The sequence below is a fragment of the Staurois parvus genome, unplaced genomic scaffold (genome assembly GCF_062004578.1).
Source record: "Staurois parvus isolate SC_StPar_1 unplaced genomic scaffold, SC_StPar_1.0 ptg000854l, whole genome shotgun sequence".
In the NCBI taxonomy this organism is placed as follows: domain Eukaryota; kingdom Metazoa; phylum Chordata; class Amphibia; order Anura; family Ranidae; genus Staurois; species Staurois parvus.
The window spans coordinates 507,594-579,682 of record NW_028318650.1 but is presented as its reverse complement, the minus strand read 5'-3'; the positions used below and the strand labels follow the sequence as shown (position 1 = coordinate 579,682).

At 45.5% G+C, this 72,089-nt stretch overlaps 1 protein-coding gene and 1 long non-coding RNA gene across 3 annotated transcripts; both read right to left on the bottom strand.

Annotated features, from left to right (window-relative positions):
* Positions 1–1,222: 1,222 nt before the first annotated feature.
* On the bottom strand, positions 1,223–7,882 carry LOC149443515 (uncharacterized). 2 transcript variants are annotated; one of them, XM_089655599.1, is made up of 6 exons: positions 7,822–7,882; positions 5,760–6,067; positions 4,620–4,670; positions 3,995–4,303; positions 1,917–1,963; positions 1,223–1,596 (listed from the first exon to the last, which is right to left on the bottom strand). In XM_089655599.1, the coding sequence occupies exons 2-6, from the start codon at positions 6,037–6,039 to the stop codon at positions 1,438–1,440; spliced, it is 846 nt and encodes a 281-aa protein (XP_089511725.1). In that variant the 5' UTR covers positions 6,040–6,067; positions 7,822–7,882; the 3' UTR covers positions 1,223–1,437. The 2 variants fall into 2 exon arrangements, with proteins under 2 accessions (XP_089511725.1, XP_089511724.1); XM_089655598.1 differs by having other exon boundaries at positions 1,453–1,963.
* Positions 7,883–28,954: 21,072 nt separating this feature from the next.
* On the bottom strand, positions 28,955–61,125 carry LOC149443514 (uncharacterized). Its single transcript, XR_016306668.1, has 5 exons — positions 61,085–61,125; positions 38,144–38,232; positions 36,514–36,589; positions 32,566–32,641; positions 28,955–29,245 (listed from the first exon to the last, which is right to left on the bottom strand). It is a non-coding gene; the product is annotated as an uncharacterized LOC149443514 (long non-coding RNA).
* Positions 61,126–72,089: the final 10,964 nt, after the last annotated feature.

The window sequence follows — 72,089 nt, the reverse complement described above, 5'->3', positions numbered from 1 at the left end:
ACCCTGGGACAGGTGAGTGGGTGTTTATTAAAAGTCAGCAACTACAAAAACTGTAACTGCTGACTTTTAATAAACACAAAAATGACACAGCCATCCAGAGCAGTGTGATTACAGTGAAACACCAACACCCCACCCCCTAGTAAAACATTCCCTACACACAGTTAACCCTTTGATCGCCCCTCATGTTAACCCCTTCCTGCCCAGTGCCATTAGTACAATGTCAGTGCTTTTGATTAGCTCTGATCACTGTATTGGTGATACAGGGGATGTCAGTGACACCAAGTCAGTTCCGCCCAGTGTCAGAATGTCCGCCGCAGTCCGGCTTTAAATTGCTGATCGCCGCCATTACTAGTAAAAATGAAAAAAAAAAAATCCCAGTATCTATACCGCCATTTGTAAACGCTATAACTTTCACATAAACCAACTAATTTACACATATTGGGATTTTTTTTTCTAGCAAAGACATGTCGCAAAATACATTTTGGCCAAAATTAGATTTTTTTTAATTTTTTTACTGGACATGTTTAATAGGAAAAAAGTCAAAAATATTGTTTTTTTTCGCACAATGTCAGTTTTTTTCAGCGCAAAAAAATAAAAAACGCACAGGCAATCAAATACCACTGAAAAAAAGCTCAAGTTGTGGGAAAAAAAGGACGTAAATTTAATTTGGGTGCAGCGTTGCATGACCGCGCAATTGTCAGTTAAAGTAACGCAGAGCCATAACACAAAAAATGGTCTGTTCAGGAAGGGGGGGGGGGGGGGTAAATCTTCTGAAGGGCGAGGGGTTAATATAATGAAATAATTTGAAATTATAGCAACACAGTGGATTAATCAAACTAACTACAAAGTAACTAATAGTGACAAATAATAATATGTGAAATCATATAAACAGTGTAAAGTCCCAATCTGTGCATAAATAAAATCTTCAATACACTGTGAGTCCACCAGTTACCACCGCTTGTGCTCCTTCACCAGCTAGAATGCGCTCTCACCTCCAACTCAGACCCATAAAGGGTCATATATGCTTCAAATGAATATGTTCAGCGATGATATCCTCAGATGTCCCCTCCGTGATGTATCGAGGAAATCCTCTTATATGGATCAAACACCAGCTATGACTAGGGTCATGCTCCAAATAAACGCAACCAGCAGTTATAACTTGGATGTCCCCTCCATGATGCACCAAAGGAATCCTCTCACATGGACCACACATGACTTCCCATAGTGTAATATGTTCTCAAATTTATTATAAACACAGAGTATTTACTCACATAAAAATCGGGGTCCACAGACAGATACAAGCATGTAGTACATAAAATGGCAGAGATGGGTGTACCAAGATGGCAGCTGCCGTCCAAAATGACGTCACCATGCTTCCCTCCTACACGTTGCGTCACGAATCACGTGACTTCCTCAGGGATAGTAGCAGTGACATCATCACTGTGCTGTACATAGCTCTGTGTAAAAAGCAGAGCTGTAGGAGGGGCCCACCAGGCCCCACCCACTACAGAAAACTACAGAAGAGGTGGAGACCGGACCAGTCACCCAGCACAAGGGGAGAGAGCAGCAGTGAGCAATCTTTATTACAAGAAACTCCTGCAGAGAAAGATTAGATTAGATTCAGATTATAGGAAGAATTCAGGAACAATACACTCAATGAATGGATTTACATAAAAAGATTAAAACTATTTTTTTTTCTTATTTTGTCTGTTGAGTTCCTTGATAATAATTGGGTTATATTTATTAAGGAGACGGAGAAATGTTTTCTTTTCTGGGACACCCCAGCCTCTTATATATTGATAAAGGTTCCTCATCTTGTCTTGGTCGGTCTTCTCCCTCACCACAATATCAAGTTGTTCTTGTGTCAGAATCTTTTTATCCAAGAGATCATCAAGAACTGGCTTTATGCTGCTCACCTTTTCTATTAATTTTCCCCGGTGTGTATCTACAAAATGCTTTCCACCTGCAAAAAGAAGAAGACACATTTATACCTTTACTATAAACACATGTATTCCAATCTTTTCCCAAGTCAGCTAGATCTGTTCTGGGAGATTTTATAGCAGTACTTGCTAATAATTCACATGGGGGACTCAATGGGGCCCCATCAGGGGTGGACTGACAACTCATGGGGCCCCCGGGCAATAGGGGATCATGGGGCCCCTGTGTCCTTGCCCAAACTCAAAAAAGCCTATGAATAAGGTACCAGGGGCATCTCATGGGGACCCCTACTGACCCCGGGCCCTCGGGCAGTGCCCAAGTTTCCAAATGGTCAGTCCGCCCCTGGGCCCCATACATCACCAAAGGGCTGTATATAATGTTTAGTGGATGTAATGCTGCTCAGACCCAGAAGATGGTCAATGACTACAGACATGCTATAGAAGTGGTTGGAGGAGACTAGGAACATCCTAGAGACTGCTAGAGCCCACTCCCATTACAGTTCCAATACAACTCAGTGTTCTCTATACTCCTATCAAATATTACTGGAACCACGTTTTATAATGGATCTTGTTCAGAGGAATATCAAAGAATGGACAGCACAGAAAAATTAAGAAAGTGAATTTTAAAAAAACAACTATTTACCAAGTAGACACTAGTTTAATGACTATTTTCCTTCTTTGTCTCTGAGTAAGCACCTTGGCCTAGGTGGAAGTGTCCTGCCTTCTCTGCAGTTATGAAAGGGTTACAGAGGGTAACAGGCAGTATAACCTTTGATGTCCACACAGTAACGAGTCGTGTTTGATAACCGACGATCTTTTACTGATAACATGTGAACATAGTACATGAAGTGTGAATGAATGTGAGAATGAATGAATGGTAAAACTGAAATACAAACAGAATAAACAGACATGAGTACATATCTAACTTCCTAGCTATGTGCATAACATTCCACAGTACATAGGAAGGGTACTTACAGACATTGGGGGTCTAATCAAGCCCATATATGAAGAGGGAACAGCATCCCACATCTACTCGCATAGTAGAATTTCTTCAGTCTGAAGAGATGAGGTCACTTCCTCTCAAGTTAGCAAACAGGAAGTCCCTGGCCTTAAAGGGGACAGACACTGCTGAATGCTAAAGAAAGCCTTGTGTAATACAAGGCAGCACAGGAAGTATGAAGCCGCTCTAGGTTCCAACTCAAGATGATACCTGCTGTAAGCATGTAATGAAGGCGCTAGAACAGCTTGTCTGTAACTACAAGGCAAGGAAATGAATCCAGGACTGTTTGATCAATAAATCAAAAGGCTTGCCCTACAATTTAACTCAAACTTCCCTCAACCTCATCTAAAGTTATGGACTATTGTGAACAAATTAGTCTTCCTTTAAGGTTGCCAGGCTTACTGTCCATCAGATCAAGTGGTAGAACCATTTTATAAAAATGCCCTTTAATAAATGTGCACATGGCCGTTTGGTACTTACTGTATGACCATTGGGCCCCAGCAGCCTGAATTAAGTTTTTCCTTGGCAAGGAAATGAATCCAGATTTTGCTGCACTTCCTGAAATCCTTTCTTGAATCTTCTTATAAAAACATCACAGCCAGTGCGGAAACAATACGAGTTAACGCGTTTCACGCTGTGATCAGCGCTTACTCATAGGAGGTTAACTTGTATTGTTTCCGCAGGAGCTGGCAGGGGAGAGATCTGTATTGGCTGGGACCCGGTGATTCACAGCCGAGGCTGCGAATAGCAGCACTGGCGCCCCTACCCGAAACTGCGAAATCACGTAGATGTATGTGATTTTGTGCACCTGTGCTGCCCTGTAGCAGTATTTGTGAACTCTGTCTCTTCTGTAAACCTATATGAGAATCTTTTCTCTTTCTCCCATTTAATGGTAAATCTCTGCTATGACTTACTGCTCACCATTGCTCTTTGCACCATCTTATTATGTTAACCGACTGGGTACCTTGTGTGAGTGATAAATGCGTATGTGTATTCCTTTTTCACATGCATGTAAATTTATTTAAAAAAAAAAAAAAAATTCATCCAAAGAGCGTACCCTTTTTAGCTTGCTGCCTTTGTTTTGGCTTTCCTGTTGGACTTTTTACCTTCCCATGGTCTTGTTTCTGCCCTGCTTTTGATCTACTTTGTGCTTTTGTTTTGCGTGGTTTAGCTTTTGCTGCTTTAATTTTTGACTTGTTTTCTATGCCTACACCAATAGGAACATCATCCTTTGAGTCTCCTTGGTTCTGGTTTTGTTCTTGCCGATCATTATTTTTTAAATTTGCGATTGCTTTTGTGTTTCCAACGTTTTGGGTTTCTTTATATTTTGTTTCTTCTTGTCCTTCTTCCAGTCTTGCCATGTCATCTGTTAAATGAAAGAAAAAAAAAAATCACAAAACAAACTTATTATCACCATAAACAACACATTAATAATAATCACGTTGTTTCAAAGTCAGGTCTGATTTAGGATTAGAATATTTACTCGTGATTATGTAGCAGCCTACATTTGCTTCATTTTTGTTTGCCTGCAATTTCTGTTTTCTTTCAATTCAACACTTTACTTGAGCTTTTTTGTTTTTACTGGGTTCTCTCATCACAGTAAAATGTTGAAAACAGGACATCTTATTTTGACAACAGACCCACTTTAACTTTACCACTGTCTAGCTATACCCATTACATACCTGCTGCCTGGACTTTAGCGTTGCTCCTCTTCTTTTTGTAATTCTTTCTAGCTGTTAATAGAAATAAATCACTTGTTTTAACAGTAATTACAGCACTACTGTAGTTGTTCAAAGATAAAAAATTTTGAGGACTCGTTCGCACAAATGGACCCAGAGCCTGCGTGTTCGGGCCTTTGCATTTTCCCCTTTGTACCTTCAGTGGTGTATTTAGGTTTCATGCTGCCCTAGGCAACACAAAAATTGTCTCCCCTCCACAGAGAGACCCTGACACCCCCCTTCCCCCACGATAAGAGCCTTACATTGACCAACAACACCCCCACCCAGCCCCCCCAACCAAGAGAGCCTTCCATTACCACCACCCCAAACATACTGGCAACCCCCTCCCCACACACTCCCCACACCCCATCGAGAGAGAAGACACGCACCTTCACAGCTCCAGACATCCCTGGGAACAAGAGTCAGGCTCTGCATACACCATCAAGCAGCCCACAGCCTCTCTCAGATCCCATCTGGTCCCTATATTGCATGTGTCCTTTTGCACGATGTTCTAATTTTGTGAGTTTCACCTGTACTGCTGGGGCCTTCCCCAACCCCACAGCCTACAACCCCATTTAGTGGTTGAATATCCTTAGCTCTGTATGCCAGACAGATGAGCTTCACCACACATGGAACAACCATTCTGGTAGGAACATTTCCCTATGTTCTTTCCTGCAGGGACTACAAAGAAATGATCCATAGATCTCACATGTTCTCCTCAGATACACCTGAATAACTCTACATACATTGAAAGGAAGGATCTGCAGTGGTTGGTCAGATGAAAAAACAGGAGTTAACAAGAGGAGTCCTTCAATGACCTTTATTGCTATTTAGGAAATAGGTATGTCCTCTTGGGAACTCTACTGGATGATTTAGCCCTCGGTATGCGTAGAAACGTCAGTCAGGATACGAATGGAACCTTAGGAGACCAATACAGATTTACTGCAGTCAGGTAAGAGGCTACTGGATGGAATAATAATGAAATAATGATGAAATAAGGACAATTCGAAACAGGCAGGACTGCTGGAAGTTTTTTCAATCTATGCATTGGTCCTGTGTATGCAACATTTCTAAGTTCTGGAATATGAATTCATTTGTGCTCACCTTGTGCCAGGTTTTTCTGGAGCTCAATCCTTAGTTCATTCTGACCCATTTTCCTAAGAACTTTTATGACATGTGATGGCCCATTTCGTACTGTATAGGACTGAACGATCTTCTCAGCTATTTCTGCAGCTGATTTATTTTTTAGATGACGCTCTTGGATCTTCGTTTTTCCCCGAGGTACCTTCATCTTGCAAAACATCTTTATAAATGTTGCCAAATCATTTTTTTTTTGCAGGCGGCTCAGACTTTTACCTAATATTTTGATAATCTGCTTTATCATCCTTGTTGGTGATCCTGTCCACCGAACCCTAATACATAGAAATGTGGATAAATAATAGCAACAACGTATTAACGTAGATGAACAAAGGAAGAGGTATTATGGGCTGCCACACAGGATGGCTGGATAAGGCTCCATGTACACGAGCCTACCCTGACCGCCGGCCGAAGGAAAATGAAAATCGCTGCAAACCGCGGTACCGCTGTTTTGTTGCAGTTTTGCCGTAATTTGCGTTTTCCTGTGGTCGGTGATCAAAACGTTCCTATCCTGAACGCGCTTCTTCTGCGTTCAGGAGCGGGACATTTAGCCTCACCTAAACGCAGAAGCTCCTAACCTGTGCTAAAAGCCTGTGTGTACATGGACACATAGGCTTTTATGGAGTTGAGTCTAGGAGCTTTGACAAAAAAATGCCAAAAGCTCCTAAACTTGAGTTTAGGAGCAACAGTGTACATGGAGCCTAAATCTGCACAAACTTGGCAAAAAAATGCCAAAAGCTCCTAAACTTGAGTTTAGGAGCAACAGTGTACATGGAGCCTAAATCTGCACAAACTCTATACAAGCTGCACGCATCAAAAAGTGTTCCCGCTCGCAAACATACACTGATTTAGTTGAAAAAGTGCTGCACTATATGCTAACAAAACAACCCTAAAAAACTAACCAACCCCCCGCCCACAAATTAAGTGAAATTTCAATGAAAATACAAAAATGTTCTTAATAAAATTAATAAACACCCGGCTGAGCCATAACAAAATACTCAACAGAAGAATGGTAAGTGAACAAAGCAATAGATATACAAGAACTAAAAAAACTCTGCGATAGTTAAAAATGAAAGCGCACTGATAAGGAGGATAAATCAGTAAACACCCGGCTGCCCTCATGAGACCGTGTAACACAATATAATAATTGCCCAAAACATAAATAATAATGTAACTCACAGAAATTGTCAAATAATAACAATTAAAAGTGCAAAGAGTATATAACAGACAAATATTATAGAAAATTAGGTGCCAATCTACAGTGCCAAAAAATGATCGATCCGCAGTACGTGATACCCTTCAAACATCCCTTTGATACACCGCTTTGTCCACCACCACCAGGAATGGTCGCTCACCTCTCAATGTTGACCTATATTATACAGGACAAAATGCGCTCAATTTGTGGTCCTTGGTCCCTTTCACCATATCACAGCCAATGGGGATCCACTCCAGCAGGTCACGGGTATAAAGGTGTACTCAAGTAGAAACCTAGGGGCCCCTCATAGTGTAATCAGTAAAATAACATTTATTGAGAAATAATAAAATTGCACTCACATAAGTAAAGGGCTACAAAGCTCATTCAGATATATCCGGCTGAGGTAGACAACAATGTCAGGATTTGTGAGTGTCGGTTGGTCAGAATTGCCTAAAAAAAGGGGTAAATTTATCAAACCTGAAACACACAAGCTGTGCAAGGCAACCAAGCTTTAGCTTTGAAAATAAAAGGTAGAAGCTGATTGGTTGCCATGTTTTTCTTCTCCAGTTTTGATAAATTCCCCTCATTGTATTTGGCCAGCATTAACCTCTTCCCGCCGGCCGCACGTATATATGCAGCCTCTCGGCGGGTGGGCCTTAATGCAGAGAGGTCCCATATATGCGTACCCAAACACAAACAGAACTATGCCGAGGGGCACACACCGCTCACGCTCCCGGAACACTTACCAAAAACCAAAACCCTTCAACTGCTTTCATTTAAGAGACATAAAGTACAAAGTATAAATCCAAGTATACATTTCATGAGGTTGCATACCTTGCCTTGTGTGAGATGCGATGAGGCTTGGCTGCACTTGGCGTCTGTGTTGTTTGTTTCACTTTCTGAGAAATAAAAAAAGGTTTCCTTCTGTAATTTGAGCTTTGCATTTTTAAATTTCCCGCTTTCACTGCAAGGTCGGTGAATTCCCTCCTTTTCTCATTCTTCTGCCAATAACCCCTGATAAGAATGGCTATAAAAAGGTGAGTTGGCTGCCAATGATGATAATGACTTCTAGTTATTGCTTGAAGTTAATGTGTAACTTTTTAGTAAATATTTCCTCACCTTCCTATTTTTACACAAAGTTGTCAATTAAATGGCATATTGCTCATGCATACCATGGGTATATGTGGAATTATGCCCCAAAATTCTGCTACTATTCCCAAGTATGGGGGTACCACATGTGTGAGACTTTTTGAGAGCCTAACCACATACAGGAGCCTGAAATTCACTGACTACTTTGAAAGCCTGAAGGTGCGTAACTTCCTCATTTCACTTCCACACTACCTATCACAGTGTTGGAGGCCCTGAAAAGCCAGGATAGTACCAACCCCCCCCAAATGACCCCTTTTTGGAACGTAGACACCCCAAGCAATTTAATAAGAGGCATGGTGAATATATCGCAGATCCCATTTTTTGTCACAAGGTTTTGAAAAAGTAAAATAAGTTATCCTTCCTTCACTTTGGAGGGATTTCCTCTCACTTCCTGTTTTGGCTATGGGACAGGAAGTGAAGAAATGTGTGTTAGTGGGTGGCAGTTTTTTCTTTCAGGCATCATGAGTGACGTGGATCTACATCACTGGTTGATGTGGGATGTAAATCCTGGGACATTTTTGTTTTTTTCTGTCAAAAATTGTTTTTTGGGGTTTTTTTTGCGAATGAGAAGGGTTACTTTGTACTCCACTCATTCACATATGTGGGGCCAGTATCTGGGGTCCCTTATTTTTTGAGGGGGCTTCCAGATTCTAATAAGCCACTTACCCACAGACCCCCATATTCACCAGGCTAAGGTTGTGGTGAAGAGACCCGTGTCTTCATTGCATCCTTGACAAGGTACCCCCACCCCCCCAGGTTGAGGGCATGTGGTCTAGTGCAGTTCATGGGGGAGGGGGTCCTTCTTGCCTCTCCCCTTTCTGGCCAGCCAGGCTGCATGCTTGGACAATGGTTTGGATTTTTTGGAGGGTTCCCACGCTTTCTTTGCATGGCCTCTCCCATACAATTCATACCAGACATGAATGACCTGCTATGAATTATGTGGGAACCCCATGCTGTTTTTTTTAACTATCCCCCCCCTTTGCTTATTTGCTAGCCATGTAAATGAATAGGTGACACCACTGCATCCTACACCTGCTGGCGTCCTTAACAACCATTAACAGTGGGAAGCTGTCATGTCATACCGCTATTATACCTGATGCTAGACTCTCTTCCAAAGGTTAAATGTTATGGGTGTTCATTGTCATCCCTAAATGAAAACATCAGCGCACCGCACAGTGAACAGAAGGCGTTGTGGTGACACTCCCCTTGGGGGCTTGTCCGGGATGCACTGCAATGATCTTCTTAGTCTTCTTGGGGCCAGAGGAAAGTGGACATCTTGTGGCAGAAAAGAGGTATTGCAGGACTCCAGATTAAAGGCGAGTATTGCAGCCTGGGTTGCACACAACTCTGGGCTACTTTTTAATTTCAAATGGCCCTCTGCAGGTGTAAAAACAATGTTTTCTTGATGCCAACATGGCATCCCAGTTTAACTAGATAGGTATCATATTTATGACATGCTGGTGTCGGGAAAACAGAAAATTTTGTCAATTGTACGTCTTTGGGGAAGTGATCAGTATTTTTTTTTTTACACAATTTGATTGCTTATAGCAAAGAATTTCTTTGCTATAAGCAAGCATTTAACTAAATGAAATCGATTCATTCAGCTTTTTTGGTTGTGATTAGCTGTGAATGGCCACAGCTAATCACATGACATAGATGGGCTGTGATTGGCCCAGCCTGTGCATGTGATCACTGTGACCATTCACAGCTAGACACACTTGTATACAATGGATGGCATGAAAGGAAGCCATCCATTGTTGACAACTGTCATGTGACCAGCTGTGATTGGTCACAGCAGGTCACATGGTGCTGGCAACAGGGCTGATACACAGATCTGTCATCGGTCTTGTCCGAGGTACACAGCCGGTGACAGATCTGTGCCCTGCGGGCACATACAAAGCGCAGTCCAGGAAGGACGTCATATGACGCCCTCCCAAAACAAAGAGAGGCTCACCTGGAACGACGAGAGGCTCACCCGGCCATCATTTTACTATAGGCTGGACGGGAAGTGGTTAAACAGGTTCTGTGGGTGGAGATAGGGGCGGGGCTATATCATATGTATGCTGCCATGAATTGGCATCAGGAAAGGAAAATTACGGTAAGTATTTGATACAATTTTCTGAAAACCAGGACACCCTTTAAATATTCGATATGGTTCATGGTTTTAAGCGGTTTACATAGGAAAATTAAAATAAATATACAGCAAGCAACATCTGTGGCCATAAATACGTATAGCTCATGGAAACTCCCCTTTCATGGGAAAACAAAAATGAATATAGGGCATTCAATTGTGACACGAGTCATAGTGAAATTGAATGTTATTAAAAATGACCTTTTCTTTTTGCTGTAATTTTCTGTAAAATGCAATATGGCCACCTGGGGGTGTTCTGTACACAGATGATACACAGAACACCACTTCCTGCTTGCGTGATTGGCTCACTGATTTTCCCAGAAGTCTGCAATCAGTCAGATTTTGGGCATCCCCTGCAACAAAAATGTCATTCTTGGTGAGATACTCCCAAAGAGAAATCACGTCTAAAGGGATGCAGACCCTGCCAATTTTCCTATTAGAGCCCTGCAGGTGCAGCAGCCCATTGATAATTATAAAGTCACTCCCATTCACTCTGCACATGGACACAGATGTACAAACGGCTTTTTCTTCAGAATAACAAAAGGTAGGAATCTGAAACAAAGTTTGCTACAATCCCTGCAATGTAGAGATCACCCAGAGGGGAGGGTTTTCTTCTCAGCAAAAGTGGAGTTACCCCCGGGTGGTGCCGCTGCGGATCCGCACGAAAATCCGTGCTGCCGCACCATTCGCACAGAGAAATGCGGACCCGCCCGCACTGGAAATCGCAACCGTACTGGGAACCTTGGCTGCCTTTTCCAAAGTAGTGCGGGAACTTCTTTCCTGCGTGTCACAGGCACGGGAGTCCATTCAAATGAATGGGCTCTCATGCTGGTACATAACATGGCCCGCACGGCCGCATAGGTGTGAACCGGGGGTTACTCTTTGTGACGGGAGTGACTTTTGGGTTTCAGGGGACCTCTGTATCATCTCCCCAAATCATTATGTTTAACCCACCCTGTGCCTGTTAAGGGTTACAGGGTGTGTATGTGAATGCCTGAGTCCTGTGTATAGTGTGTTGTCCTTTGTCTAGGCCACATGGCTGTCCATTGTCTGTTTACCATGTGCTACTCCCCATTGTGCTGTGTCTTCCTGCCCAGCCAACTATTATGGGATGTACTGTTTGTGTATTGGTGTGGGGGTTGGTCAGTGTCCTTTGCCACATGGTTGCATCCCATTGTTCTGTGTCTGGTTGGATGGGGAGGGGTGATGAGGTGTTTCCTGCCTATACTGTAGCCCTTCCCACTGATAGGGTGGGCTGATGATGTGTTTCCTGTCCCTGGTCGTCTTTCCCCGCCCTCTGTATAAAACATGTTGTTTTGTGTACAATAAAGTTAGTTGGCTTCCTGTTTTAGTAAGAGCTGGGTGTTGTCTATTTTCCTGAGGGATTTCGAGGGTGTGGTCCGTGGATGGTGTTCGGACAGGGGAAGTTGTGCTATAATGGAAAAACTCAGTGCGGTCTGGGTTCCGGTTCCGTTACATTGGTGGCAAGCGGTGGGATTGTGCTTCCAGCTGTAAACACATCCAAACCACCACCGGGATTCAAGAGCAGGAAAAGACGTCAGGCACCTCAGTGGAGATATGGACCTGGCATCCGAGTTCCCAGGGCTACTACAGACTGTTCTTGCAACATACCCCAGGACTGTGTCTACGGATCAGTACCTGGAGCTCAAGCAGCGGATTTGGGAGGTGCTTTGGAGAGGAGCGGTCCAGGCTGCTGGTATGGACAAAGGCAAGTGCTACCCAACCCCAGGGGAACGGGCCAGGGACCATCGGAAGTCACGGATGCCATTCCTGGGAGAGCAACCCCAGGAGCAATGGTTGGCTGAGTTGGACAGGCTGGTCCAGCAGGAGATACAACAGGACAATAGATATCGGGCTCTGCAGTGGTACGCAGAGCAGGAATATTTAGGGGTGTCCACAGAGTGCTCTCCTGAGGGACTTGACTTTGGTGGGCCTGGATTGCTGTGGGAGAGCCTTACAGACCTTTTTGTGTTTGGCGATACAGGAGAACCTACTCTGGAGGAGTTGCGGGAAGGCAGAGAGGCTATGTTCGGTCTCAGAGGGGTCTCAGAGCTTGAGCCAGATCTGCAATACCTGCTGATGAAAGAACTGCACCTGGAAAGGGCATACAGGCAACTGCTAGGATATGTTCGGCAGCATGCCCAAGAGTCATCAGTGGAAATTCCAGAGACTGGGGATCTGATAGACCTCTCAGCTGAGGAGGAACCAGCAGTAGACCTGGCAACAGGGCCAAACAGTACTGAACTCTGCCCAGCACTGGTAATGTCTCCTGAGTTCCACGGACAGGAGATGGAGAGCCCTGATCCCCAAACCCCAGTTCCAGAGGCTGGGGATTTGATTGATTTTTTTTCTGAGGAGGAATCAGCCGGGTAGCTGCCAGCTGAAGCGCTGACAACCGGACAGAGGGTCCAGGACCTCTGCCCCACACCTGTGGTAGTTTCAGAGGCCCAGGGTGAGAAGGGAGAGGAGGTTGTTGTCCTCCCTCCCCCACATTCAGCCAAAGTGGAGGAAACTCTTTTCCCTCCCAAGCCAGGATCTGTGCACCAGGGGGACAGTGACAGAGGAATGCCATCCCAGCAGCAGATCCACAGTCTGGGAGTGGGGGAAGACAGCCTCCCCCACGGTTAGCCGGAGCAGATGTGGGGTCCCCAGCAGAAGCGCTGGCACCAGGGCAGAGTGCCGCTGGCCTCTGCCTAGCAACTACAGTCACCACTTGGATACCCCAGGGATGCTGGGTAGTCAGCCCAGATCCCCTACAGAAGGATGGAGCTGGCCCAGCCACCCTGTCTTCTCCCCAGCGGCTGAGAGGACTTCAGGGAGAAGGACCAGTCCGTACTTCTCCCCAGCGGCGGGTATGTTCTACGGGAGAGGCAGAGGTTGGCTGGGTGAGTAACGCTTGGTGTGGGACAATTTGCATGCGGTACTGTGTGGGTGCTGGCATTAAGGGACTGGAAGTACAGACTAACTTCAGAGTACATCCGTCTGGGATATACTCCTGTGTTAGTCTCCTGCCGAAAGGGGAGATATGTGACGGGAGTGACTTTTGGGTTTCGGGGGACCTCTGTATCATCTCCCCAAATCATTATGTTTAACCCACCCTGTGCCTGTTAAGGGTTACAGGGTGTGTATGTGAATGTCTGAGTCCTGTGTATAGTGTGTTGTCCTTTGTCTTGGCCACACGGCTGTCCATTGTCTGTTTACCATGTGCTACCCCCCATTGTGCTGTGTCTTCCTGCCCAGCCAACTATTATGGGATGTACTGTTTGTGTATTGGTGTGGGGGTTGGTCAATGTCCTTTGCCACATAGTTGCATCCCATTGTTCTGTGTCTGGTTGGATGGGGAGGGGTGATGAGGTGTTTCCTGCCTATACTGTAGCCCTTCCCACTGATAGGGTGGGCTGATGATGTGTTTCCTGTCCCTGGTTGTCTTTCCCCGCCCTCTGTATAAAACATGTTGTTTTGTGTACAATAAAGTTAGTTGGCTTCCTGTTTTAGTAAGAGCTGGGTGTTGTCTATTTTCCTGAGGGATTTCGAGGGTGTGGTCCGTGGATGGTGTTCAGACAGGGGAAGTTGTGCTATAACGGAAAAACTCAGTGCGGTCTGGGTTCCGGTTCCGTTACACTCTTTAACAATGGCTATATTGATTCAGTACCAGAGTACAAAGATTTTGGTGTAAATTCCTTTTATTTAGTCTTTATAGTGTCTGCGGCTACAAGCTGTTGAATTGATACTGCGCTGGTGATGAGTGCTGCAATAGCAGTCTTACTGCCTGCCAGTGTGATATAGGTATAGTATGATTGCAATGATGGGGGGGGGGGGCTGTGCCTGGTAAAAATGACACGCTCCATATATACTGCATGCAAGGCTTCCATGTAAGGGATTTGTGCCCGTGTGTGAGGTCAGGTACTGATGTTGGATGTCTGATATAAAAGAAAAAGCAAACGAATGCTGACACTCCTGCGCTGGACGATGGGCTCCACAATGTCAGTGTCCCCACATACAGTGCTTTATAGGAATGCAAGCCTTGCTGCCCTCCACGGACCAGGGAAATCCGAAGGAAGGGTGTGTAAAGAAACAAAGAGAGGGCGCACGGACCTAGTGCATCACCTTCTAAAAATGAGATTTATTGAATAAAAAGTAGTATACTCCCAAAGAAATAAAATCAAAGGCACATCACAAGAAAGGCAGCATGGTCTAATCTCCCTAGATCAGTGGTGGGCAACCTTTTTTTTCAACTGAGCCAAATCTCGCCAAAACCACGATTGAAATTTATTTTGAGAGCCACATTTTTAAAACTGAAAATACATCCCCCATATAGTAATTCATCCCCCATAGTAATTCATCCCCCATAGTAATTCATCCCCCATATAGTAATTCATCCCCCATATAGTAATTCATCCCCCATATAGTAATTCATCCCCCATAGTAATTCACCCCCCATATAGTAATTCATCCCCCATAGTAATTCATCCCCCATAGTAATTCATCCCCCATATAGTAATTCATCCCCCCTATAGTAATTCATCCCCCCTATAGTAATTCAACCCCCATAGTAATTCATCCCCCATAGTAATTCATCCCCCATATAGTAATTCATCCCCCATAGTAATTCATCCCCCATATAGTAATTCATCCCCCATAGTAATTCATCCCCCCTATAGTAATTCATCCCCCCTATAGTAATTCATCCCCCATAGTAATTCATCCCCCCTATAGTAATTCAACCCCCATAGTAATTCATCCCCCATATAGTAATTCATCCCCCATAGTAATTCATCCCCCCTATAGTAATTCATCCCCCATAGTAATTCATCCCTCCTATAGTAATTCATCCCCCATATAGTAATTCATCCCCCATAGTAATTCATCCCCCCTATAGTAATTCATCCCCCATAGTAATTCATCCCCCCTATAGTAATTCAACCCCCATAGTAATTCATCCCCCATAGTAATTCATCCCCCATATAGTAATTCATCCCCCATAGGAATTCATCCCCCATAGTAATTCATCCCCCATATAGTAATTCATCCCCCATAGTAATTCATCCCCCATATAGTAATTCATCCCCCATAGTAATTCATCCCCCCATATAGTAATTCATCCCCCATAGTAATTCATCCCCCATATAGTAATTCATCCCCCCTATAGTAATTCATCCCCCATATAGTAATTCATCTCCCATATAGTAATTCATCCCCCATAGTAATTCATCCCCGATATAGTAATTCATCCCCCCTATAGTAATTCATTCCCCATATTGTGTCAATTCACTTACCTTTGCTCCGCGCGTTCCTCTCGCCGTGTTCCCGCGCCGTTCCGGTCTTCAGGGTGGACTGTGAGAGGAGAGGAGTTCGTCACGCTGCCCCGCCTACATCCTGACAGCCAATGTTTGCCACGCTCCGCGGGATTAAAAGGTCCGCCGGGCCGTAGTTTGCCCATTGCTGGGCCAGCTGCAGAGTCCTGACTTTTGGGGCGGCTGCCCGAGAGGAGGGAGGGGAGCAGGCGCCCGGCACACAGAAGAGCCGCATTAATGTGTGTAAAGAGCCGCATGTGGCTCGCGAGCCGCGGCTTGCCGACCACTGCCCTAGATGTTAACCATTTGGGGCCTGTAGACCTCCAAATGTCTGACGCGTTTCGAGGCAGAGCCTCTTCCTCAGAGCCAAACTGCTACATGGCGGCACCGGTGCGCAAAATCACACACTATATATATATATAAATTTGACAGGAGTGACTTTGGGTGGGGGGCCCATGGAACACAGCTCACTTTGGAGAGGTGGGGAGACCCCTGTCTCAGCTCCCCATATCCCTATTATGTGTAAGTCACCCTGTGCCTATTAGGGGTACAGGGTGATCTGTCCTAATATTGGGGTGGGGGGTTGTTGTTTTATGCCATGTGGTTGCATCCCATTGTTCTGTTGTGTGTCTTGCTTGGGAGCAAACTATTATGGGATGTATGTGTTTGTGTGTATTAGCTTAGTGGGGGGTGTCTCCAGCAGCCCTCCCCCCAGATAGGACTGTCTGCTGGTGTGTCTCTTGTTACTGGGTGTGGATTGCCCCGCCCTGTGTCATTATGCAGGGAGGGGGGGGATTGTTCCCTTGAATGTATATGTCTTGTATCTGTGTTGAAATAAAGTAGTCTATTTCCTGGTTTTACTTCAAGAGTAGTGTCTGTGGGTAGTTGGGGTTCCGCAAAATCACACATTATATAAATAAACACATATATATGTGATTTTGCAGTTCCAGGTAGGGGGCCCTACTTGCGCCTCGGCTGTCAATCATCGAGTCCCGGCACACAGTTAACCCTTTGATCGCCCCTCATATTAACCCCTTCCTGCCCAGTGCCATTAGCACAGTGTCAGTGCTTTTTATTAGCACTCATCATTGTATTGGTGTCACTGTGGATGTCAGTGACACCAAGTCAGTTTCCCCCCCCCAGTGTCAGAATGCCTGCCGCAGTCCCGCTGTAAGTCGCTGATCGTCGCCATTAATAGTAAAAAGGAAAAAAGAAAGTCCCAGTATATATACCGCCATTTTAGACGCTATAACTTTAACGTAAACCAATTCATTTACACGTATTGGGAGGTTTTTTTTTTTTTCTAGCAAAGACACGGAGCAGAATATATTTTGGCCTAAATTTATGACATTTTATTTTTAAAAAAATTTTTACTGGACATGTTTAATAGCAAAAGTCAAAAATAGTGTTTTGTCTTTTGTTTATAGCGCAAAAAATAAAAAAACGCACAGTTTATCAAATACCACCAAAAGAAAGCTCAATTTGTGGGAAAACAGGACATAAATCTCATCAGGGTGCAGTGTTGCACGACCGCACAATTGTCATAACGCAGCGCAGGGGCGGACTGACCATTTGGAAACTCGGGCACTGCCTGAGGGCCCGGGTCAGTAGGGGGCACTATGAGATGCCCCTGGTACCTTTTTCATAGGCTTTTTTGAGTTTGGGAAGTACACAGGGGACCCATGATCCCCTATTGCCCGGGGGCCCCATGAGTTGTCAGTCTGCCCCTGACGCAGCGCCATATCGCAAAAGATTGCCTGGAATCCTCTGGAGGGCAAGTTAACAGCAATGTGGCCACTTCTTGAACAGGTGCAAATATCTGAAAATGTCGTCCTAAATGTTTTTTTTCGACTGTCTTTTAATTTTTTCTTTTTAGGCAAATCGTGAACAAGTTCGTATTCATCTAACAAATCCGCCACTTTCTCAGTGCGAAAAAGCAAGTGCAAAGCTATTTTTTGGGGAAAAAGAAGAGTAAAAGCAGGAAAAAAGGGTTTTATTTGTTATCCAACCTTAAATCTAAAGCAGATGTCTCCAAACTTTCTAAGCAATGGGCCAGTTTACTGTCCTTTAGGCTCACCCTCAGTTCACACTATGCAGGTTGGTTGTGGGTACGGGAATCGCATTTGTGCCCCGCCAGGGCCGGTGCTTCCACTAGGCAACTAGGCAGCTGCCTAGGCGCACTGCCACCTAGGGGCACTTGGGCACAGTACTGGCTGGAACTCTGTGTGGGATGCTGCCAGTGTAGCAGCTGAGCAGCTGCTGCTTCCAGTGTTCCTCTCAGACTCAGTCCCTTACTGAAAGCCAGCTGGTGTCTGCTGTTCACTGTGGAGTCACCAAAGATCCATTATCTCCTGCGCTCAAAGACTCAGATCAAACGGGCGTTAGTAACAAGCAGCATGTTCATCCGCTGGTGATCAGAGGTTGTGCGGCTCTATCAAGAAGCTGGGGAAGCTTGATAAAACTGTAGAAGAAGATGAAAGAAAGAGCGCACAAACCTTGCGCATTACCTCAATAAATAGTGACAAATTTTATTAATAAGGAAATATACTCACAAAGTGATGGTATAACAGGCATAAGTAACCATAATCCACACAGGGTTACAGGTAAATCGAAAAGGGGGGGGGGTGAAGGCTGACGCGTTTCGAAGGGTGCTCCCTTCTTCATCAGAGCTGGGTTCAGCAGATAGAGACACTAAACAGGCTGAACTGCTGTAATCCTGACACTCAGTGGCTGAATATCTCCTTGCCATGGGAACTCTGCCATACTAAAGTCTCTATCTGCTCAACCCAGCTCTGATGAAGAAGGGAGCACCCTTCGAAACGCGTCAGACTTCATCCCCCCCCATCCTTTTCGATTTACCTGTAACCTTGTGTGGATTATGGTTACTTATGCCTGTTATACCGTCACTTTGTGAGTATATTTTCTTAATAATAAAATTAGTCACTATTTATTGAGGTAATGCGCAAGGTTTGTGCGCTCTTTCTTTCATCTTCTTCTACAGTTCACTGTGGAGTGCCAGCCCTTCTCTTCCCATTCCCCCAGCCTGCTCTTCTAGTGCCTGCTGATCTGTGTCAGTGTTGGTGGTGGTGTGTTGTGTCAGATCTGTCACTGCGTGGGATCACTCAGTTCAGCTGCCTGCTGTCACAGTGTTTTACCTCCCCCCATTGCCTGGGGAGCTCCAGCCTGGGATCTGTCAGAGTGTGGATCCATCATCCTGGTGGTGTGTTGTGTCAGATCTGTCACTGCGTGGGATCACTCAGTTCAGCTGCCTGCTGTCACAGTGTTTTACCTCCCCCCATTGCCTGGGGAATTCCAGCCTGAGATCTGTCAGAGTGTGGATCCATCATCCTGGTGGTGTGTTGTGTCAGATCTGTCACTGCGTGGGATCACTCAGTTCAGCTGCCTGCTGTCACAGTGTTTTACCTCCCCCCATTGCCTGGGGAATTCCAGCCTGGGGATCTGTCAGAGTGTGGATCCATCATCCTCCATTCACCGCAACTGTCACCCTGCCACTGCCAGCCACAGCCCGTCCGTGACACCAATTTTGTCTTTAATATTGGTGCTGGTGGCATCTTTTGGCACGTATTCTTGCAAATTAAAAGAAATGTAATACTTTCATGTTTGGTTGATTTAATATTTTCTACAGTTTTTTTAACTTTTTATTTACTGGGGGGGGCACAAGTAGCTGCCCTTGCCTAGGGCACAAAATAGTCTAGCACTGGTCCTGGCTCCAGCTGCCACAACTACCCGCAGGCGAATCCAGCTCCCGTGAGACATGCAGGGCTGCCATTCCTTCTGAATGGCGCTCCTCACATCTTAGCTCGTACCATGAGTGCAGGAAATGCAGAGAACCGGCATGGTTAAAAAGACCATGCCGTTTCCTTGTGGCCACGTTTTTAAAAAAGTGCATGCATTTTTGTGTGGAAACGTGGGCACAGCAGCCTGTTTAAATGAATGGGCTGCTGCGCCCGAGCAAACACGGGCTGCACAGCCTTCAATAGTGTAAACCGAGGGTTGGGGGGCAGACTGTGGCCAGTGAGAGTAGAGAATGCCCTAGTGTCAGTGCTCCATCATTAGTTTTAATGGGAGAAATAGTGCCCCATAGATGGTCTCAGTAGGGTAATGGTGTCCCATCATTGGTGTCAGTTGGTGAAATGGTGCCCCATCATTGGTGTCAGTTGGTGGAATAGTGCCCCAAGGGCCAGATAAAGGCAAGCAAAGGGCCACATTTGACCCCCGGGCCGCAGTTTGGAGACCACTGATCTAAAGTATAGATCTGTGGTTATCCCAAGCATGTTTAACCCCTTCCATACCGGGCAATTTTACACCTTCCTGCCCAGGCCATTTTTCACGTTTCAGCGCTCTCACACTTTGAATGACAATTGCGCGGTCATACAACACTGTACCCAAACTAAAATTTTATCATTTTCTTCACACAACTAGAGCTTTCTTTTGGTGGTATTTAATCACAGCTGGGGTTTTTATTTTTTGCTAAATTAACAAAAAAAGTCCAAAAATTTTGAAAAAAAAATTTTTTCTTTGTTTCTGTTATAAAAGTTTACAAATAAATAATTGTTCTTCATAAATTTAGGCCGAGATGTATTCTGCTACATGTCTTTGGTGAAAATAACCCAAATTAGGATGTATTTTTTAGTTTGTAGGAAAGTTATAGAGTTCACAAACTATGGTATAGATCTGAATATTGATCAATCCTGAAGTACTGACAGCCAATCTAATTTCTTGAGGTCCAAGAATGTCAGAATAGTACAGATATCCCCAAATGACCCCTTTTTGCAGAGTAGACAGTCCGATGTACTTCATAAGAGGAATGGCGAGTTTTTTGAAGTTGTATTTTTTTGTCATAATTTTTCGGAAAATGAAAAAATTAAAAAAATTATTTTCACTATTTATTTTTTTTTACATACTGTCACCAGTGCAGTACAGCGTCATCATATAACTGGCATGGCGGTGAACAGGGACACTGACTGGTGACAGTATGAAGAAAAAAAAAAATATATATATATATTTTTTTAATTTTTTTTAATTTTTTTATTATATTTAATTTTTTATTACATTTTTTTTTATTTTTTTTAAGATTTTTTTTTCATATTTTACTATGATCAAAGTAGTACAATGTTACCATAGTAACATTGTACTACTTTGGGGAAGTGATCAGTATTTCTTTTTTTTTTTTACACAATTTGCTTATAGCAAAGAATTACTTTGCTATAAGCAAGCATTTACCTGAATGAAATCGATTCATTCAGCTTTTTTTTTTTGTGCTTAGCTGTGATTTGGTCACAGCTAATCAGATGACATGTGCATGTGACCTGCTGTGACCATTCACAGCTAGGCACTAGTATACAATGGATGGCATCATGAATGAAGCCATCCATTGTATACAACTGTCATGTGACCTGCTGTGATTTGTCACAGCAGGTCACATGGTACCAGCAACAGGAGCCGGTACTCGGATCTGTCATCGGCCGTGTCCGAGGTACACGGCCGGTGACAGATCGCACTGCTGCGCCGCTCTGCATTAGCGCAAACTGCGCATGTGCGGGAGCACGCCAAATGGCGTGCACCCGGAATACAGGAACACTTTTGAAGCCGCCAAACGGCCATTGGCCGGGCGGCTAATGGTTAAAGTCACTTAAGGCTTATTTAGACTTGCATTTGGAAGTGTTAAAAATGAGCCATTGAAAAATACTGTGTGAGCTGTGATTGGTCACAGCTTGTCACATGGTACAAGGCTGTTGTGAATGGCCCTGTACTGAGACCTCTGTGATCATTCACAGATTTCACAAGTAGTAAGAAATGATGTCAGGAGGTGATATCTTGTTTACTACTGTTCATGTGATCCCTGATTGACCAATCAGGGATCACATGAGATCCCGTACAGCGATCGGTGTGACATTTAGAAATGTCAACCCGCTTTGGCAGCTCTCCCGTCTGGCCATTTATCTACATGGGCTGGACGGGAAGTGGTTAAATAGGCATTACTGTTGCCGAACATGACCCATTCTAGAGAATAGGGATGTGGCACAAACACCCCATAACTGCATTCAATGCACACAGTTGCAGCGCTTTGCTGCGGCATCTACTGGAATAAGCCAGGTGGTGAGGGTGCATCATATCCCTTCCTCACCGCCTGTCAAACGCCTCTGAAATGCTGCAGTATAGACACAAGTCTAAACCTAGCCTGACTGTGAAAGGATCCACAAACTCTGCTGGAATTCTGGAGGATCCACCACTCTTTCGGTAATGTCCGTCTATGGTTAGTTTTGACCTTTCCTCCTACTAATTTGGGGATCACCTCCTGTTCCTGATCTCAGCTTTCAATGAACATTTCCCCCTACATTCCTATCAGGATAGAATGGGAATACAGACAAAAGACATTTGTAGCGGCGTGTGGAAGGGTTACAATGTCTGACGATGTTTTATTTCTCTTGGTGACTTCCATCCACTTGACAACTGCTCCCCAATCCCTTGTGCAGGTGTCATGGAGACAGGAAATAAGGTGATTCTCCTGAATTGTGCCAAAGAAATAACATTTGAAACCAAAATGTTAACTGCGAAGTAAAACAACAAGAAGCGCACCAACCTTGTGCATTACCTCAGTAACCAAAATTTATTAAATGAAGGAAAGGTACTCACAAACAGCGAATAAAAACAGGCATGTAAGTCCACCAAGGGACTTCAAAGGTAAGAGGCCAGTGCGAATCCCATCATGGGTGTAGGTACTCAGTCCACTGACGCGTTTCGAAGGTCATGCCTTCTTCCTCAGAGCATGACCTTCGAAACGCGTCAGCTGGACTGAGTACCTACACCCATGATGGGATTCGCACTGGCCTCTTACCTTTGAAGTCCCTTGGTGGACTTACATGCCTGTTTTTATTCGCTGTTTGTGAGTACCTTTCCTTCATTTAATAAATTTTGGTTACTGAGGTAATGCACAAGGTTGGTGCGCTTCTTGTTGTTTTACTTCGCAGTTTGTTCGGGCTTCCCCAGCCTTGGTTTGGAGCTGCACGACCTTGGATACTCCGGTGGTTGCTTCTTTGGAGGTTTAATTCCATCTACTCACCACCGGCCTGGGTCCCGGAGCGCAGGAGAAATCGCTTTTGACCAAAATGTTAACCCCAGGCTTTAAAATAAAGCCATAAAATAAAATGTGGAATGGCAGTTGAATGGCAGAAGGACTACTCACTTTTAGGATTTCTGGTCATAATAGCTGCATGCTGTAGCAGGGTTTCTCAACCAAGGTTCCACCAGAAGTTGCTAGGGGTTCCTTGAGCAACAAGAAATTTCTGTCTCTCAGACAAGTTCCCACTGACATCATTGATCTTTTTCGCTATCTGTACGGGGGGGGAAATCTTCCCAGTGACCACTAGTGTAAGGAGCATTCTTCCCATTGACCATCACACTAATGTATCATGAGTTGTAAATATAGACATATTTTAGCAGGGGTTCCCTGAGATTGGAGATATTTCAAGGGTTCCTCTGTGCTGAAAAGTTTGAGAAAGGCAGCAGTACACTGTAATATTATGTATCATTTCTAGAATAGTCTTTGTGATATAGACGGGAGGAACTAAAACTCAATTGTTTGTGTCCAGCTGGTAGTTCACTTGCTGACCTAATAACCGTGAGCAGCAAATCTTTGTTTGCTATAAAGGTCTTCCAAATTTCTGGATAATAAACAAATTCTTTTGGGCTTGGGAGTGAACTCGATGTAGCTGTGGATCCGTTATGGAGATCCTGGATGGTGCAAGCCTTGTTGCCCTCTGAGGCTCTGGGGAAAGGGCAAGTCCCCGAAACACACTAGCCTATTGGAGGTCCAGTGTTCCGGTGGGGGTTACCGTATCAGGCAGACAGGACATTACTGTTCTTTATGCTGAGCCTTTTTTTTTTTACCATGGTCTCTTGTGAGTATATCACCATCTGTTACTCTTATCAATAAATGTCATTTAGGCAATGCACTAGGCCAGTGCGTCCTCTTTTTTCTTTGCTTCCAAATTCCTGGTTCTGACAGTATCAAGCTTTCTGCTGTCATACTCTGCCTACAAAATTGTGGCTCGGTAAGACGTTCCCATGGTCATATACTGTAATGTCCTCTTTGCCTTTTGGAGCCATAAGTTGCCATTCCTGTGTGTAAGCTCTGTGTGGGTTCATGTTCAAGCTTACACAGGGATAATGGCCTTGCATAACTGGTACATACTCACAAGGGACAGTAGGTGTGTGGGTGGACAGAATGTTCGGGCACCACACCCCTTTTTTTCGTAACTAAACCTTTTACGTTCTCCTCCAATCAAGAAAATGACCCAGGACTTCTCATGCCTCTCAACTCAGGATCAGCCTATCCTGCCAGCCACACCATTTCTGGTAGCTTCAGGAGGTAGTCATGGGCAATACTTGCAGCTAGGGACCCACAATGGAGACAAACGTGTAGACACCAGAATCACTTGTGCTGGGATGTCAAGCCAGACCCCAGCCCAATCACTCATACACTCATCAAGAGGGAAGCAGCAGAGCCCAAAGCCTCCTTACCATCTCTTTCCTGTACAAGGATCTTGGCACAATTCTACCCTTAAGAATTGACCAAGAGCCACCACAATATATACACCCACAAGTAAGATCTTGCATTTTTAGTAGATCTCAGGCCTCTGGTTCCTAAACTAGCTCCGTGGCATGGCTGAGGACTACCCACAGTAGCCTGGTTGTCCAAGTAGGTGCTCAAGGACTGTGACATGGGCTGATCTGGCTCAAAGTGGTAGATGCGTTTTGGTGAGGCATGTCAGTTTGAACTTCAACTTAAGGGCAAGCTAACCCACATTTATTGGGCAAACACAGTTTATCGCACACTGGTTGCCCACGCAGGGATTCTTCAACAAATATCAGCAACAGAAAATACTAGCTCATGTGACACTTCAGCAGCACCGCTGCTAATAGAACTGGCTCCTCACACCACCGACTCTTCAATGCACTCAGATACTGGCCCATTTCTGTCTCCTAAGGTGAAGCCCTCTGGTCTCCTGGACAGATCCCTCAGTACTCTTGAGTGGAGCAGTCTCCAAAATGGGAGCAACTGCAGTAGCTCTAACCAGGCTCATAATGACCCTGCACACCTGTACGCACACAGGCTGCAAGCATCCAGCAAAAGCCAGGCCCAGGATTGAAGATTCTGTTCAACTCAAGAAACTTTGGAGTTTTCTTTGGAAATTGTAGTCACAGATCCAGGCCTGGAGTTTGATGGTTCCAAAGAAAAACCCAGCTTTCTCTGCTCATAATATTCACTCTGGAGCTTCTAAAATTGAAACTTTGAGATCCAGAGTCCTCCTTACATCTTTCCTAATTTCACACTGTGGCAGGGCCTCGCCTGTCACAAGGACCTTCTCTGACCACTCCAATAACAGACCACGCTGTCACCAGACCTCCACCAGCTCCTATCCCAAGCAGGCTGCCGACTATTCTTTTTACCATATGTATCCTCCATAGGCCGTGTACCCACCTTCAATCTCCCCAGTGTGACACAAGAACAAGACGATTTGTTGACGCTGCTTTTATTGATCTCCCATTAACATTGGTATTCAACAAACAGGTCTCACCTACATACACCCACTTTGGTTCCCACGCTGCTATTTCCATGCTGTCTCAGAAGTACAAGTCGAGTGCTGTGGTGCCCCTTACCTAATATCCCTGGAACAGGACATTCTTCTCTTCATGTTTTTAGATTCCAGTCCAAAGTCCATTTAGCCCAGACCAGGGAGGCCTGTAGAGGGGATGGTTGAGCTTTGAGATGACTTATTCCTTCAAGACTGCGTCTCTCCATACCTTGTACACCACCCCATATCCTCCCACCATTACCATATGCTGACGCAGGAGAGGACCATACCGACCGAAGGAGATCATAACTAGGCACTACCATTAATAGCCCTCTTATAGACTCCCATGGGACCAGTCCTCGGGGATGAACCTCATGAGATATAGGGAAAGGTCTCTCTATATCCAGAATTCAAGGGATGAACATGGTGGATTGGGGAGTGCATTAAAGTATCAGTTGGGAAGGCCAGCAAGAGAACCTGCCATTAAAAAGACACAATGAAAAGGTGTACTTTGAAAGTTCATGTTCTTGGGATGTTTGTGTTGACAACCCGACTGGGTATCTCCACCAAACCACAGCTTCCTCCACTCTAGAACCGCATAGGATATAGTATAGCAAATTTTCCAGCAAACATCAGAACCAATGTTGGCATAAAACAGGACTGACTTTATTAACCCCTTGACACCGACATCACAAATATACGTCCTCAGAGCTGGGCTTTTTTCTGTGGGGCTGCATATTTGCTTACCTGTCTTTGTGCTGGGAGCGCGCCGCACAACACGCTCCCAGCACAAAGACCACGGTGTCATTGAGAGCCCCAGGTCCCGATCTAACGATCGGGACCAGGACTTCCGATTGCGGTGATAGCCACTGATTGGCTATCGCAGTGATCAGTCACTGTACATCCTGGCCGCCTTGTTTTTCTCCCTCTCTATGAATGGAGGAGAGATATACATTGTATCTAACTCCTGGCATAGAAAAAAAAAAAATTAAAAATAAAAGAAAAAAATACCTAGATCAAGGTTTGATCTATTTCAGTGCCAGGGTTAGTGTTTGGGTCAAGGTAATGATTTAAAAAAACAATTTGGTGTCAATGTCAGTGTGTTTTGGGTAAAAAAAAAACAAACAAAAAACAAGAAAAACAAGATGCGCATGAATGGGGATGAATTACTATGGGGGATGAATTACTATATGGGGGATGAATTACTATGGGGGATGAATTACTATATGGGGGATGAATTACTATATGGGGGATGAATTACTATGTGGGGGATGAATTACTATGTGGGGGATGAATTACTATGTGGGGGATGAATTACTATGGGGGATGAATTACTATATGGGGGATGAATTACTATGTGGGGGATGAATTACTATGTGGGGGATGAATTACTATGTGGGGGATGAATTACTATAGGGCGGGTGTCGGCAACCTGCGGCTCCGGAGCCGCATGCGGCTCTTTTTCACCTTTCCTGCGGCTCCGGAGCACACTGCCCACCAGGTGACAGGCAATAGGGTCGGCAAGCCGCTGCTCTTTTAATGCAGATCTTCTGTGTGCCGGGCGCCCGCTGGCAAACATTGGCTGTCAGGATGTAGGCGGGGCAGCCCGGATGTAGGCGGGGCAGCGTGACGAACTCCTCTCCTCTCACAGTCCGCCCTGAAGACCAGAACGGCGCGGGAACCCAGCGAGAGGAACGCGCGGAGCAAAGGTAAGTGAATTCACACAATATGGGGAATGAATTACTATGGGGGATGAATTACTATGGGGGGGATGAATTATTATGTGGGGGATGAATTACTATGTGGGGGATGAATTACTATGTGGGGGATGAATTACTATATGGGGGATGAATTACTATAGGGGGGATGAATTACTATATGGGGGATGAATTACTATATGGGGGATGAATTACTATAGGGGGGATGAATTACTATATGGGGGATGAATTACTATATGGGGGATGTATTTTCAGTTTTAAAAATGTTTCTCTCAAAATAAATTTCAATCGTGGTTTTGGCGAGATTTGGCTCAGTCGAAAAAAAAGGTTGCCCACCACTGATCTAAGGCTATGATTGTGATTATGACGATACACTGTGGCCCTGATTAACCCTTTGCTTACTGGGCCCTTAAACCCCCTTCATGACCAGAGTGTTTTTTGCAATATATGCAGTGTCGGATTTGTTTTAAATGTTGCAATGGTTTTGCGGCTCCCAGTCTTTTTTTCCCTCTCGGAAACGGGTCCAAGTGGCTCTTTATGTCTTAAAGGTTGCAGACCCCTGCTATAGGGGATGAATTACTATATGGGGGATGAATTACTATATGGGGGATGAATTACTATAAAAACTTATTGAAACTAAAAACAGTGTACCATCCTATGTATTTTCAGGTTTAAAAATGTGGCTCTCAAAATAAATTTCAATCGTGGTTTTGGCGAGATTTGGCTCAGTTGAAAAAAAAGGTTGCCCACCACTGCCCTAGACAGGTATGGGGCTCATTACAAGTCCCAGGAGAAAGTTACATTACATAAACAAATATAAAAAAAAAAAAATTGGATTCCTTCCCGGCACCTCGCAGTCTGGACTGTGGAGGTGATTAACCCCTCACCCTCCAGAGGATTTACCCCCCTCCCTGACCAGGACATTTTTTGCAATACAGCGCTGCTTTACTTTAACTGACAACTGCGCGGTCACGCAACATTGTACATAAAATACATTTAATGTCCTTTCTCCCCCCACAAACAGAGCTCTCTTGTCGGTGGTATGTGATCGCCTGTGATCACATTCTCGCCTGGGACTCGGTGATCGTCGGCGGAGCTGACAGGGGAGAGGTCTGTATGAAAACAAGGGATCTCTCCCGTCAGCACCAGCATGCTGCTTTGTATTGCTCTGCATAGCATGTTTCCCTAGTAAAACACACACAGCACATCATGCAAAACAGAACACGGTTAACCCTTTGATTGCCCCCAGATGTTAACCCTTTCCTGCCCAGTGTCACTAGTACAGTGTCAGTGATTTTTAATAGCACTGACCACTGTGTATTGGTGTCACTGGGAGGTCAGTGGCCATTAGTCAGTCCCCCCCCCCCAGTGTCAGGATGCCCGCCGCAGTTCCGCTATAAGTTGCCGATTGCCGCTATTAGTAGTATTGAAAAAAAAAATTTAATTCCAGTATATATAGTCATCTGTAGACACTATAACTTTCACGTAAACCAATTAATTTACATTTTGGACTAAATTTATGAAATTAGATTTTTTTACAGCTTTGTTGGATAGGTTTTATAGCAAAAAGTCAAAAATAGTTTTTTTTTCAAAAATTCTTATTCTTTTTGTTTATAACACAAACAAAAATAATTAAAAAAAAAAAAAAACTTGCACAGCTGATCACATACCACTGAAAAAAGCTATTTGTGGGGGAAGAAAAAAAAAAAGAACAAAATTTAATTTATGGTTTCCTCCCACACTCCAAAGACATGCTGGTAGGTGAATTGTCTCCTGTCTAAATTGTCCCTAGTATGTGTATGTATGGATGTGAGTTAGGGACCTTAGATTGTACGCTCCTCGGGGGCGGGGACTGATGTGAATGTACAATATATATGTAAAGCGCGGCGTAAATTGATGGCGCTATATAACTACCTGAAATAAATGTACAGTGTTGCATGACCGTGCAATTGCCTGTTAAAGTAGCGCAGCCAAAAAATGGAAGGGGGGTAAATCCTCTAGAGGGCAAGGGGTTAACAGTAACCCACCAAAACAAGAAAAAGACAAAATAAATACTTCCTTTAAAATGACATTTTATTCAGTGAGGTCACAAGCTGTTCACATGTCAAATACACAAATGGATGTTCCTGGCTGTATTTTACATCTGCTGTAAGGGGAGCCCCCCCCCCCCCCCCCGACATTCAATGCTTTCTAAATGTAAATCACCAGCATTTCTCTAGTTGATCCTCAAAGGCAAGATCTTGTTTATTCCAAAAAATGTGCCCCCTGAACTGGATGAAGATCAGAAATGGAGCCAGCACGCAGCACTGCGGATACAGTGGTAGTCGGGGAGCTGCTTGATGAGACCTAGATGGAGACAGAAATCAGATCAGAATTAGAAGACAGTTGCTGGAAATCGCCGGCATTCATTAACATGTTAACATTTTTTTCTTTGGATGAAGTGTGGATGTACTTTGATTGCTCGCCATGTCCCCATCGGGAAGGATGACCCTCTCTGCTGTGACCTTGCACTACACATGCTCAGTTGCTCGCTATTGTCAGGCACTGTGCTGAATATGTAAAGGCCGATGTGCTGACAGCCTGAAGATTTACTGCTGCTCATGGGGTTCTGGGCTTCAGCAAAATGGCCGCCTCCAGCAAGAAGAAACAGGAGTGATGCTAAAGGCAATTTACACTGAACATTCATTTTGATAGCATGATTATTAACGTAATATCTGTAGGGGGTCCAAAAACTGCCCTGTGGGGGATGTGTGCTGCAAGCTGCCCTGTGGGGGATGAGGGTCCAAAAGCTGCCCTGTGGGGGATGTGTGCTGCAAGCTGCCCTGTGGGGGATGAGGGTCCAAAAGCTGCCCTGTGGGGGATGTGTGCTGCAAGCTGCCCTGTGGGGGATGAGGGTCCAAAAGCTGCCCTGTGGGGGATGAGGGTCCAAAGGCTGCTCTGTGGAGGACGGGTGGTAAAAGCTGCCCTGTGGGGGATGAGGGTCCAAAGGCTGCTCTACGGAGGACGGGTGGTGAAAGCTGCTCTGTGGGGGATGGGTGGTGAAAGCTGCTCTGTGGGGGATGGGTGGTAAAAGCTGCTCTGTGGAAGTTTCACAATCCAGGAATCCTTAAAGAATATTCAGACTACAGACAGCATAATTCTCCATCGTGCACAACAGCCACCCCAACAACAAGCTGAGTTCTGTAGAGCAAACATTTCATTTATTGGTAAAACATCTGCATTGGGGTTTAGTGGCAGAAATGATAATTGGATTTCAGTAGCTAAGAATACTTGTATGAATCTGCACTTCTCTGCGTCTTGTCGGCACTATCAGTGGATGAAGGGAATGTCCTCTCTGGGGCCACAGATTTACTTGTGATAAATAACAATATTTAAAGTTCTAACAAATAACGGATTATATTTTCTTCACTTGAGGTCCTGGAATTCTGATTAAAACGCCCTGTGAAGGGGGTCCGACAGCAGCCCAGTGAAAGGGGTCCGACAGCAGCCCAGTGAAAGGGGTCCGACAGCAGCCCAGTGAAGGGGGTCCGACAAACAGCCCAGTGAAGGGGGTCCGACAAACTGCCCAGTGAAGGGGGTCCGACAGCAGCCCAGTGAAGGGGGTCCGACAGCAGCCCAGTGAAGGGGGTCGGGCAGCAGCCCAGTGAAGGGGGTCGGACAGCAGCCCAGTGAAGGGGGTCGGACAGCAGCCCAGTGAAGGGGGTCGGACAGCAGCCCAGTGAAGGGGGTCGGACAGCAGCCCAGTGAAGGGGGTCGGACAGCAGCCCAGTGAAGGGGGTCCGACAGCAGCCCAGTGAAGGGGGTCGGACAGCAGCCCAGTGAAGGGGGTCCGACAGCAGCCCAGTGAAGGGGGTCGGACAGCAGCCCAGTGTAGGGGGTCGGACAAACGTCCTGTAGGGGGTCGGACAAACGCCCTGTAGGGGGTCGGACAAACGCCCTGTAGGGGGTCGGACAAACGCCCTGTAGGGGGTCGGACAAACGCCCTGTAGGGGGTCAGACAAACGCCCTGTAGGGGGTCGGACAAATGCCCTGTAAAAGGGAAGCGATCAGACAAATGCCCTGTAAAAGGGAAGCGATCGGACAAACTGTCCTGCATGGGGCCAGAACACTGTAGGGCAGCTTTTCTCAACCATTTATCCAACAAGAAATTTAAAAAATTTCTAGGAACCCCTAAAATACTTTCGGGGTACCCAGTCTGCAGCTCCCAGTACATCAGCACAATCAGCGAGAGTTCACTATTAGAACAAATAAAAATCACCTTTATAACGTGAAGCTTTTGTTTTGCTGCACAAACATTTCATGGCAAAACCATCTTTATTGGGGTTTGGTGGCAAAAATGACATTAGATTGCAGGAGATAAAAATACTTTGTATCCTGTACTGTCCTGCCTGGTGTTGGGGGTCCGAGAAGCTGCTCTGGAGGGGCAAATTCACTGGTTGAAACTAGAAGCTTTGAAAATGAGAATTTCAAGCCGACTTGTTTGCTGAGCTCAACTGCTCCAGATTCTGGATGGTTCAGTTCTGAGGAACTCCCGCCTGTAGTTCCGGGGTCAGAAGTGAGACCACCTTACAGAGTATGACCAAAATCACCCCTCGTCACAGAACTAGTCAACCCGCACCCCCCAAATCCTGAACCCCAACAGTACAGATAACCCTAACATACATAACCACGAAGTCCATAAGGACAGACGCCACCCCCCCACCACCATATACCCCTTGGTATAGACAGACATTGCCCCCCGGCACAAAGCCCTCATTGTAGACAGACGCCTCCCACCCGAGCCCTCGGCATAGACGCCTCCCACCCGAGCCCACAGCACAGACAGACGCCTCCCACCCGAGCCCTCAGCACAGACAGACGCCTCCCACCCGAGCCCTCAGCACAGACAGACGCCTCCCACCCGAGCCCTCAGCACAGACAGACGCCTCCCACCCGAGCCCTCAGCACAGACAGACGCCTCCCACCCGAGCCCTCAGCAAAGACGGACGGTGCCCTCGGTATAGACGGACGGCGCCCTCAGCACACAGCCCTCAGTATAGACGGACGAAGCCTCAGTATAGACGGACGGCGCCCTCAGCACAGAGCCCTCAGTATAGACGGACGGCGCCCTCAGCACAGAGCCCTCAGTATAGACGGATGGCGCCCTCAGCCCAGAGCCCTCAGCATAGACGGACGGCGCCCTCAGCACAGAGCCCTCAGTATAGACGGACAGCGCCCTCAGCACAGAGCCCTCAGTATAGACGGACGGCGCCCTCAGCACAGAGCCCTCAGTATAGACGGACGGCGCCCTCAGCACAGATCCTTCAGTAGAGACGGACGGCGCCCTCAGCCCAGAGCCCTCAGTATAGACGGACGGCGCCCTCAGCACAGATCCCTCAGTATAGACGGACGGCGCCCTCAGCACAGAGCCCTCAGTATAGACGGACGGCGCCCTCAGCACAGAGCCCTCAGTATAGACGGACGGCCCCCGCTCAGCACAAACCCCCAGTCAGTATAGACGGACGGTCCACGGTACCACTTGAAGCTGCCGAAGTAAATGTACGTAAGGACGTCTTCAGGTGGTCAGTAACACTTTAACCTCCCAAACTAAAACAACGTTCGGATGGAATAACCTTCGGGATGAAAGTCACAACTACAGGAAATGCTTTACATGAAAAACGACCCACCATGTGCAGCTCCAGCAGGACACGTGTCATAGATGTACTTTCAGCCGACGTCCCTCAATGTTTCAGCACCGATGGCCTGCCGAGAGAAGAAAGAAACCTTCAGCATTTCACACATTTGTCCTCATATATACACATTACACAACACAGCTAGTTCTTTGTTTTTTAGTACACAGAGGTGGTGGCAGAGACATGAGTGACACTTTTTCTTGCCTTTACTTAAGACGCTCAACCCAAGCAGGACGCCTTGCGATTTTCTAGAGAGTTTATTTAACCCTTTCACTGCCAAAGCCGTTTGTGTTGCCGGCATAAATGCTTAAAATAAATAAAAATCACTTTAGACCTGAAGATTACATAAAATCCCCAAACATTAGAAATATTTTCTGAAAGCAGACACCCTAGAGAATAAATGAGTGGCATTCCCAATTTTTTTGTCACAACAAACGTCTAGGAAACACAAAAATTCAGCAAAAAATACACTAAAGTTAAATTTTGGGGCACCCAAATGTAATCAATTACCTCATTTTTTGGTAAAATCTATAAGACGAGGTCGCCCCGAGAAAATAGATCCCCAACATGTCAAACCTTAAATTTGTATGTGTAATGTGTGTATTGCAAATGCCATTTTCATGCGTGGGGCCCTAACGTGTTGTTCATGTTCATTTGAATGGGAATTTTTTTTTTTTTTTTTTTTAAAGGGTGGGGGTGGGATATTTTATGGGTTTGGGTGTAACTAATTTTTTACTATTAAAAACTTTTTTTTTACTGAATTTTTTTTACATCACATAGGGCACATAAAGTCCCCATGTGATGATTTTTTGGTAAACAGATCATGGTTAATGAGACACTCGGGGTCTAATAGACCGGCATGAATCCCCGGAATGTAATGCAGTGCAGATCACATTATATTACATTATTTCCTGGTCATGCTGGTTGGGGACACTGAGGCTGACCTGACAGTGACATCATACACATCACTTTCTGGGTGTCTGGTCTTGCTCTGCACTCCTGAAATTCCTCCTCACATTGACTGTTTCTACCATCCCAGCTACCACCTTCCTACCCAGACAGATCCTCTCCTCACCCGGCACCCCGCCTGCAGTGACCAAACACCAGACTTCTGTGGAATTCTAATTAAGAAGCCCAGGGAAGGAGGTGTGACAGACTTCCCTATAGGGGATGCCGGACAAACGCCCTGTAGGTGTGCCGGACAAACGCGCTTAGCGGGTTCCAGACAAACGCCCTGTAGGGGGTGCCGGACAAACGCCCTGTAGTTGGAGCCAGACAAAACGCCTTGTAACGAGTGCCCCACAAAAGCATTGCAGGGGTGCCGGACATCACCCTGTAGGGGGTACCAGACAAAACGCCCTGTACGGGGTGCTGGTAAAGTGCCCTCTAGGGGGTGCCGGTCAAACGCCCTGCGGGGGGGACCGGAGAAACGCATTGCAGGGGTGCCGGACATCACCCTGTAGGGGGTACCAGACAAAACGCCCTGTACGGGGTGCTGGTAAAGTGCCCTCTAGGGGGTGCCGGTCAAACGCCCTGCGGGGGGGACCGGAGAAACGCATTGCAGGGGTGCCGGACATCACCCTGTAGGGGGTACCAGACAAAACACCCTGTACGGGGTGTCGGTGAAATGCCCTGTAGGGGGTGCCGGTCAAACGCCCTGCAGAGGGGACTGGAGAAACGTATTGCAGGGGTGCCGGACATCTCCCTGTAGGGGGTACCAGAAAAAAACGCCCTGTATGGGTTGTCGGTGAAATGCCCTGTAGGGGGTGCCGGTCAAACGCCCTGCAGAGGGGACTGGAGAAACGTATTGCAGGGGTGCCGGACATCTCCCTGTAGGGGGTACCAGAAAAAAACGCCCTGTATGGGTTGTCGGTGAAATGCCCTGTAGCAAGTGACGGACAGCGCAATCTAGGGGGTGCCAAGCAAACGCACTGAAGGGGATGTCAGAAATGCAATGAAGGGGTTGCCGGACAAACGCCCTATAGGCGGGTGCCGGACAAAATGCCTTGTAGGGAAGTTTGTCAACCTTTTAACCATCAAGCCAATTTTTTTTTTAAATTTCAGGGAACCCCTTAAATAATTTTAACAAATTACATTTCAGTAGCTAAGAATACTTTTATGGGCCCTGCACTTCTCTGCGTCTTGTCGGCACTATCAGTGGATGAAGGGAATGTCCTCTCTGGGGCCACAGATTTACTTGTGATAAATAACAATATTTAAAGTTGTAACAAATAATAAATGGATTTATTTTCACTTCCTGTCCTGCAAACCCCCCCATAGAGAAATCCTATTCCCATTATTATGGACGATTCAGAGTGGAATCATCAACCAATACTCTGAATTTGGGCTTTAGCCAGTTTTCTATCCAACTGATTTTTCCAATCTTATAGACTTCACCTTACAGCTGTGTGTGGGGAACTGTGTCAAACCGCTTTTACAAAATCCAAGTACACCACCGCCGCCCCTGCGTCCAAGTACACCACCGCCGCCCCTGCGTCCAAGTACACCACCGCCTCCCCTCCGTCCAAGTACACCACCGCCGCCCCTCCGTCCAAGTACACCACAGCCGCCCCTCCGTCCAAGTACACCACAGCCCCCCCTCCGTCCAAGTACACCACTGCCACCCCTCCTTCCAAGTACACCACAGCCCCCCTTCCGTCCAAGTACACCACCGCCGCCCCTCCGTCCAAGTACACCACAGCCCCCCTTCCGTCCAAGTACACCACAGCCCCCCCTCCGTCCAAGTATACCACATCCACCCCTCCATCCAAGTATACCGCAGCCACCCCTCTGTCCAAGGTTTTGCTCACCTCCTCATAAAAAGATTTGTCTTAAAAATCCATGCTGATGGTGCCCTCAGCACACAGCCCACAGTATAGACGGACGGTGCCCTCAGTATAGATCCCTCAGTATAGACGGACGGCGCCCTCAGTATAGACGGATGGTGCCCTCAGCACAGAGCCCTCAGTATAGACGGACGGTGCCCTCAGCACAGAGCCCTCAGTATGGACGGACGACGCCCTCAGTATAGACGGACGGTGCCCTCAGCACAGAGCCCTCAGTATAGACGGACGGCGCCCTCAGTATAGAGCCCTCAGTATAGAAGGATGGTGCCCTCAGCATAGATGGACGGCGCCCTCAGTATAGACGGACGGCGCCCTCAGCACAGAGCCCTCAGTATAGACGGACGGCGCCCTCAGCACAGAGCCCTCAGTATAGACGGACGGCGCCCTCAGCACAGAGCCCTCAGTATAGACATACGGCGCCCTCAGCACAGAGCCCTCAGTATAGACGGACGGCGCCCTCAGCACAGAGCTCTCAGTACAGACGGACGGCGCCCTCAGCACAGAGCCCTCAGTATAGACGGACGGCGCCCTCAGTATAGACAGACGGCGCCCTCAGCACAGAGCCCTCAGTATAGACGGACGGCGCCCTCAGCACAGAGCCCTCAGCATAGACGGACGGCACCCTCAGCACAGAGCCCTCAGCATAGACGGACGGCGCCCTCAGCACAGAGCCCTCAGCATAGACGGACTGCGCCCTCAGCACAGAGCCCTCAGCATAGACGGACGGCGCCCTCAGCACAGATCCCTCAGTATAGACGGACGGCGCCCTCAGCACAGAGCCCTCAGTATAGACGGACGGCGCCCTCAGCACAGAGCCCTCAGTATAGACGGACGGCGCACTCAGTATAGACGGACGGTCCCCGCCCAGCACAGAGCCCTCAGTATAGACAGACGGCCCCCGCCCAGCACAAACCCCAGTCTGTATAGACGGACGGTCCACGGTACCACTTGAAGCTGCCGAAGTAAATGTACGTAAGGAGGTCTTCAGGTGGTCAGTAACACTTTAACCTCCCAAACTAAAACAACGTTGGGATGGAATAACCTTCGGGATGAAAGTCACAACTACAGGAAATGCTTTACATTATAAACGACCCACCATGTGCAGCTCCAGCAGGACACGTGTCATAGATGTACTTTGAGCCGACGTCCCTCAATGTTTCAGCACCGATGGCCTGCCGAGAGAAGACAAAAAAACAATTCTTTTTACATATTTGTCCTCATACAGACACATTAATCCCTACTTCTCTTTTAAGAAAAAAAAAATGATTTTAGGCCTGAAGATTACATAAACCCCCCGGACATTATATATTTTCTGAAAGCCGACACCCTGGACAGAAGAGTGCTAGTTTAGATTTTTTATTTCACACAATATTACTGCAAAGGTCTAGGAAATGCAAAGTGTCAGTAAAAGAAAAAAAACACTAAAGTTAATTTTGGGGCACACAAATGTAATAAATGACCCAATTTTATTATTATTTATTTCAGGTACTTATATAGCGCCATCAATTTTACTCCGCGCTTTACATATATATTGTACATTCACATCAGTCCCTGCCCCCGAGGAGCGTACAATCTAAGGTCCCTAACTCACATTCATACATACACATACTAGGACCAATTTAGACAGGATCCAATTCACCTACCAGCATGTCTTTGGAGTGTGGGAGGAAACCCATGCAGGCACAGGGAGAACATGCAAACTCCAGGCAGGTGGTATCATGGCTGGGATTCGAACCAACGACCCAAGTACTGCCAGGCAGAAGTGCTAACCATTTAGCCTCTGTGCTGCCCATAGATTTGGTGAAATCTATAAGATGAGGTGGCCCGAGTAAATAGATCCCCAACATGTCAAACCTTAAATCTGGGTGCGCCCGTGATATGGATGACACTCTAAAAGCACCCACAGCTCATCAGGTTAGTGTTACAGAGGAGGTCTGGTGCTGGAATTCTGCTCTGTCCGGCATGCACTGTGATAGGCAACGTATCACAAACGCCGTTTTCATGCATAGGTGCCCCCGTGTGTTTACGTTTGTGCGTACGAGGGCTGTGGATGGGGCGGGGGGAGGTTGCTCCAAAAATTTTGGGAGGGTATTTCATGTGCTTGGGTGTAACTTTAATTTTTTTACTATTAAAATTTTTCTTTACTTACATTTTTCCCCCATCAAACAGGGAACAAAGTCCCCATATGATTATTATACAGGATTTATGGCGCCAACAGTTTGCTCAGCGCTGTACAATATAACGGGAGACAATACAGTTCAATACAAGAGGGATAGGAGGGCCCTGATCCTGGGAGCTGACAATCTAGGATGTGATGATTTTTAGGTGACAGGTTCTCTTTAATGAAACACCTTTACAGGGTGTAAAAGACCCGGCATGTATCCCCGGAATGTAATGGAGATCGCATTGCATTACATTTTTTCCTGGTCATGCTGGCCGGGGACACTGAGAGGTTGACCTGGAAGTGACGCCACACATCGCTTTCCGGGTCAGAAACCAGGGAGACCAGAGGACATGTGTCCGCTCTCCTCCCTCCCCTTTACCCAGCGGCTCCTGCCATGTTGTGTGGAAGCAATCAGGCGCAGCCTCCCGAATGCTCCATCTGACAGAAAGGCTATCAGATTTACACACAATCCCGGAGTGGGAAGCCGCCGGGAATGTATGTAACAGGATGTTTCATTAACCTCTGCAGGAAAACAGAACTGACAATCAGCGAGGCGACTTACATTTATGTTGGCGGTCCGTTCCTCCGGAGAAACACGCCGGCCACAAGCCAGGACTTGGCCCCCGATGTCCTCACACACACGGGTTGTGCCTAAGAAAGAAAATCGCAACACTTAGAATTGGTTCTTTTGAGGCACATATTTCTCTCTGACCTATCACATCTAGTTCAGCCACTACAGCACGTTTCACTGCCGTCCGTGCTGGGACCAGTTTGCTGTTACACAAGACTCATCCTGCAAACCTGACCACTTGTGGACCGCCAGTCACGTACTGCAGACGGGGGGCCGCTCAGGCAAAGCGACGTACTGTACACCGCTGCCTGCTTCTGGGCTCAGGGGGGGGCGCACGTATGCCCACCGTGCTGACACTTGCTGTGATTGTACACAGCAGGAGTCTGTCAGGAAGTCCCAGCCAATGAATCACGCCCGGGACCTGCTGATCAGCCGTGTCCAATCACAGCCCAGAGCCCTGTGTTGACAATCAACACAGAGCTATGTACAGAGGGAACCAAGTTTCCGTTTGTCTCCTATTCCTGCTTTGCTAGGATAAGAAAGACCTGCAGTAATAAGCAGCACACATTAATCATTGTTAGGCACACATTTAACCCCTTGAATACCCCGAGATGTTAACTCCTTCCCAGCCAGTGTCATTAGTACACTAATTGTGGATAGTATCACTGTGTTAGTGTCACTGATGTCAGTAGCAGTTCCCCCCCAGCATCAGTTAGTGTCAGATTGCCCACCGCACTATTGCAGTCCCACTATAAAATTAGTGATCGATGCCATTAGTCTAATAACATAAATCCATGAAAATGATATATATATATACACACACATACACATTACACACACACACACCATAGTTTGTAGATCTATACCTTTTATCAATACACACTGATTGGGATTTTATTTTTTTTACAAAACACAAGTAGCAGAATAAATTTTTGCCTAAATTTATGAAGAACTGTTTTTTATTGGATATGTTCTGTAGCACAAGATAAAAGTTTTTTTCCCCAAAAAAAGGTTCATTTTTTCAGTTTATATCACAAAAAATAAAAACCGCAATAAAGGCGATCAAATACCACTAAAAGAAAGCTCTATTTGTGGGGGAAAAAAAAAAAAAAAAAGGACAAATTTAATTTGGGTGCAGCGCTGCATGACTGCGTAACTGTCAAAGTAATGCAGTGCCGTATCGCGAAAAATAAATAAATAAAATGGCCTGGTCAGGAGGGGGGGGGGAAATCCTCTGGAGGGCAAGAGGTTAAAGTGCCCCCCCCCATGCTCACAAGCAATGACGAACGCACGCGTCAGTGCCGCACATGTGAGGTGTCACTGCGAACGTCAGTTTATGGTGGTTAAAGCGCCGCCTATGGATAGTAAAACGTTACGTTGGTTGTCGTTGTTGCACCCAATTTTAAAGCGTGACGTGTTTGGCATCTATTTACTCGGTGTAACAATCATCTTTCATATTGTACTTAAAAAAAAAAAAAAGGGTTCTGTATTGTTTTTATTGCATTAAATTAAAAAAAAAATTTTTTGACCAGAAATTGCGTTTGAACAACTGCTGCGCAAATACTGCGTCACATTAGCCTCTTCCCTACCTCGCTATAGCCGAAAGACAGGAAAGATGGCTACGGCGCGGTTGTCTAGTTCTGGGATGACGTCCACGGACAATATTCCGCCCCCCTGTGATCCCTGTGTCCTATGGACGCAGCTGAACATGTGACACAGTAAACAGCCAATCACAGTGGCCTTTTACCACATGATCAGTTGTGTCCGATGGCACAGATCCCGGGGTAAATACAGTTGCTGGTTATTGGCTGCACTTTCCTCACATTGTCACAGCGTGAAGAGAGGACTGCCGAGAACCGGCAACTGTCAGAGGAGGGATCGGCAGTGCCCAGTAGTGCCGTCCACTAGTGCCCACCTGTGCACATTAGTGCCGCCCACCATCAGTGACCCACATCACTGCAGCCCCCACCATCACTGCAGCCCCACCATCAGTGCCCCACATCACTGCAGCCCACCATCACTGCCTATTGCTGCAGCCCCCACCCTCACTGCAGCCCCACCATCAGTGCCCCACATCACTGCAGCCCACCATCACTGCCTATTGCTGCAGCCCCCACCCTCACTGCAGCCCCCACCATCACTGCAGTCCCACCATCAGTGCCCCACATCACTGCAGCCCCCACCATCACAGCAGCCCCACCATCAGTGCCCCACATCACTGCAGCCCCCACCATCAGTGACCCACATCACTGCAGCCCCCACCATCACTGCAGCCCCCACCATCAGTGACCCACATCACTGCAGCCCCCACCATCACTGCAGCCCCCACCATCAGTGCCCCACATCACTGCAGCCCACCATCAGTGATCCACATCACTGCAGCCCACCATCAGTGCCCCACATCACTGCAGCCCACCATCAGTGATCCACATCACTGCAGCCCACCATCAGTGATCCACATCACTGCAGCCCACCATCAGTGATCCACATCACTGCAGCCCACCATCAGTGATCCACATCACTGCAGCCCACCATCAGTGCCCCACATCACTGCAGCCCCCACCATCAGTGATCCACATCACTGCAGCCCACCATCAGTGATCCACATCACTGCAGCCCACCATCAGTGATCCACATCACTGCAACCCACCATCAGTGCCCCACATCACTGCAGCCCACCATCAGTGATCCACATCACTGCAGCCCACCATCAGTGATCCACCATCACTGCAGCCCACCATCAGTGATCCACATCACATCCTCATTTGTCCCTCTGTCCTCATTTGTCTCTCTGTCATCATTTGTTCCTCTGTCCCTCTGTCCTCATTTGTCCCTCTGTCCTCATTTGTCCCTCTGTCCTCCTCATTTGTCCCTCTGTCCTCCTCATTTGTCCCTCTGTCCTCATTTGTTCCTCTGTCCTCATTTGTTCCTCTGTCCTCATTTGTTCCTCTGTCCTCATTTGTTCCTCTGTCCCTCTGTCCTCATTTGTTCCTCTGTCCTCATTTGTTCCTCTGTCCTCATTTGTTCCTCTGTCCCTCTGTCCTCATTTGTTCCTCTGTCCCTCTGTCCTCCTCATTTGTCTCTGTCCCTCTGTCCTCCTCATTTGTCCCTCTGTCCTCATTTGTCCCTCTGTCCTCCTCATTTGTCTCTGTCCCTCTGTCCTCATTTGTCCCTCTGTCCTCCTCATTTGTCTCTGTCCCTCTGTCCTCATTTGTCCCTCTGTCCTCCTCATTTGTCTCTGTCCCTCTGTCCTCATTTGTCCCTCTGTCCTCATTTGTCCCTCTGTCCTCCTCATTTGTCCCTCTGTCCTCCTCATTTGTCTCTCTGTCCCTCTGTCCTCCTCATTTGTCCCTCTGTCCTCCTCATTTGTCTCTCTGTCCCTCTGTCCTCCTCATTTGTCTCTCTGTCCCTCTGTCCTCCTCATTTGTCCCTCTGTTCTCATTTGTCTCTCTGTCCCTCTGTCCTCATTTGTCCCTCTGTCCTCATTTGTTCCTCTGTTCTCCTCATTTGTCTCTCTGTCCCTCTGTCCTCCTCATTTGTCCCTCTGTCCTCATTTGTTCCTCTGTCCTCCTCATTTGTCCCTCGGTCCTCATTTGTCTCTCTGTCCTCATTTGTCTCTCTGTCCTCATTTGTTCCTCTGTCCTCATTTGTTCCTCTGTCCCTCTGTCCTCATTTGTCTCTCTGTCATCATTTGTTCCTCTGTCCTCATTTGTTCCTCTGTCCTCATTTGTCCCTCTGTCCTCCTCATTTGTTCCTCTGTCCCTCTGTCCTCATTTGTCTCTCTGTCCTCATTTGTTCCTCTGTCCCTCTGTCCTCATTTGTCTCTCTGTCCTCATTTGTTCCTCTGTCCTCATTTGTTCCTCTGTCCTCATTTGTCCCTCTGTCCTCCTCATTTGTCCCTCTGTCCTCCTCATTTTTCCCTCTGTCCTCATTTGTTCCTCTGTCCTCATTTGTTCCTCTGTCCTCATTTGTTCCTCTGTCCTCATTTGTTCCTCTGTCCCTCTGTCCTCATTTGTTCCTCTGTCCTCATTTGTTCCTCTGTCCTCATTTGTTCCTCTGTCCCTCTGTCCTCATTTGTTCCTCTGTCCCTCTGTCCTCATTTGTTCCTCTGTCCTCATTTGTCCCTCTGTCCTCATTTGTCCCTCTGTCCTCCTCATTTGTCCCTCTGTCCCTCTGTCCTCATTTGTTCCTCTGTCCTCATTTGTCCCTCTGTCCTCATTTGTCCATCTGTCCTCCTCATTTGTCCATCTGTCCTCCTCATTTGTCCCTCTGTCCTCATTTGTCCCTCTGTCCTCCTCATTTGTCTCTCTGTCCTCATTTGTTCCCCTGTCCTCCTCATTTGTTCCTCTGTCCCTCTGTCCTCATTTGTCCCTCTGTCCTCCTCATTTGTCCCCTGTCCTCATTTGTCCCTCTGTCCTCCTCATTTGTCCCCTGTCCTCATTTGTCCCTCTGTCCTCCTCATTTGTCCCTCTGTCCTCCTCATTTGTCTTTCATTCTGGTCTGATCTATATACAGTCAGGTCCATAAATATTGGGACATCGACACAATTCTAACATTTTTGGCTCTATACACCACCACAATGGATTTGAAATGAAATGAACAAGATGTGCTTTAACTGCAGACTGCCAGCTCTAATTTGAGGGTATTTACATCCAAATCAGGTGAACGGTGTAGGAATTACAACAGTTTGCATATGTGCCTCCCACTTGTTAAGGGACCAAAAGTAATGGGACAGAATAATAATCATAAATCAAACTTTCACTTTTTAATACTTGGTTGCAAATCCTTTGCAGTCAATGACAGCCTGAAGTCTGGAACGCATAGACATCACCAGACGCTGGGTTTCATCCCTGGTGATGCTCTGCCAGGCCTCTACTGCAACTGTCTTCAGTTCCTGCTTGTTCTTGGGGCATTTTCCCTTCAGTTTTGTCTTCAGCAAGTGAAATGCTCAATCGGATTCAGGTCAGGTGACTGACTTGGCCATTGCAGAACATTCCACTTTGGTGTCTTTTGCAGTCTGCTTTGGGTCATTGTCCATCTGCACTGTGAAGCGTCCAATGAGTTGTGAAGCATTTGGCTGAATATGAGCCGATAATATTCCCGAAACACTTCACAATTCATCCGGCTGCTTTTGTCAGCAGTCACATCATCAATAAATACAAGAGAAGCAGTTCCATTGGCAGCCATACATGCCCACGCCATGACACTACCACCACCATGATCACTGATGAGGTGGTATGCTTAGGATCATGAGCAGTTCCTTCTCCATCCTCTTCTCTTCCCATCACTCTGGTACAAGTTGATGTCGGTCTCATCTGTCCATAGGATGTTGTTCCAGAACTGTGAAGGCTTTTTTAGATTTCGTTTGGCAAACTCTAATCTGGCCTTCCTGTTTTTGAGGCTCACCAATGGTTTCCATCTTGTGGTGAACCCTCTGTATTCACTCTGGTGAAGTCTTCTCTTGATTGGTGACTTTGACACACATACACCTACCTCCTGGAGAGTGTTCTTGATCTGGCCAACTGTTGTGAAGGGTGTTTTCTGCACCAGGGAAAGAATTCTTCGGTCATCCACCACAGTTGTTTTCCGTGGTCTTCCGGGTCTTTTGGTGTTGCTGAGCTCACCGGTGCGTTCCTTCTTTTTAAGAATGTTCCAAACAGTTGTTTTGGCCATGCCTAATGTTTTTGCTATCTCTCTGATGGGTTTGTTTTGTTTTTTCAGCCTAATGATGGCTTCACTGATAGTGACAGCTCTTTGGATCTCATCTTCAGAGTTGACAGCAACAGATTCCAAATGCAAATAGCACACTTGAAATGAACTCTGGACCTTTTATCTGCTCATTGTAATTGGGATAATGAGGGAATAACACACACCTGGCCATGGAACAGCTGAGAAGCCAATTGTCCCATTACTTTTGGTCCCTTAACAAGTGGGAGGCACATATGCAAACTGTTGTAATTCCTACACAGTTCACCTGATTTGGATGTAAATACCCTCAAATTAAAGCTAACAGTCTGCAGTTAAAGCACATCTTGTTCGTTTCATTTCAAATCCATTGTGGTGGTGTATAGAGCCAAAAATGTTAGAATTGTGTTGATGTCCCAATATTTATGGACCTGACTGTACATGTATATGAAATGTACTATTTACCATAAAGTGTTTCTCAGTGCCAAACCTTTCATCCATCGTTTATTTGGAGGGGGGATTTGTGCTGGAAGTGGGGAATTTGTGTTAGGAGGGGGGATTGGGAGGGGAGGGGGGATTTGTGCGAGGAGGGGGGATTTGTGCGATGAGGGGGTTTGGGAGGGGCTGTGCTAGGAGGGGGAATTTGTGGGATGAGGGGGTTTGGGAGGGGCTGTGCTAGGAGGGGGGGATTTGTGCAAGGAGGGGTTGTGCTAAGAGAGGAAAATTTTGTGGGGAGAAAGGATTTTTTTTCTGGGAGGGGTAATTTGGAGGGGGTTGTGCTAGGAGGGGTGATTTTTTTTTGGGGGGGCGGGGAATTTGTGCTTGGAGAGGGGATTTGGGGGAATTGTGCTAAGAGGGAAGATTTGTTGTAGGAGGAGTAATTTGGAGGGGGTTGTGCTAGGAGGGGTTATTTTTCGGGGATTGGGAGGAGTTGTGCTAGGAGGGAGCATTTGGGGGTGATAATTTTTGCTAGGGTGAAACATTTGAGGGGAAAGAGGATTTGTCCTAGGAGGGGTGCAGTAGAACTACAGGTGAAGTTTTATTATTTTTTGGTGGGGGTGGGGGTGGGGTTTTGTGCTAGGAGGGGCAACAGGGGGAGGTAGTGCTAGTAGGGGCGATTTGGGGGATTTGTGCTTCGAGGGGGGATTGGGGGGAATTTGTGATAGAAGGGGAGGGGTTGTGCTAGGAGGAGGGATTTGTGCTTGGAGGTGGGATGGGGGGGGGGTTGCTAGAAGGGGCGATTTGGGGGGAAATTTGTGCCGGGAGAGGGGATTGGGGGGATTTATGCTAAGAGGGGGATTGGTGTGGGGAGGAAGGATTTGTGTTGGTAAAGGGTAATTTGGAGGGGGTTGTACTAGGAGGGGGTATTTGGGGGAGAGGATTTGTTCTAGGGTGAAAATTTTGAAGGGAAAGAGGATGTGTGCTAGAAGGGGTGAAGTAGATCTATAGGTGAAGTTTTTTTTTTGGTGGTGGGAGGGGTTGTGCTAGGAGGGGGGAATTTGTGCTAGTAGGGGGGATTGGGGGGAGGTTGTGCTAGGAGGGGTGATTTTTTTTGGGGGGGAATTTAAGTTGGGAGAGGGTATTGGGGGAAATTTGTGCTAGGAGGGAAGATCTGTGGTAGGAGGGCGGATTAGGAGGGGTTGTGCTAGGAGGGGGGAATTTTTGTTAGGATGTGGGATTAGGAGGGGTTGTGATAGGAGGGGGGATTGGGGAGATTTGTGCTGGGGGGGATTGGGAGGGGTTGTGCTAGGAGGGGGGGGGGTTTGTTCAAGGAGGGGAGATTTTTGGGAGGAGGGAGGATTGGGAGGGATTGTGCTTGGAGGGGACATCTGTGCTAGTAGAGGAAGTTGGGAGGAGGTTGTGCTAGGAGGGGCAATTTGAGGGGGGGGGGGGATTTCTGTTTGGAGAGGGAAGTGGGGGGAATTTGTGCTACGAGGGAGAGTTTTGTGGTAGAATGGGGGATTGGGAGGGGTTGTGCTAGGAGGGGGGATTTTTGCTAGGAGGGGGGATTGGGGGGAGGTTGTGCTAGGAGTGGCGATTTGTGGTAGGACGGGGGATTAGGAGGGGTTGTGCTAGGAGGGAGGGATTTGTACTAGTAGGGGAGATTTGGAGGATGTTGTGCTAGGAGGGGTGATTTGGGGGGGATTTGTGCTGGGGGGGAATTTGTGCTCTGGTGTGGGCTTTTTTCAACACATGTGCAGCAGACCTCAGCGTCTCTGTCTGAAGCAGATCAAATTTGGTCAAAACACCAGCCGCTTGGGCACCAGATGTTTGGCAAGACATATAACGACCTGTCATGCAGCCCGTTGGCAACAGCACCTTAAAGACCCACATCTTAAGAAGTGCAGACTTCTCCTTGCTCCTCATCTGGGATCTCCACCCCTACTATACCTCAAGTCTTCTCCACAGCCTCCACTGAGAGGGATGATGGTATAACAATGGGTGCCACAGGTCCTGGCACCCCATCTGCTAGCATTACACCACCTGTTGATTTCACCAGGCAAATTTAGCTACCCCAGTTATTGAAACATAAAAAAAAATACTGCCCCACCCATCCACATGCTCAGCATCTAAATGCTAGCTTGGCCAAATTGCTTGCGTTACAACTGCTGCCTTTCCATCTGGTGGACTCTGCCCCCTTCCATGAATTTGTAGAATGTGCTGTACCACAGTGGCAGGTTCAGAAAAGACAATTCTTATCACATAAGGCCATTCCAGCCAGAATCAGCTCAATATGCAATTGAGCTACTGGCTTGTCCTGCATCCCGCGTGCTTTCTGAACAGACATTCAGTGCTGATGGAGGTTTTATAACAGATAAAAGAGTGCGTCTGTCCACAGACACCGTTGACCAGCTGACATTTATCAAAATGAATCAGTCCTGGATCAACAGAAGCTATTAAACCTCTGATGCTGATGTAACTTATTACATTTATTTGGGATCTGTGATCCTTTGAAGACTCTATGTAAAGACACCCTATCTACTGCTCCCAGCACTCCACCCTCCACCCTCCACCAATTACCCCCACTATAATCCCACGCAACCCTACCCCTCCCTCACATGGCAAACCCAGCACCCCCACTTACCCCCCCTCCCTAAATCAGAGCACCAAGGACTGACCTCCCACCCCTCCTTATAAACCCTAAAGTCTCCCTATCCCATGAGAGTGGATAAGAGTCCCCCAGAAGTCCCTCTGTGGCAGTGCCTGTATTATATTTATATTGTGTATAGACATATAAATCCGGCTGTATAGAAAAGTTCCAAAATGATAGCGCTGAATATGGCTTCACAGCAAGAGGGGAGAGCAACAGAAGGGCAACCTGAACGCCTCCAAGTGTGTATAGTAGTTCGCAGCTGATATAGGTAGGCCACTAAGCTCTATCTCCTCAGTACATATCCAAAAGCTTGAAGGCTGGTAATCTGACAGACACAATCCAGGTCCAGCCTACCAATGGCGGGTAGCTGATTAAGCCTGTAAACCACGGTGTGGGAATCTTGTACCAGCACAGTGGTGACAACATTGGGCAGAGCTTGATCGATGTGACGTCATTACGTTTGTCTACGAGCTACTGCGCATGTGCTGAGTAGCTGGGTCCGTTTTCTGTGATTGCTGTATGCTGTTGACGCTGGTGTCGGCTGGGACACCTCCTGAGTTAAGTGCAATGAGTACCTAATAAAGGAATTTGGTTTTTAATAATACTGCACCATGAAGTTCTTTTGTTTCTTCCGAGTGTCTGGCATCTTCTTCCTTGGATACGATTAAGGGTGGCTTTTTTGGAGAAGTGGATTTCCTTGATGATAATTTGAAAGTATTTTGCTCCTTCTGAAATTGGTCTATGTGGATCGGTGTTCTGCAGAATTTCATTTCCTGAAGATATTTATATATACATGTTTTTGTTTTATAGCTCTGGTGAGTTTATATAGTTTTTTGGTGGTGGTCTGTCACATTTAGACATTTTTGTGCACATTTTTTGTGTTACATATATTTTAAAGTGTGGACTTATTATTTGAACTTTTTCTCATTTAAATATTATTCATGCATATATATATATTTTTGATATTTTTTGTTTCACGGATATATTTTTATATTTACTAGCGCAAAATATTTTTTGTAATAATCGTTACACTTTATTTATTTATGGTGATTTTTTGCAGCTGGTATATCACAAGTGATTTATATATCATTTTTTTTCTTTCCATAGGCGCTATTATATATATTTTCTATACTATTCTATATATAACCCACGACGATGAACAATTAAGGAATAAAGTAATACAATATGATCTCATTCCTGTAGACTCCTGAAATTCTCTAATCTTATCTAAATGTTTGTATATGGAACAATGTCCACATGCAAATATGCCCTTCAGGGGTGGTTGTATGTACATAGGTTAACTTCTACTCTTCCTGTATTCACTGCAGACCAAGGTATTGCCTATAGTAGGGGCTTTCTTTGCTATAATCCAAGGCCTCTTCCCTATAATGTTCATTATTCTCCGTTAGAATATGCCAGTGCTTATTAAGCACAAATACTAACTGACATCAGTGTGTTCATATCTGTTAACCAGCCCTATTTTGTCTTGCTGTGATTTCTTTTTATGTTTCCTATTTTGCAAAAGCTGAGTCCTATTTTGTTTTAGTGCTCGCACTCTGCCTTCCTCTAGTACTGACCTAGGGTATCCTCTCACTTGGAACCTCTTCTTTAGTTCTTGGCTCTCAACATGATAATCATCTATATTAGAGCAATTTCTCCTACTTCTTAGGAATTGTCCATAAGGGATCCCTCTAATCAGTGACCAGGGATGGTGGCTAGTGGTGTGGAAAAGGGTATTGCTCACCATAGGTTTACGAAAAGTGGCGGTCTCTAGTTTCTCTCCTAATTTTCTTATTTTCAGATCTAGGAATTCCATTTCACATTGATCCACTTTATATGTTAAAAAAATGTTTTGTCGTTACAATGTAGTTTTATAAGTAATTGGAATTCTTCCAATGACCCTCTCCAGGCCACCAGCACATCATCCATGTAATTAACCCACATAACTACATTGTTATGGTATCTTGGATTCTCATAAACTGCAGATTTCTCCCACCAGCTTAACCACTTGCCTACCGGGCACTTATACCCCCTTCCTTACCAGGCCAATTTTCAGCTTTCAGCGCTGCCGCACTTTGATTGACAATTGCGCGGTCATGCAACATTGTACCCATATGAAATTTTGATCATTTTTTCTCACAAATAGAGCTTTCTTTTGGTGGTATTTAATCGCCACTGGGCACTTTACCTTTTGCGCTATAAATTAAAAAAGTGCAAAACATTTGAAAAAAAAAAAAGTTTCTTTGTTTCTATTATAAAATTTTTCAAACAGGTATTTTTTCTCCTTCACTGATGTGCGTTGATGAGGCAGCACTGATGGGCACTGATAGGCGGCACTGATGGGCACTGATAGGCAGCACTAAAGGGCACTGATAGGCAGTACTAATGAGGTGGCACGGATAGGCGGCACTGATAGGCAGCACTAATGAGGTGTCACGGATAGGCGTCACTAATATGCAGCACTGATAGGCGGCACTGATAGGTGACACTGATGATGGGTACTGATAGATGGCAATGACTGGCATCACTGCTGGGCACTGACTGGCGGCACTGACTGGCAGCACTGCTGGGCTGCACTGGTGGGTGGCACTGGTGGGTGGGCACAGGTGGGTGGTACAGGTGGGTGGCACTGGTGGGCACAGGTGGGTGGGCACAGGTGGGTGGCACTGCTGGGCACAGGTAGGTGGCACTTCTGGGCACAGGTAGGTGGCACTGCAGAGTGGCACAGGTGGGTGCACTGCTGGGCACAGGTGGGTGCACTGCTGGGCACAGGTGGGCGGAGCTAGTGGGCGCGCTTCTGGGCACAGGTGGGCGGAGCTAGTGGGCGCACTTCTGGGCACAGGTGGGCGGAACTTGTGGGTGGCACTGCTGGGCACTGATCATCAGGGCACTGATCATCAGTGGCCCTGATGATCGGTGCCGATCCCCGCTCTGACAACTGCCGGTTCTCGGCAGTACTTTCCTCACGATCTGACAGCGTGAGGAAAGTGCAGCCGAGAACCGGCACTTGCATTTCCCTGTGATCAGCGTGTCATTGGACACCGCTGATCACGTGGTAAAAGGCCGGTATGATCGGCCTTTTACCACATCTCGTGATCAGCTGTGTCCGTAGGACACAGCGATCACGGAGATCGCCGGGTGCGCGCCCCCTGGGGCGCGCAGGAGAGCGCGTTCTGGGGGGACGTCATATGACGTCCACCCAGAACTGGCCGGCCGCAGTGAAGCCGTCATTCGGCTATCTGCGGTCGGCAACTAGTTAAGTGTCAGCATGCTGCGCCCATAGCAACTTCCCTAGTCTCATCATAAAATGTACCGTCAAACACAAAGAAGTTATTGCAGATAATAAAATCCAATAGTTCCACCAAAAAATTCATTATGCGGAGCAGACAATGGGTGCTTGAAATCCAGCCATTCTGAAATGGCCTTGATTTCTATCTGGTGGGGGATGGATGTATATAAGGACTCTACATCCACCACCGCCAGTAAACAATCTGCTGGTACCTTCAAATCTGTATGCAGGGCACCTCTTGAGTAAATTGATGGATTTTAGGGATTATAGGGAGGGGTGGGAGGTCAGTCCTTGGTGCTGGGAGGGGAGAATAGGAACATTGTAGGATTATATGATATGTATTGCACATTTTTTTTAAGTCCTTAATAAATTTATATTGCTGATTAGCCTTTGAGGTGCTATATCCTTTTTTGTTTTTTTTTTTCAGTAATCCTTTGAAGACTGTCTATGCTGTCTATCCTATCCCTGAATCCTGATTTATTTTTCTTTTTTTTTTTTTTTTTTTTTTATTTTTGCTAGCTTCCAACAATGTTTTTGGTTTAAGGCACAACCAACATCCAAGGCCCAATTTTTCTGCTCCTGTTTGACAGGTATATGTAATTTAGATTTTTTACCACTTTTTCTAATTTACCATCAAACAAATATTCAGCCTCCTAGCTTGTACACAGATTTACGTCTGTCTCCTGCAGACTCTTTCCAAAATGGTTGTTTCGCACACAGCTAGGCACTAGCACACAGCTACTCTGGCTTCCACCTCTCCTAGGTGAAGCCCACCTGACTCCAAGGCAGTGACCTCCTCTCTGCCAGGGTGGAGCCCAGAACCATAGTCAGGTTATTTTTTAAAGCCCTGCACATACCTGTACCATTAGTGTGCTGAGGGTTCAGAAAACATGGACCAGGATTGCAGATTTCATCCCTCCCAGATCACTTAGACATCTCCAGGCTCCAGATCCCAAAACAGAATTTACAAATAAATGAGGAAACTGAAAAGCCAGTTTCCTCTGCATTAAATAAACCCTCTGGAGCCCCTCAACCTGTCTGGTTGAGAATCCAGGGTTATAAAACTTGATTTCGACCGTGGCAGGATACCGCACTGCCACATATCCCCCTCTTGTTTTCACCCCGTAGGGGGCGGAACACACAAAACTTAACCTCCTTGCTTTAGAACTTCTGTGCTGGATATCAGCTGTAAAGGTCCAAACTTGTCTGACTTCATTTTCATCAAAGGGAGACGCTACTCCCTGCCCCAAGAGATGACTTCCCCTGTCTCCCCTTACTTGAGCTCTATGACATCCCCGGACTTTTTAGGAGTTTGCTTCTTAAAGCGCGGTCTTCCTAATTTCCTTGAGACTATGCTAGTCCTTTTACCACTAGGGGGTTTACAACTCTAGGTATCCTTTGTAACCCGAGGTTGTCTCCTAAGCTTTAAGTGACAGGTTCCCGTATCATTACAACGTGCTCCCTCAATTTCCCTTTTTGCTTTATTTAATTTTGAAGGGGTTATATTTTTAAACCCTTTAGTAATAGACGTGGGCTCTTTTATTTGGGAATCAAACTCTTTTAATGTCACTTTGTTAAGCTTTGGGCCAGTTCCCTTGGACCTTTGGAAAACTTTCCCAGAATGATCTTCCTGAACCTCTAGGGGGCCTATTACTATACTCTTAACCTCTCTTGTGTCTGTTAAGCACTCATTACCTCTTTCACGACAACCAGCTACCATGTCAACTTGACCACCAGGTCTACCATTCTTTTTCTTATCACACACACAGTAACCAGACAATCAAAATTAATCAATACATTTCCCTTTTTATCATTATCAAAAATACTCTTGTCAGAGCTCATTTCACTAGTAATTGGCAGGGCAGTGTCTGGAGAGGAATTACACACACCGGAGTGGGTGTCCCATGGAGACTTCACTACCCACTGACTTCACTGTCACAAAAGACTCTGCCAGCAACTGTCCTGACACCAAACCATCCTTACATAATTCTACATTTGGGTTGATGACCCCAACCACATCACATATACATGTGTCTTCCGGCACTTCTGTCCAAACCTTTGTCCTGTCCAGCAGTACTCTGGTGTGCCTCTCATACAGATTACTGCTATGAAGCAACCCAGCAATGCACTGAAAGATAATTTTCACCATTACCAACAAGGATGGTATCACTGAATTCCTATATTGACCATCTTTGTCTTGTATAGCCTGTAATACCCAGCTCCAATTAGTGGTACCCCGCTGTACCAGCTCTCCCGAACGCGGAAGAGACAGCAAGGTATACACTGGCCGTACACTCTAGAAGGCCAACATTTCCCTCAGTAGTTCTGTTATAAAAAGACATCCTGATTCTAGACACAAGACCTTCCTGGGAACATGGAGACACTCATTTATTGATGCCTCAGAGGTGGTGCTTCTTAAATGGGCTTCCTCCTTGCTGGAGGTACCTAATACAATACCCTGGCTCTCTCCCAGAGCGCAACCAGGTGTGGGATTCACCCAAAAACTCTGAGGCTCAGCATCAATGAGCTGTTCCACATCTTCTCTATGGATATCAGTTTGGTATACCACACCATTAACTCTTTTATGGGTTGTGGGCAAAACTTCTGCTGAGCGTTCATCCTCAATAGTGCCTTTTATCAGCGGTGAAGCCCCTCCTAGGTGAAGCCCACCTGACTCCAAGGCAGTGACCTCCTGTGTGCCGGGGTGGAGCCCAGAACCATAGTCAGGTTATTATTTAAAGCCCTGCACACACCTGTACCATTAGTGTGCTGGGGGTTCAGAAAACATGGACCCAGGATTGGAGATTTCATCTCTCCCAGATCACTTAGAAATCTCCAGGCTCCAGATCCCAAAACAGACTTTACAAAAAAGTATTTAGTCAGCCACCTATTGTGAAAGTTCTCCCACTTAAAAAGATGGGAGAGGCCTGTAATTGGCATCATAGGTAGACCTCAACTATGAGAGACAAAATGAGAAAAAAAATCCAGACAATCACATTGGCTGATTTGGAAAGAATTTATTTGCAAATTATGGTGGAAAATAAGTATTTGGTCACCTACAAACAAGCAAGATTTCTGGCTCTCACAGACCTGTACCGTCTTCTTTAAGAGGCTCCTCTGTCCTGCACTCATTACCTGTATCAATGGCACCTGTTTGAACTTGTTATCAGTATAAAATACACCTGTCCACAACCTCAAACAGTCACACTCCAAACTCCACTATGGTGAAGACCAAAGAGCTGTCGAAGGACACCAGAAACAAAATTGTAGACCTGCACCAGGCTGGGAAGTCTGAATCTGCAATAGGCAAGCAGCTTGGTGTGAACAAATCAACTGTGGGAGCAATAATTAGAAAATGGAAGACATACAAGACCACTGATAATCTCCCTCCGCAAGATCTCACCCCATGGGGTCAAAATGATCACAATACCTTTTTGCCCCACTGTATATATCCCTCAAAATTTCCACACACCTTTGGGTGAGTGGAAATAACGTGGGGGCAAGCAGTGGCGGGACTAGGGGTGGGTGGGAGAGGCGGCGGTGGGGGCAGTTACAAGCAGCAATCTCCCTGTATGGCTTTCAATGAAGCAGCTGAAAGTTGCGGGAGGGAGAGGAGGAGACGTGGCTTCCAGCATTTTCATTGAAATCCATAAAAGGGAGATTGGTCTTTATAACTGCCCCCACTGCTGCACTGAATATCCCCCTTCCTTCAGTTTCTTTCCGACCCTCCTCGGTGTGTGCTCCTCAGTGCCCAGCCCCTCCCCCATCCTCCGCACCAATAGGAGAGGAGAGAGGCTGGATCTGCTATGCCTTCCCCTGTGCCCACCTACACTCCAGTATGTGCTGTGCAGAACAGGATGTGTGGGTGGGAAATTGTATACAGAGCAGCCAGCAGCTCTGTGATGCTTCTGAATGAGCATGTGAGTCAGGAACCATCCATGTGAGTCCGACCCTCCTTCCTTTCACCCCTCCCTTCCTTTCTTCCTTCCTTCCCTCCCTTTCTTCCTCCCTCCCTTCTTTCCCTTCCTTTCCTTCCCTTTTCCTCCTTCCCCTCCTTCCCTCTGTCACGGATCCAGCCCACACGCACACACCCACAGCGACTAGCTAACCGAGGCGTGCACGTTCGGCCGTGACTTGGGGTAAGAGGGAATGAGGGGGACTTAATCTGAATATATATAAGACCAGCCGTGATATACTTTCACAGCCCACGCTACCTCTGGCCACCACTAGAGGGAGACTCCACTCCAATCCAGCTGGCTGACCACACACACAGGCATATACGAATCTTATACACAGGCAGATGCGAATCTTATATACAATCTGGTGCACACTAAGGGTTGGGGAGCAGGCTAGCGATTGCACACCCTTCTGGGATTCCTCCAGCTATCCTACAAGCTAGAACTCCGGTGTTAATCACTCTTCCACTGTCCACACCCCCCCACACCAGACACAAAACAAACGGTAGCTTCCCACCACCCAACAGTTTATCCGCAGACTGGTCTGCTGGGCCACCACACACACACACAGATCTCCGTCTGGCAGACCTGCTACCTTACAATCTGCCAACACGCAGTGCAATTGAATACAGATAGGCAATGAACTTAACCGAGCATATATAGACACTGCAATACAATACAGTCTCTCCTGAGATATGAGCCCGAGCTTAAGTATCCAGAAGTCACTTATTAATTTTAGGATTTAATATCCCAAAAGTGGGCAGTGCAGAATATATACAAAGAAAAAACAATTACAGAAAATACAAAAAGACACACAATTGGCTATTCACTGTAAAGTAAAAGGGAATAAAAACAGAAATAAAACTTTTACCAGGAGTTATGCTGCAACTGGAGCAAGTCAGAGAAAGTCCGCGATTCCCCAGTCAAATAGAACCGGCTCCGTATGAATCACACTGTCCATATTTCAGGTCCTCAATTTATGGGAATATGGATGTAGGCTGGACATTAGCCCTTGGCCAATCAACTCTGGGGGGTGTTGCTCTACCAGCCCACAGGACATTCTGGGTACTGAAATGCCCAAAGTCGATTGGACCAGGAACGGTTTGAATCACCAAGTCAGGGATTGAATTTCCGACACCAGCGCATCAGTCCGATCGTGACAGTACCAATCACTGTTCAGCTGTCGCAATCAGGCTCCATATAACTGTTTTCTGCATTTCTCTGGGATTCTACATAGGCTACAAATACAGTTTTACATGCAGATGTAGCCTACAGCGTGTCTAATCAGAAGGAATTATATTCATCTCTCTGCAACTAATATTTTAGCTTTTATGAGAGATTAAATATATTCCTTTGATCTGCTGATATACGTCAGAGCTCCTAGACACATCGGAGCCCTCTCTTGGTCTCCCACTGCCTCTGAAGCCGAAATGTCTAGAAGTCTAGAATTTCTAGAAGTCGACAAAGTCTGACTACGTAGGTGACAAGTCTTATTGGCATCTAGGTGTCACCTCCAGCCTGCTCTGTCCTTTCAGATGCTAATTGGTGACCATATGTCTCTGACTGAATTCTGAACACATTCTTATTATTAACATGGAATGAAGCTAAATCTGTCATATTTCTACAGATCACATCTCAGCTACTCAAATCTTACATTTATGTCACACCCTCTATCACTCCTTTTCCTTCTCCCCTCCTTCAGCACTTTCCCTTCCTCCTCTCCCTTCTTTCCTCCTCTCCCGCCCTTCATACCTTCCTTTATTCTGCATAAAACATTTAACAGTGCCATTTCACAAGATAACTTATGAGAGCGTGTCTGGGGGCAGAATTAGGGGCGAGGCAGGGTAGAGGGTTGGGTGGGGCAACTGGTAGCGAGTAACTCTTAAGTTATGGCTAGTAGCTCAGGACTTGAAATTTTGAGCCATATATATATATTTATTGTGACAGTTGCCAGGTAAAATCACCTTGTTGCGTCCTGGATGGACGATACATTTGTCCAAGGTTTAGACTCTATGTGGATTTGTTCCACTAGGGGGAAGTGCTGAGCCCCTCAGTGTTGTCTTATTAAAAGGTACTTCACATCAAACATGGAGATCCAGCCCTTCTCCGGATGACCAGGGTGTATTTATATATGTACTATTCCCGCAGCAACCAATAGTCCTTTTCCAGAGAGATGCATTTATTCGGATAAAGATATTTGTTACAGATGACAGAAATTCAGTTGAATACTTGTAAATGTTACAACGAACAACAGCTCTCAAAGTCCTATTCAAGATACTCCATATCAAGCATAGAGATACTACACCAGTGGTCGGCAAGCCGCGGCTCGCGAGCCACATGCGGCTCTTTACACGCTTTAATGCGGCTCTTGTGTGCCGGGCGCCCGCTCCCCTCCCTCCTCTCGGGCGGCAGGGACTCTGCAGCGTGATCCAAAAAAAAAACAGCCAGGGCAGCGCGCTCAAATGCAATGATTGGCCAGTCTCGCTGCCACTCACATCCTGATAGCCAGTGATTGGCTGTCAGGATGTGTGTAGGCGGAGCTGCGTGACGAATGTGAGAGGAGCTAGGCTCCTCTCACAGTCCGCCCTGAAGACCGGAACGGCGCGGGAACACGGCGAGAGGAACGCGCAGAGCAAAGGTAAGTGAATTGACACGGGGGGGGACTTGGCTTACTACTTGCTACTTACTTACTACTACTATATGAGGGATGAATTAATAGGGGGGATGAATTACTATGGGGGATGAATTACTATATGGGGGATGAATTACTATGGGGGATGAATTACTATATGGGGGATGAATTACTATAGGGGGGATGAATTACTATGGGGGATGAATTACTATGGGGGATGAATTACTATATGGGGGATGAATTACTATGGGGGATGAATTACTATGGGGGATGAATTACTATATGGGGGATGAATTACTATATGGGGGATGAATTACTATATGGGGGATGAATTACTATAGGGGGGATGAATTACTATGGGGGATGAATTACTATGGGGGATGAATTACTATGGGGGATGAATTACTATATGGGGGATGAATTACTATGGGGGATGAATTACTATATGGGGGATAAATTACTATAAAAGCTTATTGAAACTAAAAACAGTGTACCATCCTATGTATTTTCAGTTTTAAAAATGTGGCTCTCAAAATAAATTTCAATAGTGGTTTTGGCGAGATTTGGCTCAGTTGAAAAAAAAGGTTGCCCACCACTGTACTACACCATCCAGCATATGTCCAATCTATAATATGCAACTAGGTAGCTTCCATGCAACCTGTGTTCTGTCCCACATATCCTGACCTATGCTCTGCTATCTTTGTATTCTCCCTTGTGCTCTGCCCAGGTATCCTCACTTGTGCTCTGCTACCTTTGTGTATATTAACACAGGACACAGAACACAGGATGGAATACATTTTCCCCATTCAGTACAATGGCAAGCACTCTGATTGGCCACTTTTATTAGCTTGTTTGATCTTATGTGTCTAATAGCTGTATGCATAGCTTTTAATCAAAAAGTTAAATAGATACTACTTGTCTTGTTTATGGCAAATCTGCTCTCTTCACCATAAACAAGCACATCATGAATATTTAAGACTTTTCCCAATCTATTTGCAACTAACCTGTGAAGGGAAGTGTATGTTTTTCTTATGGTCTATCCTCACTCCATTTTGTTTTTTGTTTCCCATTTTGATTAACTGCTTTTGTATTATACCCAGAATGAGTTAATGAAAATATGCTGTGTCAGTTATGTGCTATAGAACTGTACTCACAATATTCTTTTGTTTTTTTATCTTAGCTTAGCCTTGGTAGAGGCAGGGATAGTATCCAATTATTTCTTTGTATTAACAGCACCTGTTTCTGCTATGATATAGTTAAAAGTCAAATACTTCTGTCCCATGGGAAAATAACTGTTGGTTACTTGTAACTGATTTCAAGGTCTGAGAAGTCTCACGTTCACAGCCTTGACAAATTCTATTGTATGGTTTTCTTTGTTACAATATAAGAGGAAGAACCTACCAATAAAGATTCAGATCGTCTTCTGGAAATCTGTGTGTGCATGCTGATTTCTCTCATTCCAGAACACGGTCTCTTAGGCCTAATGGGGAAACCGAAACCTACCAGTGATTGATTAGAAGCACATATTCCTTTCAGTTTGGGGGCTCGTCCGGGATCGGAGAGTCATCCTGTCTGGTAAGTATCTGATCTATATTTTCTGATATTTGCTGTGATTAGGCTCTGGCTGAGTTCCGATGCCCACATACTTTGGGAGTATGTTTTAATGAAAGGGTATAGTGTAAAAGATTGCCGGCCGGCATAAGTACTTTTGGGAAGTACTAGAAGGACATTGGTTGTCCAGAAAAAATATGTACTTTTGGTAAGTACAGGTACTTTTGGTGAGTACTGAAAAAATACTTTTGAGGACATTGGATGTCCAGGGACACAGGTTGTCCAAGATATAAGAAAATATTGACACTGGTAGGTTTGGGCTGCCAAAATTCTGTTGCTTATCTTTCTGTCACGTAAAGTATAAGATAATTTGTTGTATGACACCGATGTCCAGGTGGTAAGTGTATGGACTGATAGTTACAGATTAAAAGTTTTGCAAATGACTTGTCCTGAATGTGTATGCGGACTACTTTTTAACCATTTCAATACCGGGCAATTTTACACCTTCCTGCCCAGGCCATTTTTCAGGTTTCATCGCTCTCACACTTTGAATGACAATTGCGCGGTCATACAACATTGTACCCAAACTAAAATTTTATCATTTTCTTCACACAACTAGAGCTTTCTTTTGGTGGTATTTAATCACCGCCGGGGTTTTTATTTTTTGCTAAATTAACAAAAAAAGTCCAAAAATTTTGAAAAAAAACAAGTTTTTCTTTGTTTCTGTTATAAATGTTTACAAATAAATAATTGTTCTTCATAAATTTAGGCCGAGATGTATTCTGCTACATGTCTTTGGTGAAAATAACCCAAATTAGGATGTATTTTTTAGTTTGTAGGAAAGTTATAGAGTTCACAAACTATGGTGTAGATCTGAATATTGATCAATCCTGAAGTACTGACGGCCAATCTAATTTCTTGAGGTCCAAGAATGTCAGAATAGTACAGATATCCCCCAAATGTCAGGACAGTACAGATATTCCCCAAATGACCCCTTTTTGCAGAGTAGACAGTCCGACGTACTTCATAAGAGGAATGGTGAGTTTTTTGAAGTTGTATTTTTTTTGTCATAATTTTTCGGAAAATGAAAAAATTAAAAAAATTATTTTCACTATTTTTTTTTTTACATACTGTCACCAGTGCAGTACAGCATCATCATATAACTGGCATGGCGGTGAACAGCGACACTGACTGGTGACAGTATGAAAAAAAAAATATCTATATATTTTTTTTAATTTTCTTTATTATTTTTAATTTTTTATTACATTTTTTTTTATTTTTTTTTAAGATTTTTTTTTCATATTTTACTATGACCAAAGTAGTACAATGTTACCATAGTAACATTGTACTACTTTGGGGAAGTGATCAGTATTTTTTTTATTTATTTTTTTTCTACACAATTTGCTTATAGCAAAGAATTACTTTGCTATAAGCAAGCATTTACCAGAATGAAATCGATTCATTCAGTTTTTTTTTTTTTTTTTGTGCTTAGCTGTGATTTGGTCACAGCTAATCACATGACATGTGCATGTGACCTGCTGTGACCATTCACAGCTAGGCACTAGTATACAATGGATGGCATGAATGAAGCCATCCATTGTATACAACTGTCATGTGACCTGCTGTGATTGGTCACAGCAGGTCACATGGTACCAGCAATGGGGGCCGGTACTCAGATCTGTCATCGGCCGTGTCCGAGGTACACGGCCGATGACAGATCGCGCCACTGTGCCGCTCTGCAGTTGCGCAAACTGAGCATGTGCGGGAGCACGGCAAATGGCGTGCACCCGGAATGCAGAAGCACTTTTGCCGCCGTCAAACGGCCATTGGCCGGGCGGCAAATGGTTAATCATCGTATTCCTGGAGGTTACCTTGTAAATAAGGTAGAAAAGGGATATAAACATAAGTTAGGAAAAGGACTCTTTTTATCAAGGTAGTTCTAACATACAGGTAGAAAAAGTCAATTTACATTGTCCAGTAGAATTTCAGAAAGGACTCACAGTGGGAGAAGTTAAAAGACAGGTTAGAGAAAAGAGATATTATATACAGTGTCACTTCCAGGACACAAATTAAAGGGAACATCCATCCCGTATTTTTACTTGTCTCCTGTCCTTTTTCTCCCTCTTTTTCTCTGTTTCTCTCTGCCTCCCCCCTCCTTTTTCTATTCTGGTGAGAGTGATAATTGGTCACAGATCACTCGACCCGAGAAGGTACAGGTGTAACTAGATTCACGTTTAGGAATTATTTTCACTTTCTTTTTTCTTTTTTTCTGAAAAGATAAAATAGGACAAAATAAAAGTAAAAATTATACTTTGTCCCGGAACAGGGGGAGTCATGTAAAGACTTCACAGCCCGGATTTGTAGGACTGATTATTACCTAATAAATCCGTGGGTAGACAATTTAGCAGGGTGGATTGAAACAATGAGAAGTTCAAGTCCGTTCCCGAAAACAGGAGATAATGACACTTTTCATATGGATATGATAAAAGGCCCTAGTCCCGGACCGGCAGATAGAACCAGACACAAGGTGGCGGCACAGACCAAGCAATAGCCATTTCTCACTGTAGGAGACACATTGATAATTAAATGTTTAGAAGTAGAAGACATTGACTGTATTACAAAACATTGTCTCAAGCCCACTGTTACACTGGTATATTTAAAAAAGGCATGAAAAAAAAAAAGCAGGAATTTTACACGGAAGACATTAGGCTGATTATTGACTCACTGGTTAATACCACCCGTTGGTGTCTGAAATGCCATCTCTTTTTACAGCCATACCGTCTGATGCTGAATATTTTTCAGTAAATTAACTTAGCAAATGTATTTTTTAGCGTCCCTGTTGACGCAGAGACACAGCCCATTTTTGCTTTCTGTTTAATGCCTCGGGGTTTTTGTAGATTCCCCTGTAGTCTACGTAACTGTTCTCCAGGCCACTCTGAGGGGGTGGACACCGGACTGTGGGTCAGTCCTGCTGCAGTACGCGGATGTCATCTGCCTCTGCAGTCTCACTAAGGGGGCCGGCATGAGGGATGAGGAGAGTTTGTTGAGATATCTTTTTTTTTTAAGGTGGACACAAAGGGGTTTATTTACTAAAGCTGGAGAGTCCAAAATCAGACTCCCTTCTGCATAGAAACCAATCAGCTTCCAGGTTTCATTGCCAAAGTTTCATTGAACAAGCTGAGGTTAGAAGCTGATTGGTTTCTATGCAGAAGGGAGTCTGATTTTGGACTCTCCAGCTTTAGTAAATAAACCCCAAAGTGTCAAAGAAAAAACTACAATGGTGTAACACAAGTGTTGAATATCTGGGTTTTGTGCTTACAAAGAGGGAAAGGAACGTCAGTCCAAAGAGAGCTCCGGCTCTGCTGGGTCTTGCCCGCCCACAAACCAAGAAGGAGATGCTGTCCTTTCTTGGAGCCATTGGTTACTGCCGCCAGTGGATACCTGACTGTTCCTATTATGACAACTCGTTAAGACAAGCCACAACCCAGGAAATGTCAGAAATTGTTAAATGGATGACATGGTTGATGCATATGTGTATTTGAAAAATGCAATGGTAACTGCCCCTGGCCTTGGCCTCCCTGTCTATGTAAAAATGTTTCATGTGTATGCAAGGGACAATTGTAACACCATGGCTGGTGTACTCGCCCAGGAACACGGAGGCAGACTTCGCCCTGTAGCTTTTTTCTCAAAAGTGGTGCCAGTTCAGGTCCTGCGTGTCTCAGAGAATTAGCGTCTTGCGCAATGGCAGTTGAAAAGGCCACGTCATTCACCCTAGGGCATCCTACAACATTGCATACTACACATAAATGTAGCGATTTTGCTAAAAAACATACACACCCAGCACATGTCCTCCCTGAGGTCATTCTTTTGTCCAACTCTAATCTCACCATCAAATATGCGTCAGCCACCTCAGGCCCTGCTCCCATTCTTAATGCTCTGTTAGGATTGAAAGGGGAGAAGATGAAACAGTTTCCCGGCACGATTGTGTAAATCTGATCCACCAGGATACCTCTCCCCGCCCAGACATGTCATCTGTCGCATTATCAGATGCTCAGGACGTTTTTGTGGATGGGTCCTGCTCCAGACCCAATGATACCACCTACCATGCAGGATACGCAGTAGTAAAACTGCCAAATGAAATCATAGAGGCCCAAGCGGTTCCCTATCAATCTGCCCAAGCTGCAGAAATTATAGCACTCACAAGAGCCTGTCAGCTCTTCACAGGAAAGAATGTAAACATTTACACTGACTCCAAATATGGATTTGGCGTGGCATATGATTTTGGAGTGATTTGCTCCAGGAGAGGATTTGTAGCCGCTGATAGGAAGAGCATTTCACATTCCACGCTAGTGAAGGACCTTCTCCATGCTATCCAACTGCCAAATAGATTAGCAATCATTCATTGCAAGTCACACACGGGAGAACAAACTGACATTGCAAATGGAAATGCACTTGCAGATTTAGCAGCGAAACAAGCAGCCGGCACGCAAACAGCTGAAATACAAATGCCTATGTTGACCCCGGAGATCACACTTCTGGACAGTACCTTGTTGAGTCTCCAAACATATGCATCAGAGCAAGATCTTAATGATTAGGCAGGGGAAGATTTAGTAAAAGATGAGAAAGGCCTCTTTCTCAAAGAGGGGAAGCCATGCATCCCTGCAGCTAGTGCTCCACTGTTCATAGAACAATACCACGGAGTAGGACACAGGGGCTGGCAAAACACCTGTGAAGTTTTATTACAAGATTTTTACATTGCAGGTCTCCCCAAATTAGTGAAGGCTTTTGTATCCAATAAATAATTGGTTGTGTCGCGCTCCACCTACTAAAAATATTTAAAATATTTTAACCATGTATATCATGTATTACTGTGTTAAATAATAAATAATGTAAATATATATTATTCCATGATCATATAAACAATATAATAAAATAAAAATAAAAAACTTCTGTGCTATAATTAATTATTGGACAATATTAAAAAATATATTATATAAATTATGAAATCAATGATGTGAAAACCCTAATGAATATGATAAAATGCTATATCAGTGACATTGAATAAAACCACCATTTAAAGTGACATATATGTGCAAAACGCAAAATACATCAATAAATTAATAATAATAATTAATGATAAATAATAAATAATATGAAATGAGCATAAAGATAAATGTAAAATATAATATTAATATCAAATGATTAATTATAAGTAATCAATAACACTTCTATATAATCTTACTGTGCAAGTGATATTGTATGTGCACCTCACTTGTACAGCCCAAAGTTCTAAATGGAGCTATGTATTTATTGTCCTTAGCTAGACACAATGCAAATGTCCCAATTTCGATCTTTGTATATTGTAAACAATATATATATTGCTGTTAAGATGGACTATAATATTACTGTCCTTCCACTGGGTGGCCTCCCAGATACTTCTGAGCTGTAAGGGCTAGGTGGATGGATGCGGATATTCCCCTCGTCCTAGGGAGGTCAATCTCCTATCTCCTCTTCTCCCCTTTTGCTCCTCATAGAAAGCATGTTCCCGCAGTGATGGGGTGTCTGGAGGACTAGGGTTATATGTTGAAAATCGTTTGTTCACAGTGGGGGCTTTATTTACTGTGCTGGCTGCAGAAGGTTGGTCATCTTTATCAAATGGACAGGGCCCCTCACAGTTCACTACAAGCTCTCGGCCACGGTGGAAGATGGGACTTGTAGTTCATTCATTCACGGAACTCTGAATGAACGTTGCACTTTATTATTATTTAATACTATATAAACTCATCCTTTTGTATCCAGATGCATTGTTTGTATCCGTAACAATCCAAAACATACCAAATAAGTCTAAGCATGAGCATCTACAATACCCTACCACTCCTTTCACACACCTTCAAGTTGATTTCACACACATGCCAAAGACAGGAAAGAAGCAAGAATATCTTTTGGTAATTTTAGATGCGTTTTCTAGGTGGGTAGAAGCTTTCAAGACTACAAGGGAAGATGCCCAGACAGTTGTTCGTATCCTCACACAGGAAATTATTCCTAGATGGGGGTGCCCTCTACAGATCAATTCAGGCAATGGTCCTGCTATCACCTCAAACGTTTGTCAGGGACTAGTGAGAGCCCTAAAAATCGACTGGAAATTTCACATTCCCTATCACCCACAGAGTTCAGGGATTGTAGAAAGAATGAACAGGACTGTAAAGGATAAACTGAGGAAAGCAACTGGGGGTACTTTTGTCGGCTGGACAAAGCTACTTCCAATTGTATTAGCAGAAATCAGGATGACACCAAATAAAGTGACGGGATATTCTCCATTTGAAGTATTGATGGGAAGACCATTCCCCACCCCATGGGCTAGAATACCACTATTGTTAGAATCAGGAGATCTAGAGCAGATCAGGGAAGAGTATGTCCGTAAATTGATTGAAACTTTGGATATGGTTGAAAGAAATGTTGCTCGCACTTCTCCTTTCTCTTCACAGGTCCCTACACATCCTTTCCAGGTTGGTGATATCGTAGTGGTCAAGCAGCTAGCCCAGAACAAGAAGGCCGGATATCCATTCGGACCAGAGACCAGAGTGATCGCAGTGACTAGGACCGCTGTCCTAGTAGAAGGTCAGCAAGCCTGGATCCATGCCAGTCGGGTGAAAAGAGTTAAAGTGGCCAAAGGCAAAGAAACAGGCACAGGGGAGGACCAGGACAAGGTGCTCCCTATTAAAGGAGGTGAAGCAGGTGATATAAATCCTCGTATAGTGAGTGAAGTCGGTAACAAAGTCTCTGAAAATAATCAAGATGAGCATTCTATTAGCCAAGGACTCTGGCAAACTATGGATTCTGCTGGGACTGATTACATTTTTAGTATTTACCCCAATATGGATAGTGACTAACTGCATATACTCCCCAGAAGACCTGGGCGCTGTTCAGGTCATATGTGGCTACAAGGAGAACCAGAATATCTCAGCAAATACACACATAATTTACAACAACAGTAATAATACTTCAGAAAACGTTCACCCAATACACATTAGGACCAAAAGAGAAACCAATATACCAGCACAGAAACCACAGGTTGCTATTACCAAAGAGGGAAAGTTTACTACATTGTGGATCGACTCTTCTAACACCCATGTTGCTACCTTTTCCTTCACCTATGAAGACCTCACAGAAAAAGGGGATGAAGAGAGTAGCAGGAAAAGGGCGCACAAGAGGGAGGGAATAGGTTACATCTGTGTAACTGATGATTATTGGGGGAGTAACTGTGATTATTGGGGAGCAGTGGGATGGAACATAGGAGTTGACTGGGGATACAAACCTGACACGGCCATAAATAAAAAGGACAAGAACGGAAAATCCCTCATAAACAGAATGACTCTCACGAAGCCCAATGCGAAATATACACTTACCATAGAAAATCCCAGCCCTAGTGATTCGGGAATGTATGTATTTGGATTATACTGGGGAGGGGGTATATCGGGCACAAGGGGGCAATTTAAGATACAAGACATGTATAACAACGATTACAATCCCCTGAGGCCACACTTCAGTACTTTGAGGGATATGATTGCCATCGCTGATCCTTCTTTCGAAGATACCGTGGCAGCGGAAACGGGATTTTCAGATGTAAATCTTTAGTTAGAATGGATGAGGTACAGTGCCCTGCAGTACAACAAGTCTAACTGTTATGTCTGTGGAGCAGCCAGGCCACATGTGGGAACAGTGCCACTAAATCTTCCTGAAGATGTTGAAGAATGTTTCCTAAGTCTTTTTACAGGAACACATGACAAAAATGTTTCCTGTGAAACCTGGAAAGCAAAGTATCCCATAGTCACCAAAACCCCCAAACCAGGTGAAGGCTTAAAAATGTACCCAGGGAATTATACCTGTTATAGAGGAGTGGCAACAAAGAGAAGTTTGGGAAATTTTACAAAAGGTTTTTGTCACACATACAGCAACATTTCATCTAAGCTTTTACAGAATCAGACAATCTTTAGGTGATATCTACTGGATTTGTGGTGATGGTAAGATCAGGTCTAGATTGGAGAAGGAGTGGTTTGGTGAGTGTGCTTTGGCCAAAGCTATTATGCCCCTGCATATCTTTAGTGAAATTCCTTCTGAGATCCCTGGAGATATTGCAGGAGGCACCCAGAGGCACAGGAGGGAGGCCCCGATGGGTAGTTTTGACCCACATGTTTATATAGACGCCATAGGGGTTCCAAGAGGGGTCCCAAATGAGTTTAAAGCCAGGGACCAGGTTAACCGTTTCAATACCGTGCAATTTTACACCTTCCTGCCCAGGCCATTTTTCAGGTTTCAGCGCTCTCACACTTTGAATGACAATTGCGCGGTCATACAACATTGTACCCAAACTAAAATTTTATCATTTTCTTCACACAACTAGAGCTTTCTTTTGGTGGTATTTAATCACAGCTGGGGTTTTTATTTTTTGCTAAATTAACAAAAAAAGTCCAAAAATTTTGAAAAAAAAACACATTTTTCTTTGTTTCTGTTATAAAAGTTTACAAATAAATAATTGTTCTTCCTAAATTTAGGCTGAGTTGTATTCTGCTACATGTCTTTGGTGAAAATAACCCAAATTAGGATGTATTTTTTAGTTTGTAGGAAAGTTATAGAGTTCACAAACTATGGTATAGATCTGAATATTGATCAATCCTGAAGTACTGACAGCCAATCTAATATCTTGAGGTCCAAGAATGTCAGAACAGTACAGATATCCCCCAAATGTCAGGACAGTACAGATACCCCCAAATGTCAGAACAGTACAGATATCCCCCAAATGTCAGGACAGTACAGATACCCCCAAATGTCAGAACAGTACAGATATCCCCAAATGACCCCTTTTTGCAGAGTAGACAGTCCGACGTACTTCATAAGAGGCATGGCGAGTTTTTTGAAGTTTTATTTTTTTGTCATAATTTTTCGGAAAATTAAAAAATTAAAAAAATTATTTTCACTATTTTTTTTTTTTACATACTGTCCCCAGTGCAGTACAGCGTCATCATATAACTGGCATGGCGGTGAACAGCGACACTGACTGGTGACAGTATGAAAAAAAAAATATATATATTTTTTAAATTTTTTTAAATTTTTTTATTATATTTAATTTTTTATTACATTTTTTTTTTTTTTTAAGATTTTTTTTTCATATTTTACTATGACCAAAATAGTACAATGTTACCATAGTAACACTGTACTACTTTGGGGAAGTGATCAGTATTTTTTTTTTTTTACACAATTTGCTTATAGCAAAGAATTACTTTGCTATAAGCAAGCATTTACCTGAATGAAATCGATTCATTCAGCTTTTTTTTTTTTTTTTTTGTGCTTAGCTGTGATTTGGTCACAGCTAATCACATGACATGTGCATGTGATTAGCTGTGACCATTCACAGCTAGGCACTAGTATACAATGGATGGCATCATGAATGAAGCCATCCATTGTATATGACTGTCATGTGACCTGCTGTGATTGGTCACAGCAGGTCACATGGTACCGGCAACGGGAGCCGGTACTCGGATCTGTCATCGGCCGTGTCCGAGGTGCACGGGCGGTGACAGATCGCACTGCTGCGTCGCTCTGCAACCGCGCAAACCACGCATGTGCGGGAGCACGCCAAATGGCGTGCACCCGGAATACAGGAGCACATTTCAAGCCGCCGGGCGGCTAATGGTTAAAGCAGGTTTTGAGTCAATCATTCCAATCATCACCGTCACCAAATACCACCAAAAGAAAACTCTATTTATGATATACAAAATTATATAAATTTAATTTGTGTACAGTGTTGCATGACCAATCAAATACCAGTTAAAGTAGCACAGTGCCAAATAGAAAAAAATGGCCTGGTCATGAAGGAGTTAAAACCTTTTGGAGCTGAAGTGGTTAAATGTGGTGTGTGATTTTTATTTTTTTTTGGCTTCTCTTTTGGCAGTGAAGCTTTTGCACAAACATTTTGGGTGAGTTTGTGCAACATGTACAGTAGGTTTGTATGTCAGTATGTGTGATTGTGTGTTTTTTCTGCTGTGCGTGTCCCCATTACTTTAGCTGTCCATTGTGTATGGGTATCTGGCCGAGTGCTTGTATATGTATGTGCAGTTTGAGATATGATGTACTTACAAAGTAAATACCGTATATACTCGAGTATAAGCCGAGTTTTTCAGCACATTTTTTGTGCTGAAAAACGGCCCCCTCGGCTTATACTCGAGTCAACGTCTTCAGATGGCTCCCCCCCCTTCCAACAGAAGGGAAACTACGGTAAGTACAGGGGTGGGCAGGGGGCTGCTGTCTCTTACCTGGCTCCGGTCCCACGACGATCCGGTCCAGGAAGCGCGGCTGCTCCTTCATTCGGTTCGTCCACTGGATGTTCGCGCGGCTGCTCGGCTCCGCCTTCTCACCGGTGATTGGCCGCCAGAACTGTAGCTCAGGAAAGGCACACAGGCGGCCAATCACCGGCGAGGAGGCGGAGCTGAGCGGCCCCGCGAGAATCGAGTGAAGGAGATGCAGGTAAGTGTGCCGTGCTTAGGTGCTGCTGCAACCACATATGCTGGCTGCAGCAGCACCATACTGGAACAGGGATCAGCAAGTGTCAGTGGGAGGAATAGTGCCCCATCATTGGTGTCACTGATACCAATGATGGGGCATTATTCCTCCCACTGACACCAACGATGGGGCACTTTTCCTCCCCCCCACTGACACCAACGATTGGGCACTATTCCTCCCCCCCCTCACTGACACCAATGATGGGGCACTATTCCACCCCCCACCGACACCAATCATGGAGCACCATTCCACCCCCCACTGACACCAATCATGGGGCACTTTTCCTCCCCCCCACTGACACCAACGATGGGGCACTTTTCCTCCCGCCCACTGACACCAACGATGGGGCACTATTCCTCCACCCCCCCACTGACACCAATGATGGGACACTATTCCTCCCACTGACACCAATGTTGGGACACTATTCCTCCCACTGACACCAATGATGGGACACTATTCCTCCCACTGACACCAAAGATGGGGCACTATTCCACTGACACCAATAATGGGGTGCTATTCCCCCCACTGATACTAATGATGGGGCACTATTCCTCCCACTGATACCAATGATGGGGCACTATTCCTCCCACTGACACCAATGATGGGGCACTATTCCTCCCACTGACACCAATGATGGGGCACTATTCCTCCCACTGACACCAATGATGGGGCACTATTCCTCCCACTGACACCAATGATGGGGCACTATTCCTCCCACTGACACCAATGATGAGGCACGATTCTTCCCACTGACACCAATGATGAGGCACGATTCTTCCCACTGGTGTTCCCACCCTCGGCTTATACTCGAGTCAATAGTTTTTCCCAGTTTTTTGTGGTAAAATTAGGTACCTTGGCTTATATTCGGGTCGGCTTATACTCGGGTATATACGGTAGTTTAAAAGTGTTTAGCCGCTTTCTATCTGGGGCAATTTAACATTTTTTCACACATGGTAAAATTGTCATTTTCTCACTAGAAAATTACCTAGACACTCCAAACATTATATATTTTGTGAAAGCAAAGGGCCCTGGAGAAAAACACGGTGGCAGTTGCAATTTTTCTATGTTGCACGATATTTGTGCGGCTATTTATAAACCCGTTTTCAGGAAAAAAAACATGAATTGCAATGCACACCACCAACATGTAATATCCAATTTTATTGTAAAATATAAAATATTTGGTTTACATCAAATAAAAAGGAATCAAACATATCAAGACTCAAATTTCCATGTGCCCGTGAAATGGTCAAATACTACAGTACTGAACATTTTTCATAAGTAATCCTTTAAAAGCCTCTACAGGGTATTATTTTAAAGTTACCCATGGATAACAATCCTAGAATTATTGATCTCACTTCAAGGTTTGCAGCGATACCTCACATGTATGTGGCAATCACTGTTCACAAACACATGCAGAATCTATAAACACAGGGGGACAGGGGTGCTTTTAAATCTTTATTTTTTTTATTTTATTGTAAACAAAGGATTTCGAAGCAACACTTACCAAATTGGTTGTTTTGCAGGCTGGTTGGTAAGTGTTTTCTGGGAAATCCTTTGTTTGTTTGTGATGCACATTTCCGGTCCATGTGCACCATACCTCTAAGGTGGGTTATAGGTTGGGACAGTAGCCATTTGTTGTTGTTTTTATTAAGGGGTTAACAACTTGGATGGGGTCTAGGGGCATATGGGATGCCCAAGGAACTGCAAAACTCAAGGACAATTTTCTTAGCAACCTATTCACTGTACAAAAGGATGTGTCCAAAAATTGCAACTGTCTTTTTAAGGAGCACTGAAGTCCCCTTGGCAGGGGCGGACTGACCATTTGGAAACTTGGGCAGTGCCCGAGAGCCCGGGGTCAGTAGGGGGCCCCATGAGATGCCCCTTGTAGCTTTTTCATAGGCTTTTTTGAGTTTGGGCAAGGACACAGGGGCCCCATGATCCCCTATTGCCCGTGGACCCCATGAGTTGTCAGTCTGCCCCTGCCCCTTGGTGTACCACCTCAGACCCCAGATGAATCCTCCTTTTCACCCAGCTGCACTGAGGGTATCCCTGGGCAAGGGATTCCAAGTGCTAGCAATAAAGCAGTCCCAGATGAGAACCAGTTGGGTCTTGCGCCTGACCGCCCTTTCCCTTTATCTGGTCCAGGAGGTGTAGAAGTACTCATACTGCCCTGTCCTGTTAGCTTGATGGGTTAAAGCTCCTTTCAGGCCTTCCACTGGGCTGGCTCCTTTCCAGCTGACAGGTTGTCCTGCCTGGGAGACGGTGGAACAATGGAAATCCTTCAGTCCAGCAACCAGCTTGTAGGTAGGCTCCCCTCCCTGGGGCCCCCCTCGCAGGCTCCACACTCCAGCCTTCCTTTCAGTTCACACTAACCCTGCTGGTCAGGCTCTGCCACATTTAAGGGTAGTCCTTGATCACCATGCCCAGCCTCCTGCCAGGAGATTGGCCAAGTTCTCCCCTCCTCCTCCTCCCTTCTTCCAAAAGTTCTCAGAGTTTCAGAGCAGATATAGTGAATGCAGGGTCCAGGGAGCCCGGATATAGCAATTGTAGGGTCCTGGGAGAGCGGATATAGTGAATGCAGGGTCCATGGAGACCAGATATAGTGAATGGAGGGTCCAGGGATATAGTGAATGCGGGGTCCGGGGAGACTGGATATAGTGAATGCGGGGTCCGGGGAGAGCGGATATAGTGAATGCGGGGTCCGGGGAGAGCGGATATAGTGAATGCAGGGTCCGGGGAGAGCAGATATAGTGAATGCAGGGTCCAGGGAGACCGGATATAGTGAATGCAGGGTCCAGGGAGAGCCGATATAGCAATTGTAGGGTCCTGGGAGAGCGGATATAGTGAATGCAGGGTCCAGGGAGACCAGATATAGTGAATGCAGGGTCCAGGGATATAGTGAATGCGGGGTCCGGGGAGACTGGATATAGTGAATGCGGGGTCCGGGGAGAGCGGATATAGTGAATGCGGGGTCCGGGGAGAGCGGATATAGTGAATGCGGGGTCCGGGGAGAGCGGATATAGTGAATGCAGGGTCCGGGGAGAGCAGATATAGTGAATGCAGGGTCCAGGGAGAGCAGATATAGCAATTGTAGGGTCCTGGGAGAGCGGATATAGTGAATGCAGGGTCCAGGGAGACCAGATATAGTGAATGCAGGGTCCGGGGAGACTGGA

Bases quoted from the DNA above. Each gene is read 5' to 3' on its own strand.
- LOC149443515 (XM_089655598.1), bottom strand. From the start codon at position 6,039: ATGATAAAGCAGATTATCAAAATATTAGGTAAAAGTCTGAGCCGCCTG. The intron at 4,671-5,759 runs GTGAGCACAAAT...TTCTATTAACAG, and splicing joins CCAGAAAAACCTGGCACAAG to CTAGAAAGAATTACAAAAAG. The intron at 4,304-4,619 runs GTATGTAATGGG...TTCATTTAACAG, and splicing joins CGCTAAAGTCCAGGCAGCAG to ATGACATGGCAAGACTGGAA.